This window comes from Pelodiscus sinensis, chromosome 1 (assembly GCF_049634645.1).
Source record: "Pelodiscus sinensis isolate JC-2024 chromosome 1, ASM4963464v1, whole genome shotgun sequence".
In the NCBI taxonomy this organism is placed as follows: Eukaryota; Metazoa; Chordata; order Testudines; family Trionychidae; genus Pelodiscus; species Pelodiscus sinensis.
In genome coordinates, this window is record NC_134711.1 from 128,774,955 (window position 1) to 128,846,847 (window position 71,893).

The 71,893-nt window shown below is 44.9% G+C and overlaps 1 protein-coding gene and 2 long non-coding RNA genes across 3 annotated transcripts; 1 reads left to right on the forward strand and 2 right to left on the reverse strand.

Annotated features, from left to right (window-relative positions):
* Nucleotides 1–28,507: 28,507 nt before the first annotated feature.
* On the reverse strand, nt 28,508–31,346 carry LOC142818853 (uncharacterized). Its single transcript, XR_012896527.1, has 2 exons — nt 29,405–31,346; nt 28,508–28,841 (listed from the first exon to the last, which is right to left on the reverse strand). It is a non-coding gene; the product is annotated as an uncharacterized LOC142818853 (long non-coding RNA).
* Nucleotides 31,347–35,572, forward strand: CDKN1B (cyclin dependent kinase inhibitor 1B). Its single transcript, XM_006115491.4, has 3 exons — nt 31,347–32,369; nt 32,941–33,071; nt 34,383–35,572. The coding sequence occupies exons 1-2, from the start codon at nt 31,895–31,897 to the stop codon at nt 33,060–33,062; spliced, it is 597 nt and encodes a 198-aa protein (XP_006115553.1). The 5' UTR covers nt 31,347–31,894; the 3' UTR covers nt 33,063–33,071; nt 34,383–35,572.
* LOC112544542 (uncharacterized) lies at nt 35,515–38,660 on the reverse strand. Its single transcript, XR_012896533.1, has 2 exons — nt 36,875–38,660; nt 35,515–35,672 (listed from the first exon to the last, which is right to left on the reverse strand). It is a non-coding gene; the product is annotated as an uncharacterized LOC112544542 (long non-coding RNA).
* Nucleotides 38,661–71,893: the final 33,233 nt, after the last annotated feature.

Here is a 71,893-nt window from a genome sequence, read left to right on the forward strand (position 1 = left end):
AGATAGTGGCACAGGTGCTAGAATTTAGGGTGTGAGGGGTGCTGCAGCAACCTGGCCTTAAGTGGTTCCCATTGGCTGTGTCTAGACTGGCCAGTTTTTCCGGAAAATCAGCCGCTTTTCCGGAAAAGCTTGCCAGCTGTCTACACTGGCTGCTTGAATTTCCGCAAAAGCACCGACTTCCTACTGTAAGAAATCAGTGCTTTTTGCGGAAATAGTATGCTGCTCCCGTTCAGGCAAAAGTCCATTTTGCGCAAAACTTTTGCGCAAAAGGGCCAGTGTAGACAGCTCAGATTTGTTTTCTGCAAAAAAGCCCCGATCGCGAAAATGGCGATCGGGGCTTTTTTGCAGAAAAGCGTGTCTAGATTGGCACGGACACTTTTCCGCAAAAAGTGCTTTTGCGGAAAAGCATCCGTGCCAATCTAGACGCTCTGTTCCGAAAATGCTTTTAACGGAAAACTTTTCCATTAAAAGCATTTCTGGAAAATCATGCCAATCTAGACGCAGCCATTATGTATAGGATTTACAGTTTGGTTCAATGGAACTAAGCACCCCCACTAAAGCAATTGTTCCAGCATCCCTGAGTGCAGCTCAAAATAACAATAAAGCCATGATAGCCCAGGCCACAAATTATACAAACCTGACGGCCCCTGGTACATTCTTGAATTACTAGTGCTGGGGTCCGTGCTGCCACAGTGTCGCTGCTATTTTTACCCATTAGCCAGAGTAAAGCTAACATGGGCAAGCTTACGCTGTACTACTAGTTATTCAGCTGGAAAGCACAGTAATTGCCTGGCTTTGTAATGACCCACCTGACCTTCAGGTCTCCTGTTTGCTTCTTAAATCCCCTTTAGTTTCAGCTCAGGATTCTAAGCAGAATTCTAAAACTAGGGATGGGAAGGGCCTGCTATGTCACTCAATCCATTTGAAGGTGGTATTGTTCTTTACCATGTATTTTCTATGGCCAAAAATTTTCAAAACAGGGTGCCTTACTGGGTGCTGAGAACACTGGAAAAATCAGAGAGTGCTCAGCCATGTATTTAGGAGCCTAACCTGAGAGGAGCATTTTTGAAGATCTTGAGTAAATGGTTTTTCCAGTTTGGTTTTAAATGACTTCACATGATGGCACTTTTATTACTTCCCTTCGGAAGTTCATTTAAGCTTCTCATTGACTTAAAGGATTTTGGCTCAGGCCTTCAGTGATCACGACTATGAATTCTCACGAAAAGTCCTCATGAAATCCATGCCTTTCGCACTGGCGGGTGTGCTGTTTTGTCATTCCAAGATCTAGCTGTTACCAGCTTCCCATCAGCACATGTTAGTGTGAACACATTTCCCTATGCTAAACATGCTAATCAGAACTATCCGTACAATCATTCAAATTCATGTCCAGTTGGCTGAGCCACTACTGCAAAGGAATACTGTATAGCTGGAGTCTTGTTAGTTACCTTATCTTTAAGGTGTGCACGGGGAAAGATGACACATGCACACACACTCCCGTACACCTCTCATACAGGGACGGAGGGGATGGACCCACCTGACTCATCTCTCCCTGCCCAGTGCTCTCCACCCTCTGTGCTTGGCTGGGCCCCGGGATGGACCTGCCTCTCCTGGTACTTGGCACTGAGTCTTCCGAAGGGATCACACAGGGTCACAGGCCACTCTCCCCAGATTCCTGCCAGGGCTCACACCAGAACATGGCACCCTGCAGCCTTTCAGCACTGTGCAGGAGGGAAGGGATGGGAGCTGCTTCCAGCCAAACAGGGTGGGGGTGGGGTAAGGATGACCTGGCACCTGTTTTTCCCAGGGGTCATCTTTTCCCCCTGCCTGCGTCCCCCCACGTCTCTGTGGCTAGAAGCAGCTTGTCTCTTCCTGCCCGCACAGTGTAGAAAGGCAGCGAACATCTCCAAGTTGCTGCTGGCCAACATAATCACAAAACCCAGCCTCCTCCTGTGCCCTGGCCCCAGCACTGGCAGGAAGGGGTTAAGCCCTGAGGAGATGGCTGGGATGATTTAGTTGGGGTTGGTCCTGCTTTTACCAGCGGTTGGACTCAATGACCTCCTGAGGGCTCTTCCAAGCCTATGATACTATGGTTCTATGGCGTGTTGTGCCCCAGGGCCCCTCACTGCGGGGGCTTCAGTGAACCTGGCCAGTGCTAAAGAGGTGGCTCAGAAGAGGGCGGTGTCTAGAGGACAGAGCAGCCCTGCACTCCCAGGGAGCAGGACCCTGGGCGGGGGCAGTGTGTGAGGAGAGCCCTGCCTGGGGACCTGCAGAGTCGTTGGTGCAAACAGGCTGGAAATGGCTTCTTCTATGTCACCCCAGGTGTTTTCTGAGGGATGGAGAGCCTTCCCCATGCCTGCACTGTGTGGGGCTTTGGCCCATGCAGGGCGTGGCTCCTTCAGAGTCTTGAGCTTTCCCTGGCTGCCAGCTCAGCCAGAGGCAGTGGGGGAGCAAAGGAGTCGGCCAGCCAGGCTGTTGGTGAGTTGAATGAGCTCTCTGTACAGCACCAGAAGTAGGATACACCAGGAGCGGGATACACCCAGGCCCGTGGTGGCTGTCAGCCCTGCTGACTGTACTTCAGAGGAAGAGCAGCAGGGCTGGGGGTGGTGTGACCAGGCACAACAGGGCGAGAGGAAGCATGTAAAGGGCCAATGGGTGGGCAGCAGAGGTGACACATAACTGGCCACGGCCTGCCCACACTGACCAGCCACCCCAGCAAGCAGCCAGTGCTAGATGGAAAAGAGCAGGGGAGAACCTGCTGGCAAAGAGCTGGCACGCAGCAGGGACTGCATTGACCACCCAGCAGAGGGAGAGGCTGGCCCCGCACACTGTAGTTTTGCCTGACCACCAGCCTTGCACACACACTCCCATTGTCAGCCACTGACCCCTCCCCACTCACTGCTGGTGGGTGAACAGCTGATGAACAGGGATCCAGCCAGCAGCAAGACCCACCAGGGCTGATGGGAGCAGAAAGATCCAAAAAAAAAAAAAAAGAAGAAAAAAAGGACAATTTGTCCATTTTTTTAAAAGTAGGGACATCTGCAGGAGGGCTTAAATTCTGCCCTCTCCCTTTAAAAATGGGGCATCTGGTCACCCTAGCAAATCTCAAAATGTGCTTTACAAAGATGGTTGGAATCATTATCCCTAGTTTACTGACTGAGAAACTGAGGCACGGTGAGGGGAAGTGACTTGCCCGAGGACACCTAGCAGGCCAGTGGCAGAGCAAGGAATAGCAACCATGTCTCCTGAGGCTCTATCCACTCGGACATCCTGGCAAAGAAAATTAACTCAGAGGAACCTTGCTTGCTGATCCAGCCATTTCAGTCAGGTGGGTACTGACACAAAATGGCTGCATTTGTGCAGTCTGGATGCAGTAGTGGGTCCAGTGCATTACCCTTCCTTTCTCCACGCCATCGTGTCTTCTTGCCAGTTTGCTCAGTGGCCAGGGCGCTTGATCCAACAGCATCGCACTTTTATAAAGGTCGTGTGGCGGGCTGCGCTTGTGGTGGAACAGATGTCCCGTTTTATTGGCAGCCTGTGGCAATTGCTGTTACCACAAACACGGGTGGCTGAGAAATGCATGGAAATCAGGTTTTATTAGTCTCCGTTTTCACCTGGCCTAATCTGCATATGAGATGTTCCAGGAAACGTGCGCCTCAGCTCAGTAGAACCTCTGGTAACGATGGCGATAACAACGCAAATTGCCTCCAGCAGATGGGGCAATTTCATCTCTGGCACAATAAAAGGATTTGGAGGGGAATAAACAAGTCCTGTTATTTCCACATTGGGAGGTGAACTCTGGAGCAAGTGGCTATGTATGGAGTTGTCCCCTTGGCACTGCTGTGACCTCTCCCCAGCCTCCCCCCCCCCGAAGAACCGCTGACCAGCCAGTTATGTAGCATGAATTTGCTTGGGCCACAAGGACTAATATCACGGCTCTTCAGAAACAGTATGCAAAGGGCCAGAATATTTTTAGGGCCCAATATTGCAGGATGCTGCTCGCGTACTGCAAGATACTTGGAGCTCTTCTCTTCCATTGACATTTAAGGGCCTGAATCTCAGAGGGGCTGAGCCTCCACAAGTCATCAGTAAATCAGAGCACCTGTTCAAGTTCAGGCCCAAGTTCACAGAAGTTTAAGTCAGTAGGAATTGAGGGGCACAGAATTGAGCCCTCAATAGCTACAGGTCACCTCTCAGCTAAAAGAACGCATCTCCAATGGCAGAGTGCCTACTGAGGTCAGGGGCATTTCTAAGGGGGCACAGGCCATGGGACAACCCCCTTCCGGCCCTGCCCCTGCCTCACCTCTTCTTACATCTGTTCCATTCCTGTCCCACCCCCACTCCTCCCCTTCCCAAAGCTCCGACCCCTCCTCTCCCAAACAATGCTGGGAGCCGGTCAAGGCAGGATGGAGTGAGTGGGTGGGGCTGCCGCCAGCCCCCACACCACTAAGGCCCCACATCCCCCCAAAGCGTGGAGCCCCACAAAGCATGGGGCCTGAGGTAACCTCCCGGGGGCACGACTTCAATACAGAGAGAGGAACGTCCCTAGGTGAAGCAGACCCCAACATCACACTACCTGCAACACTGTTTTTACCTTTAAAATCTCCCAAACAAGGCTCCAATTCAAAAAAGCACTTCAATCCATTCCTGTTCCAGACAGCACTTACACAGATACTTTGGACTCAAATGCATGTTTCAAGTCATTGGCTTCAGTAGGAGGCTGAGCAAGAGTGTATGGACAATCCAAAACAGGAACATGTTCCCTAATCAGGGCCCAGATACCGACCAGGTTCCAAACTGGGTGTGCTACAATTTTCATTCAAATCACTGGGGGACATTTACTTACATTTCCTGTCTGTCTGAATGGAGAAACTAAACTGCAGTTCTTTAAAGTGATCAACTATATGTAAACAGATAAACCTCTGAGCTCATTCCAACCCACTATTCCCTGGCGATCCATCACTTTGCAATGCGCCACCCCAATGGGATTCCAGGCTGAGACTTATGGAGCAGGAGGTAAGAAGATAAATTAAAATCTAGGGTCAGGTTCAGAATAGGTGTGACTCCTTCAAAGTCAATAAAGCTGTGCCTGATTATGTCAGATCTGAATTTGTCTGCTCCCCCCCCCCCCAAGTTCACAGAACAACAGGTGCCCTAGTCAGCCTAAGGCTGAGCACATGGGTGTGGTGTTCTGACCTGTCATTCTTCCCCTTACCACTTCATTTTATCCAAACAAAAACAAGCCTTGAGGAATTTAAACCTGCTGTTTTCAGTCGGTTCATAAATACAAACTGCAGGCTTGTTTTTCTTGATCCCTCTTCGAGGAGGGGAAGAAAATATCAGGAGTGCGAAGGAAGGCAAGTCGTCTGAGTAGCTAACATTGGTGAAGCTGGGGGGTGGGGGCAGGATCTGGAGTTGACACCAAGAGTTAAGCTGACCTCTTTTGCAAAGCTCCTAAATCCACGGAGAAAGGGAACGTGACAATGAGAGAACATGATCGGTTTTTTTTTTAAAGCTCCAAAGAAAGCTTTGTGCAAGAGCAGTGAAGAAATATGCACACATGTGGACTAAATTACCAAGAATGGGCACTGAAGCAAAACTTGTAAATATGTTTAAAAGCTAGGGAATAAAAAAGGAAAAAGAGAGCGGTGGCTAAAGAAAAAAGGTTGAGAGACAAAAGAGGGCACACACAGGAAACAGTCACAATGTGAATGAAGTGGGAGGGTGGAATGGCATTGGCAGCTTTCTCCTGTTCCTCCCTCTTGTTTAGCAAACACCTTGGCTACGTCTACACTGGCACCTTTTTCCAGAAATGCTTAAAACGGAACAGTTTTCCGTTATAAGTATTTCCGGGAAAAGAGCGTCTACATTGGCAGGATGCTTTTCCGGAAAAGCGTCAGTGGCCAATGTAGATGCGCTTTTCCGGAAAAAAGCCCTGATTGTCATTTTCGTGATCGGGGCTTTTTTGCGGAAAAGACTACTGTGCTGTCTACACTGGCCCTTTTCTGGAACAGTTTTCCGGAGAAAGGACTTTTGCCCGAGCAGGAGAAGCATAGTTTTTCCGGAAAAGCAGCTGATTTCTTACAGTAAATCGTCACTGCTTTTTTGGAAATTCAAGGGGCCAGTGTAGACAGCTCGCAGCTTATTCCGGAAAAGCGGCTGAGGTTACGGTGCGGGGGATGGGGACTCCAGGCTGGGGATGCAGGTGTGGCAGGACCAAGCACAGAGCAACCTCTAATAACAACCTCGTACTCTTAGCAGCAGTTCTCCAAGCACTTTACTACAAAGAAGGTTGGTATCATTGTCCCCATTTTACAGATGAGGACACAGAGGGGAAGTAACTTGCTCAGCATCACCTACCAGGCCTGAACACTATCCATTAAACCACATTGCCTCCCATAAAAATAGAAACAGGGAGGCAAATGTTGCCTCTAAATGGCCAGATTTTTAAAGGGAGTACTTGGGTGTGAACCAAGGACCACTTAAGCTGCAGTCAAACAGTCTACCATACATTGGTGTAAAATGGTGGGGTCAGGGATGAGAGGTTTCGGGTGCAGAATGGGGCTCCAGGCTGGGTTTGAGGGGTTAGGAGTGTGGGAAGGGACTCAGTGCTGGGTCAGGAGTTGGGGTGTGGGATCTATGTGATGCTGACCTCAGGTGGCCCATGGGAAGTGGCCAACATATCCCACTAGCTCCTAGGCGGAGGGACAGCAGGAGGGCTCTATGCATTGTCTCTGCCACACTGAGTGCCAGTTCTGCAGCTCCCACTGCCTGGGAACCAGAGCCCCCTCTCTGGCCTGCAGAGGGGTTAGCACTTATTTAACACTTAACTCCCAGCGATTAGGGCCTGAGGCACTTTTGAAAATGTTACCCAAGGCCAACGACTTAGACTTGGAGAAACTGTTTAGTTTTGCTCCTTCCCATGATCCCACAATGAAAGGCTCATCTTTTTGTTCTGTGGTTGTACAGTGCTCAGCCCAAGGAGATCCTGGTGTGACTAGGGTGCCTAAGTGCCATAATACAAATAATATTACTGGCACTTGAGAGGAAGACAGGTCAGGAAACATTTTACACCAATGTATGGTAGACTGTTTGACTGCAGCTTAAGTGGTCCTTGGTTCACACCCAAGTACTCCCTTTAAAAATCTGGCCATTTAGAGGCAACATTTGCCTCCCAGTTTCTATTTTTATGGGAGGCAATGTGGTTTAATGGATAGTGTTCAGGCCTGGTAGGTGATGCTGAGCAAGTTACTTCCCCTCTGTGTCCTCATCTGTAAAATGGGGACAATGATACCAACCTTCTTTGTAGTAAAGTGCTTGGAGAACTGCTGCTAAGAGTACGAGGTTGTTATTAGAGGTTGCTCTGTGCTTGGTCCTGCCATGAGTTCAGGGGACTGGACTTGATGGCCTCTGAGTTCTATGTTGGCTATATTTTAACAAGGCTCCAAGCCAAGTTTGTTCTGGGGGCTGTAAATTAGCCAACCCCACTGCAAATAATTAACATGACAAGGGCTGGATAATGAATGTGAGGTGAGAGAGAAGCGAATATACATAAGCAAAGCAGCCAACTGTACCCACAGTAAGCACATTCAGTGCATCAGCCTTAGCCACAGCCGTCCCACCTCTGCCCTACTTGCAACAGAGCCTATCAATTTAAAAAAAAAATCCTTTGCAGCCAGGAACTGACTCACAAGCTATAAACTCCACTTTCTTTGGTTATAAAACAACAATTTTCATATAACCATCAAATTTTAATGAGTCCATCCACACCAATATACTTATTCTTAACATAACAGACATAAAATCAACTTATATCATAGTTATTAAAGTAAAGAGCACCTTCAGCAGCTGTTTTGATTATTCAACAGTTTTCGATGCAAAGTGCTTGGAGCAACTGCACTGGCAGACACAATGTTCATTAGGTATTGTGCTCTGTTTGAAAATTATATTAAAATACGTAGAACAGTTCAAGGTGCAATCCAGACCAGTGAAGGACTGTTTTCACCTGCCTGCAGCTGGGGTGCCTGACTATGCTTTGTTGCTGTTGTTCCCAGTCTGGGCTGCTCACAGCCTATCGGCATGCAGGTTACACCCAGGGTGTCTGTGAATAAGCACAGCCCTGATCCAACTTGGACCCCACAGCCTGTCAGCAAACACCAGCCACATGCTGGCTTCCAGCAGCCCTGGTTACCATAGGAAGGATGTCCCCAACATGCTCCCAGGCCTGGACTTCCCCCCCAAACATGTGCCTTCTGCAGTATCCAGCCCTCTCCTGGACAGTCCATACATATGAGGTCCAATTAATGTGCAGCAGTTTGCCAGCTTAACTGGAGTTCATTACACTGGATTCGTTTTGATTAAAGAATAAAACACGTATATTTTAAAGAAACAGGTTGTAAGAGAATTAGAAAAAGGCAGTTGAGTCAGAAACAATTGTAAGAGACATAAAAATATAACACTTTATAGTATTAGACTTAACAAATTAGACTTGGTTCAAAGTGAAATTCCTTATCACGTGTTTCCAGTACCACAGCTGACCTAACTCTTAGGCCAGGATCTGCTCCCAAAGCCCAATAGCTATTTCTTTTTGGCTTAGGTGAAAAAGAGGGAGATGTACAGGGAAAAGCAATTGTGGTGTTTTGCCCCTCGCTTTTGTAGTTGTTACTCTTTGAAATGTATTTTCCTGACAGGGTAACTAACGTTCATTCAAACAGTAAAGAAGGCACCATGGTGCCTCTGGATAAAAGAGGATGCTCGCTATTTCTTCTCACCTCTGTTTGCAGAATTGCAGATTCTCTTTATCTCCCCTCTTCCTCCTCTTGCTAGCTGAGGATCCTGTTTGACAGACATGGAAGCTGAGGTAGACACACATCCTTTGTTTAGGACTCACTTGACCTACTTTAAGGGTCGCCTAATGGCCTATGTTTCACCAATATCACTCGGGGGAATTCTTAGCATTATATATAATGTTGCTACATGTTTCATCATAATATTATCAACCAGCAAGTTATTAGTTTTCAAATGATACCTCACAAGGCATATTTTGTACAAAGATTATTAAAATGGTATATGTGATAGAAATGTAGGGGTGCATTCAGCCACAATATGATTTGCATATGGTACTGGTTTTTAACATGGTGGGCTGGCCAGTTGGAAAAGACCCTTAGACGTCTAGGCAGTGGTTCTACTTCAGGATACTTCTGGTATCCCAAAATAACTATTCCGCGCCTTTTGAACAAGCACATTATTTCAAAATATCTTTCAAAATAATGGGTGCGCTTTTCTGACGTCCCTGTAAACCTTGTTCCAAAAGGATTAGTGGATGTTTTGGAATAGCAGTTTATTTTGAAATGTGGCACTGTGTAGACAGCACCAAATTTTGAAATACTCGAAATCAGCTACACAATTTGCGTAGCTTGTTTTGAGATAAGGGTGCAGTGTAGATGCACCCTTAGCATGTTCCATGCTCCATTCAAGGACTGAGTAGTCTTGAGCATGGATCCAAAAGTGATTCAGTACCATCCACAGCAGCTGACCGAACAGGCTCAAAATCAGATTATTATTATTAGCTCAGGATTCCACTGTGCCAGGCATGAGCCAAACAGAGCCTAAGGGAGCCCTGCTCGTCAGAGTTTACACTCTGAATAGACAAGACTTCCCCGCAAAGCAGCTGTTTCCAAGGGCACAGTCAGTGGAAACATATTTGATTGGGAGCTCAGCACAGGATTGGGTGCTGAAGCACTTGTTCACCCAAAACGTTTTTCAGGCATAGCAATGAAGGTTGTATTTACATTACAGACCTCTGCTGCCATGACTATGTCAATAATGGTGCGAAGAAGTGTGATCCCAGAGCATGAACTGTGCCAGTGAAGCCCCTAGCGTAGCTTCAGTTATATCAGCAAACTTGTCCTCTAATAGCTTGTTTCACTTTGGGATGGTGGACTAAGCTCTACCATAAAAGCACAGCTTGGCCAGTGTAAACTGCAGTCATGCTAGGAGCATGGGGCACGAATGCTTCTGGATTCATTGCCAACTTCTCTTAGGTTCCCAGTTAGGTGCCAACTAGCCAAGGTCTTTATTTCAGTCACCCCCTTCAGGCAGGGCACCCCCCACAGCGGTCTGACTTAGCAGCAGCAAGCAAGGCCTTGGAAGCAAATCACAACAGTAGTGCCACATCCTCCCTACATTCCCCCAGGGAGGCTGTGGCCTGCAGCAGCCTCTCAACAGTTCCTGGCTCCAAGCAAACCTCTCCTACCCAAGCCAAGCGAAAGTCTATTCTACCTCCCAGCCAGACTCCAAGTGAGTGAGTTGGGCTTGCTCCTTTTGATCCCTCCCTCCAAGGCTGACCCCGATGGCAGATGAAGGGAGGAGTGGGGGCAAAAGAACCCCACAGTGGCTCATTAACTGTTTCCTGGCCAGCGTGGGGTTTATTTCAACACAGAGTGTTTTGTCGGTGTAGGAATTCCCGTGTGGACAAGTCCTACGCCCTTTTCTCTCCCTGTGCCATATTGGCAGTTGCAATCAGTGAAGGTGCTAGAGTGGCAACTTCACTGTTACAAGAGAGAGGGGATCCCTCCCCTCTGGAACTCACTGCTCCCATTGCTCCAAAAAAAGCCCAAGTTTACTGACCTTTGGAAGAGCACTTTGCCAGGTCTGTCTCTTCTGCCTGGCTTTTAGGCTATGTCTAGACTGCAGGCTTCTTTCGAAAGAGCCTCTTTCGAAAGATCGCGTCTAGACTGCAGGCGGATCTTTCGAAAGAGAAATCCGCTTTTTCGAAAGAGAGCACCCAGCGAGTCTGGATGCTCTCTTTCGAAGACGGCCTCTTTACATTGAAGAACGCCTTCTTTCGAAAGAGGAACTTTCGAAAGAAGGCGTTCTTCCTCGTAAATTGAGGTTTACCGCCATCGAAAGAAAAGCCGCGTTCTTTCGAAATAATTTCGAAAGAACGCGGCTTGAGTCTGGATGCAGGGGAAGTTTTTTCGGGAAAAGGCTACTTTTCCCGAAAAAAACCCTGAGTCTGGACACGGCCTTAGGGAGCAGGGAAAGATTTATCAGACTGGATAGCTTCTGTGAGCACTGGCTTATGGAAGTTAAGCTAGGGCTGTAATGGGTTAACTGGTTACTGGTTACCCACTAAGCATGCCCCTTACCAGCATGCTTACTGGGTTAGCTAGTTAACCAGTGAGGGGCTGCTCTGGCTGGGCCTGCCCTGGCCAGAGAAGCCCCTGCCTGTGGTGTGGGACGGCAGGCATGGCCTGGCCTAGCCTGGTCTGAGAAGCGCATGATGCAGTGGCTCCAGCCCAGCCACTAGGATCATGGTTAACCAGTTAACTTTTTAACCAGGATTTTACTTTGTTCATATATTTGCTGCTACTTGTTTCTTGTGATTAGCTGGGAACAGTTAAGTCTGCTGATGTAATTGAATTGTTGTGTAACCCTGCTGCCGGATAACGCCGGCAGCAGCCAGGACTGGGTTCAATATCTAGGGGTTCCTCTCCATCCATCCAACACAGAACTGGCTCAAGACCCCACCCGGTAACCTGGGAAATTCACACACACCCCTGGGTGCCTCTGGGATTCAATGCTTCCCCGTTTGCAAGCTCAGCGTCTGAGCATAGAAAAGAAACTTTTAATGAAAGACGGAGAGAAGTCACATGGTATTCATTTGGGAGAACACCACAAACAGGAGTTCATAACCAACCCACGAGGAAACATCCCAGCTCCAGTAGGTTGGGCAATGTCCTTTGCCTCTCAGGATCAAATGTCCAGCAATGTAAGTGCCCCATTCACATGCCCAACCCTTCTCTTCACCCCACTCTCAGTTGCTGCCCTTGATCAGGACAGACCCAGAGCTCAGAGGTGAATCTGCAGAGTTCATCTCCCACCCTGAGTGTGTAGGGGGTAAGAGGTGTCTTACCCACTCTGCTGGTCACTCGCCATCCACCTGCTCGCTGCTCTCTGGCGCCGCCCTGCTGGCTGCCTGTTCCTGCTGGCTGGCACTTGTGATGGATTTGGCTTTAGGCCAAACCTAGCGATTTCAGCTCTTTGTGCTGTCAGCGTCTCAGTGATTTCAGCTCTTGGCCCACAGCACAAGCGAGCCAAAAGATTCCCGCACCCACTGGAATAACATTTTAAAATAATAAAGAGACACCTTATGGAGCTTGTTTTAGTTCTGTCGTTAGAATGAGAGGGGAGTGGGGGAAGAAACAAGTTGAACCGGTCTTACAGCTCGCACCTGGAGAGCATGTAGCCTGCTGGTTCAGAGCTGTGCCCGTCCCCCAATTGACTTCACAGAGTTTGGAAGAGAAAGCCTTGTCCATCCCAGATTCTTTACAATGACACTGTCTCTCCTTTGAACTGAATTAAACACAGTCTGCTTTTTCTGCATCCCCAATAACTGCAAGCATTGGTGGTCATATCTTACAATTCCTGAATTTAGGGTTAACCTGGTTTGTGACCCCACAACAGTCAAATTGGTTACAACAGGCAAAATACCATTCTAACAACTGAATATCTATCAGGCCTAATCAACTAAATGAACTGTATTTGCATAACCACACGCAGGATTTCTTTTCCATTCAAGCATGAATAGTATTTACATAACAACAGTTGAATACCTTGCAGGGCTAAGAAACTGAGGCTATGTCTACACTGCGCTCTTTTGCACAAGAAATATGCAACTGAAGTGAAGCATGGAATATCACCATGCCTCATTTGCATAATTAATGAGGCTCCGTTTTTGCATAAGAGGCTTTTGCGCAAGAGCCATTCTTCCTGAAAAAAAGCAGAAGAACGGCTCCTGAGCAAGAGGGGGGTTTTGTGCAAAAACGGAGCCTCATTAAGTATGCAAATGAGGCGCAGCAATATCCCACACTTTGCCTCATTTGCATATTTTTTTGTGCAAGAGAGGGCAGTGTAGACGTAGCCTGAGTGAACGCCCAGGCTTCCTTTCTCATTCCAGCTGGCTGCAATGCAAGCATTGATTCAGACTCTGCATACAATTGTGTATTTTCAAAAGATTGTTAAGGGCACCCCAGGCCAATAGTTTCAAAAGCGACTACTGATTGGTGTGCCTCAGTCCTGGGGTGCCCTACTTTCAATGGCATTGATTTTGTGAGGTGATATTTAAAATCATTTGTCACTTTTATTTTTAAATGTAGCACCAGAGCTTTGGGACATGAGTTCTTTCTTAGCAGCTTGATATAAAGGTATGAATATAATGCAGAGGTTATGGCATATGACATGCCCACAAAAATTGTCAACACAAACTTTGTGAGTGAGTGTGTAAGGGAGTGGGTGGGCGTGACAAAGAATGCATAAGTGAGAGGATGTATGTGTTTTTGGGGATAGAGGAAGGGAAAGATTTTATTTCAAGTGAGAGTTTTGTTGTTGTTTTAAAAATAAGGTACAAAATGTTACTGCTGGAACAGTGTTGCTCTGTGCTCTGGCCCCTTTCCAAGCCAAGATTTAAGAACTTACTGAGGAAAAGAAAACCATTGTCTCTGACTTGCTACGATACATGCTGTGTCATTTGTTCTAAACTACACAGGAAAAGAATCCAATGATTTAACAATGAAATACCAGCTCTGTAAAACTGTGCAGAAACAATTAGGCTCTGAGGCCTAAGCTATAGCTCTCCATTATAAAATTACAGGTAGAAAAGAAATACGGTTTATTTAAAATATTTTCAAGTTCTGCTAGTGATTAAATTTAGTCTTCACATCATCCCTTTCACACAAACAGAGAGAAGAAAGCTGTTAAAGATTTCTTTCTATCTTCACTGAGGGAAAAATATACACGGAGGCTGTGTCTACACTGCACCCCTTTTCCGGAAAAGGGATGCAGATTAGACACTTCGGAATTGCAAATCCGCGGGGGATTTAAATATCCCCCACGGCATTTGCATTTACATGGCTGCCACTTTTTTCCGGCTTGGGGATAAGCCGGAGAAAAGCGCCAGTCTAGATGCGATTCTCAAGCCCTTATTCAAGTAGAAATAAGAAATCCTCCGGAAAAGGGCTTATTTTCCGGAGAATCGCGTCTAGACTGGCGCTTTTCTCCGGCTTATCCCCAAGCCGGAAAAAAGCGGCAGCCATGTAAATGCAAATGCCGCGGGGGATATTTAAATCCCCCGCGGATTTGCAATTCCGAAGTGTCTAATCTGCATCCCTTTTCCGGAAAAGGGGTGCAGTGTAGACACAGCCATAGTGTTGTGGTTAAAAATAAATAAATAAATAACCCCATCAAAACCCCAAAACAAATTGGTGTAAACTAAATTGATATAAGGCACTTTAAAGTCTATTTAGGTATGAACACAAACAAGTTAAATCAATACAACTTTCCCACATGGAAACAAGAGATAAAAATGTGGAGCACCTAAAACTTCACAAGTATCTAGATGCCTAATTATCACTGAAATCCTCTTGAGAGTTACATGGCAATAACTTTGCAGATTCAGGCTGAAGTGATTTAGGAACCTATCTTAAAGCCATTACTGTGGCATCTTATGGTGCGCCTACACAGCAATGCTATTTCAGAATAATGGCCATTAGTTTGAAATAACAATGTGAGTGTCTACACAGCAATTTGAATTTATGTCAAAATAACAGATGGCTTATTCTGACTTCTGTGAACCTCATTCCACAAGGAATAACACGTATTCCCAAATAGCTATTTCGGAATAGCAGTAGTGTGGACATTCCACTGCTGTTATTTCAAAATAGCTTCTCCCCAGGGCCATTCAAAGTGATTACTCCCCTGTGCCTCCTGGGGCTCTAAATCGAGGTAGCGCATCCACATTAGGGAAGTCTGCCTTGGACTAATTTTGAGGCTTCCCTGTAGTGTAGCTGTACTATTTCAAAATAATCTATTTTGGAATATTTCTTCTGGAATAGCTTATTCTGAAATAAGTGTGCAGTGTAGATGTACCCTTAGAGTCTAAATCCCATTGACTTCTACTGATTTTAATTGAATTTTGCAAGTAGGATTTAGGCTCAAAAGTCAGTTAGGTTCTTTTGAAAATTTTATCCACGACTTTGTACATAGCACCTATTCAACTGATCATGTTATGACCCAGTTCTTCAAACACCAATGTAGCATTTACTATGATCTACTCCAGTGGTCCCCAACACAGTGCCCGCAGGTGCCATGGCGCCCACGGGGGCATTTGTGTGCACCCGCCAAGTGCTCAGGGCTGACCCCGCCCCGGGTGCGTGGCATAGGCATGGTGCGGGCCCCAGGCGCACTGCGCATACGCGCCACCAGCCCTAGGCGCATGGCACATGGGGAGCGCCGGCCCCGGGCACGTGGCAAATTGGCTGCCCTGCCCCCAGGAGCATGGCTATGGGAGGCGTCGGCCTCGGGCATGCGGCTATGGGGGGGGCGCATTCCCGGGAATGCGATGAATTGGCCTCCTCGCCCCCGGGTGCACAGCCATGGGGGGTGCCGGCTCTGGGTGCGCGGCTATGGTGGGGTGCTGGCCCTGGGCGCGCAGCTCTGGAGGGCGCCAGCTCTAGGCTTGCGGTGAATGGGCAGCCCCACCCATGGCCACGCGGTGCATGGAGTTGCTAGCCCCAGGCACGTGGCTCATGGAGGTGTGGCGTATGCACGGCCCCGCCTCCGGGCGCGCAAGTGTCCCCGCCCTCTGGCGCCCGGCAGCTCCAAATGGTTGGGGACCACTGATCTACTCACTATATTAAGCACCATGTTCAGAGTAAATATCAGCAAGTTTGAGCTTTACTAGTTCTTTCTTAACAAAAGATGCTCTAGCTTCCAAGGTTCCTCTGATTTTAAACTCTATTGACATATCTCAGACTTTAATGGATCTGTTTCACAGTAGTAACTACATCCAGAAGTCACTGTTTGCAGGATTAAGCCTTTAATACCACTGGTAAATCTATCACCACGATTTTTTCCCTATAGAAAACGCTGGAATAATTAATTTGAAGAAAATGTGCTGGAAATGCTGCTTTATAAAGAACAAATATAATTCAGACTGCCTGTTAAACAAATGTCATGGATGATTGTATACAGCCCCCTCCTCTTCTCCCAAAGAGAAGGTCCTAGCAAAGTTGGAATCCAAATATGTTCACACATGAAGAATTATTAATAGCCTTCATCTACCTTGTCTCTCTACTATCCTGGGACCAACAAAGCTACAACAACACTGCAAGCATAGCTAATGTCATTTGGAAAAGTGGTGTAGCTATGACAACAAAAACTCCAGTTGGAATACACTGTCTAAAGCTAACCTGGCAAATCACTAGTGTAGGCAAGGCCTCAGTAAAACTCAAGTCATCTGTCTCTCTGCTGTGTTTTTACAGCAGCATAGGTAATAATCCTTGGTGTGATTTTTCAAATTAAATGTTTTTCGCCAAAATATGCATGTTAAGGTCAACTGAAGTATTTTGTAAATCCATAACCAATTCGCCAAATTGCTTCGGGCATGAAAAAAAGTTCTAAAAAAACAGAAATGTCTAATTTTTGACATTTTTAAAATGAAACACTTTGATTTTTGCTATTCAAAATGACTTTTTGTTTAGAAATGTACTTCCATTTTATTTCCCAAAAGGCTAAAAAGAACCCCACAAACAAAAATAAATGTTTCATTTTGGGCTGAACAAAAAGTCATATATAACAAAACAAATGTTTTGCCTTTTTTTTTTTTCGTTTGCTGAAAAATTAAAAAAAAACACCCAATATTTTTGAGCAATCCCAAGTAACTAAAACAATTTTTTTTTTGCTTGGCCACTGAACCAAATAAATTATTTGAACAGCTATAATAGCTAACATCCATTAGTTATCCCTCAGTGAAATATGCCTTTCAATGAAGACATGAACTTTCGCTCATTCCCTACCCCTATGCTGGCTTTTAAGAACACATTTTCAAAGCACCTAACTTTGGATGGGAATTTAAATACCTCTTTATGTCTACACTACAAAGTTAATTCGAACTAACAGACGTTAGTTTGAATTAACTTTGATAGGCGCTACACTAGCGCTCCGCTAGTTCGAACTGAATTCGAACTAGCGGAGCGCTTAGTTCGAACTAGGTAAACCTCATTTTACGAGGACTAAGCCTAGTTCGAACTTACTAGTTCGAATTAAGGGGTGTGTAGCCCCTTAATTCGAACTAGTGGGAGGCTAGCCCTCCCCAGCTTTCCCTGGTGGCCACTCTGGACACCACCAGGGAAACTCGTATGCCCCCCTCCCGGCCCCGGAGCCCTTAAAGGGGCACGGGCTGGCTACGGTGCCCGTGCCAGGTGCAAGCCTGCCAGCACCCAGCCAGCAGACCCTGCACCTGGCACGCCATGAGCCAGCCACCCCATGTCCCCCAGCCCTCCACCTCTTCCCGGGACCAGGCTGGCGGCTCTCGGGAGCCTGGCCAGGACCGCAAGAGGCGGGCACCCGCCTGGTCTAGTGCAGACATCGTGGACCTCGTCCACGAACTCCGCACTAGGCACAGGAAAGTGGCCGTCTAGGGCAGGAGAGCTGCCAGCCTGGCCACCCAGGTTGGCATGAAAATCAAGGTGGTCCACTGAGACCCCCGACCCTGAGCCCTGAGCTTAGAATGACCATACTGGGTGAGACCAAAGGTCCATCTAGTCCAGTATCCTGTCTGCCGACAGCAGCCAACCCTAGGTACCCTGGAGGGGATGGACCAAAGACAGTGACCAAGCCATTTGTCTCGTGCCATCCATCTCCAGCCTTCCACAAACTTTGGGCAGGGACACCATTTCTACCCCCTGGCTAATACCACTCCATAGACCCAACCTCCATGACTTGATCTAATTTCTCTTTAAACTCTGTTCTAGTTGTAGCCTTCACAGCCTCCTGCAGCAAGGAGTTCCACAGGTTGACTCTTTGCTTTGTGAAGAAGAACTTTCTGTTACTAGTTTGAAGCCTGCTACCCATTCCTTTCCTTTGGTATCCTCTAGTCCTTCTATTATGGGAACTAATGGAGAACTTTTCTTTATGCACCCTCTCCACACCACTCTTGCCTTTATAGACCTCTATCATATCCCCCCTCTGTCTCCTCTTCTCTAAGCTGAGAAGTCCCAGTCTCTTTAGCCTCTCTTCATATGGGACCTGTTCCAAATCCCTGATCATTTTAGTTGCCCTCCCCTCTCCCAGCCTCTCTCTTCCCCTCTCCCACCTCTTTTTCCCAGTCTCCCCCAGTTTTGTTCAATAAAGAGAGATTCTATTTTTGAACACATGTTTTCTTTATTTTGTACATCAGGAAGGGGGGCAAGGGAAGGGTAAGTGGAAGGAGGTGAGGGAGGAAAGGGGTACGCGCCCCCGATGGGGAGGACTGGGCTGGCTCTGCGGGCTTCTCGGGGTACAAGTTCTCCTGCAGCCCCCTGATTGCCCTCTCCCCCTGGATGGCAGCCTGTGGCAAGTGCAGCCGGGCTGATGGCCGAGTGCTGTGATGTTCCGTGTGTGGGCACTCAGGGCACTCCAAGCCAGGACTGCTTTGCAAGCGGGGAACCCCTGAGAACTGTCTGTCCGGGGTGGAGGTTGGGTCCCTTTAAGCACAGCCCTCGGCTAGCCTGAGACAGCAGCTCCATGCTCTAAGTCCTACTCTGATGCCCTGCTGGCACTGCTTCCGGCCATCCTTAACCCCGGTTCAGGGTCCACTTAATGTGGACATGCTAGTTCGAATTAGCAAAACGCTAATTCGAACTACTTTTTTAGTCTGGATGCGTTAGTTCGAATTAGCGCTGTAGTGTAGACATACCCTTTGAGACTATGGATCTCAGGGTATATCCACACTTAAATGCTACAAAGTGGTAGCTGCAGTGCTGTATTTGCATCAATGTAGCACTTCACTGAAGGCCAGGGTGAGCAATAAGCATCCTGTGAGCTAGACTTGGTTCACCAGGGTTAGCCCCTGGCAAGCCGCTGTGCACTTCATTTACCTGTGTGTCTGCAGGTATGGCTGCTAGCAAGTCCCTTTGGCTGCAGTTCACTGTTCTTGGTCACTGGGAGCTGCGGGACGCAGTGCAGACTGGTACACGGCTTCCTGCAGGTCCAATTGGCCAGCATCAATATGACAACAAATTCTTTTAAATTAGGTTTTCAGGGAAACAGTTTGGATGGAAGCTGCTGTATACATAGATTAAACTAGGGCAGAGGAAGTAATAACACTAAAAAACCGTCGCAAAGCAGAACAGACCAGCTATCTGTTTCAACAAATATGTAATTTTGGGTTGTAAAAAAGCAGAAAAAAAAATCTTTTCAGGGTTTTTATAAAGAGAACACAACTCCAGTTCATTTTCCTTTGCAGATCTCCTTTAATAGAGACACCTTCTTATTAGAAACAAGTGAACAAAAAGTCACTTTTCTGTCCAGTCCTGAACTCCTGGAGGCATTATACTTGATTCCAATGGAAAATGGTTGATTATGAAGAAACTTTCTTCCCTTCTTTTAAAAAAACTTTGCATATGGGTCATGGGGAGGTGTTTCTTTATAGATTTCCTCTAGCTTCTCAGAAACATGCAGTGACATAGGAAAATTTACCATGAGCGGTTTAGTGTTCCCTATGACCTGTGTGCTTGTGCGGGCACACAAGAGAAATCCTGGAATGAGATTTAATAGCTAATTCAATTTAGGGCTTTAATTCAGAATCCCGGTTCACTGCCGCGTGTAGACGTGGGCAGTTACTTTGGGCTAGTCAATTTCTAAAATGACGACCGGCTGGGAACATGCTAAAGATATTTAAATCCCGCGCTTCATTTGCAATTTCGGTTGCCCTCATTAGCCTCCCTAGATCGAACTAGGGGGCTAGTGTAGACATCCCTTAGGGGTTTTTTTCCTATTGGTGGGCACTTTGCACATGCCTTGGTGCACATAAAAATGTATTCTGCACATGAACAGAAAAAATCCATACATGAATGGAAAAGATTAGAGGGAACATTGGTGAGGATATTGTGTTATTATATGTTAGTGCACTAATAATGTATCATGAAACTGAATTTTGTAACATGGTTTAGTATTATTAACGCGAGCAAGATAGAATAAGTTTGAGGCACTACTCTACAATAATTATTAATGATTATCATTATTACACTAGAGAATGTGGTCCCATTGTGCTAGGTAATGCACAAATACAGTTCCTCAAACTGCTAAATAGTTAAAGCTCTGCAAATCTGCGTATATCCATTTTATACCCACGGGTATCTGCATCCGTGGGTATGCATGTGGATACCCACAGCTTATTTTTACAGATATGATACGGATGGAGGATACAAATTTTGTCTCTAGAAACCGGTAAATTTATGAACCACTTTAAATGCATGGGTATCTGTGGCTGTGGCTATCCGTGGATCATTTTTGCAGATGTGGATGCCAATTTTGTATGCATGCAGGGCTCTGAAAATAATCAAGTCAAAATATGAGAGGAGAATCAGACAATGAGATTTGAAAGTACCTGACCACGGTAGATATACAGGTAGTCCCCGACTTACGTCGGATCCGCACTTACGAACGGGGCTTTCTCGCCCCGGAGGTCGAGGTGGCGGATTGCTACCTGCGAGCTCCGGGGCGAGAAAGCCCCGTTCCTAAGCTGCTCTGGTGCCCCTGGTCTGCTGGAGACCGTCTCCAGCAGACCAGGGGCACCGGGCAGGTTCCCGCGCTTCTGAGGCTTTGCCAGAGAAAAGCCTCAGAAGCGTGGGAACCCGCCGCGGCTGCCGCTTCAGTCCGGTGCCTGTGGTCTGCTGGGGACCGTCCCCAGCAGACCACAGGCACCGGGATTGAAGCTGCAGCCACGGCGGGGTCCCGCGCCTCTGAGACTTTGCCAGAGCAAAGCCTCAGAGGCGCGGCACCCCGCTTTCGCTGCGGCTCTGCTCCCCGTGTCCCTGGTCTGCTGGGGGGGGGGCGCAGCTAGTGTGCCCCCCCCCCAGCAGACCAGGCTTTTGTTTTGGACCCTGGGGCAGAGCAGCTGAGACGCTGCCGATTGGTCCTGCAGCGCCGCTCTGGGCACTACTGGACCAACCCGGCAGCACCCCAGCTACTCTGCCCCAGGTCCTGATTCAGCCGCTGCTGGTCAGTTTCAGCAGCGGCTGAATCAGGACGCCTGGGGCAGAGCAGATGGGGTGCTGCTGGGTTGGTCCAGTAGCACCGAGGAGCGGCGCTACTGGAGCAACCCAGCAGCACCCCAGCTGCTCTGCCCCAGGCGTCCCCAAGTCAGCTTCTGCTGAAACTGACCAGCGCTGACTACAGGAAGCCCGAGGCAGAGTTGCTCTGTCCCGGGCTTCCTGGAATCAGCTGCTGATCAGTTTCAGCAGCAGCTGACTTGGGGACGCCTGGGGTTCTTAAGTTGATTCTGTATGTAAGTCAGAACTGGCGGTCAGTTTCAGCAGCGGCTGAATCTGGACGCCAGTTCCGACTTACATACAGATTCAACTTAAGAACAAACCTACAGTCCCTATCTTGTACGTAACCCGGGGACTGCCTGTAATGCAGTCCAATGTCCTATCCATTGCATTTAGTACAGAGACATGACAGAGCAATTTTTTATGTCTGAGATGGGCTGTAATTTTAAATCAACGTTCTTTAAAAAGTAAAATAATTTCCTAAAAAGAATTTAGGAAGCAACCAAACCAGTTCACCAATTTAGAGAAAGAAAATGTTGATCCTCAAACAATTATTACAACTAAAAAAGAAATTTTGGGGCAAGACCTCAATGAGTATAAATTGCCATAGCTATAAGAACTATGGCAATTTACACCCACTGAACAGCTGTGTCTTTTGGGGCTGGGCAATAATTTGTGCACCTTCTGGGTAGATTCAGTAATAACTATCACATATATAGTGTTGCTTTTATGAAAAAGCCCCATACATAAAGAGATAGTTTTTACTGAAAGGAAACAAAACACAAAACGGACGTAAAAAACTCCCCACCAAACCCTTCCAGCAATGTCCAGTTACTGATTTAGAGGTTTGCGCTATACTCTGGAAAACATCCAGGCACCATATGATTTCATGCATGAAAACCTTTAAACATTTCAGAGAAACATAACATATGACATAGGATATTTTTATTTAATGAATGGCTTAAAAAATGGAGCCAGTGTCCCTTTCACAGATGTGCATCTTGGGCCAGAAGCATTGCTTTAGAATGTGTCATCACTTGAGAACCTAAAGAATTGTGCTTGAAAAAACATTGCAAGAAAATATCAACCCCTTCCCAGAAAGGTTCACTTCAGGCTTTGTAGAAAAACCAAACAACTCATTTCCACTGAATATAATTTATCTATTGAGAAACTTACTTAAAGGTACAAGGTTGCTGGGCATGCAGTTAGAAAACTGTTGACTCTCAGTAATAATAATGATTAATCATTATTATTAGCACTTAGCTCTTGTATAGCACTTTAAATCCTCAAACCATTTTCCAAACATGAAGTAGTCCTCACAGAACCCCTGTAAGGTAGTAAAATATTATTAGCCCCTGAAGGGATGTGTATGGAGGTACACTGTCCAAGCTGGAATTTCTGGAAGCACATTGCACTTAGAATCATAGAATAATAGGACTGGAAGGGACCTCAAGAGGTCATCGAGTCCAGCCCCCCGCCCTCAGGGCAGGACCAAGCTCCTTCTACACCATCCCTGACAGATGTCTATCCAACCTGTTCTTAAATATCTCCAGAGAGGGAGATTCCACCACCTCCCTTGGCAATTTATTCCAATATTTGACCACCCTGACAGTTAGGAATTTTTTCCTAATGTCAAATCTAAACCTCCCCTGCTGCACTTTAAGCCCATTACTCCTTGTCCTGTCCTCAGAAACCAAGAGGAACAAATTTTCTCCTTCCTCCTTGTGACACCCTTTTAGATATTTGAAAACCGCTATCATGTCCCCCCTTAATCTTCTTTTTTCCAAACTAAACAAGCCCAGTTCATGAAGCCTGGCTTCATAGGTCATGTTCTCTAGACCTTTAATCATTCTTGTCGCTCTTCTCTGTACCCTTTCCAATTTCTCCACATCTTTCTTGAAATGTGGCGCCCAGAACTGGACACAGTACTCCAGCTGAGGCCTAACTAGTGCAGAGTAGAGCGGCAGAATAACTTCACGAGTTTTGCTTACAACACACCTGTTGATACAACCTAGAATCATATTTGCTTTTTTTGCAACAGCATCACAGGCTGTGTCCAGACTCCATGCCTCCGTCGACGGAGGCATGTAGATTAGCCAGATCGGAAGAGGGAAATGAAGCCGCGATTAAAATAATCGCGGCTTCATTTAAATTTAAATGGCTGCCCCGATCTGCCGATCAGCTGTTTGTCGGCAGATCGGGAGAGTCTGGACGCGATGCCCCGACAAAGAAGCCTTTCTTCATCGACACAGGTAAGCCTCGTGAAACCAGGTTTACCTGTGTCGATGAAGAAAGGCTTCTTTGTCGGGGCATCGCGTCCAGACTCTCCCGATCTGCCGACAAACAGCTGATCGGCAGATCGGGGCAGCCATTTAAATTTAAATGAAGCCGCGATTATTTTAATCGCGGCTTCATTTCCCTCTTCCGATCTGGCTAATCTACATGCCTCCGTCGACGGAGGCATGGAGTCTGGACACAGCCACACTGTTGACTCATATTCAACTTGTGGTCCACTATGACCCCTAGATTCCTTTCCACCATGCTCCTTCCTAGACAGTCGCTTCCCATCTTGTATGTATGGAACTGATTGTTCCTTCCTAAGTGGAGCACTTTGCATTTCTCTTTATTAAACCTCATCCTGTTTACCTCTGACCATTTCTCTAACTTGCTAAGGTCATTTTGAATTATGTCCCTATCCTCCAAAGAAGTTGCAACCCCACCCAGTTTGGTATCATCTGCAAACTTAATAAGCGTACTCTCTATCCCAATATCTACATCATTGATGAAGATATTGAACAGTACGGGTCCCAAAACAGACCCTTGAGGAACTCCACTTGTTATCCCTTTCCAGCAGGATTTAGAACCGTTAACAACAACTCTCTGACTGCGATTATCCAGCCAATTATGCACCCACCTTATCGTGGCCCTATCTAAGTTATATTTGCCTAGTTTATCAATAAGAATATCATGCGAGACCATATCAAATGCCTTACTAAAGTCTAGGTATATGACATCCACCGCTTCTCCCTTATCCACAAGGCTCGTTATCTTATCAAAGAAAGCTATCAGATTAGTTTGGCATGACTTGTTCTTCACAAACCCATGCTGGCTATTCCCTATCACTTTATTACCTTCCAAGTGTTTGCATATGATTTCCTTAATTACCTGCTCCATTATCTTCCCTGGGACAGACGTTAAACTGACCGGTCTGTAGTTTCCTGGGTTGTTCTTATTCCCCTTTTTATAGATGGGCACAATATTTGCCCTTTTCCAGTCTTCTGGAATCTCCCCTGTCTGCCATGATTTTTCAAAGATCATAGCTAAAGGCTCAGATACCTCCTCTGTCAGCTCCTTGAGTATCCTGGGATGCATTTCATCAGGACCTGGTAACTTGCTGACATCTAACTTGACTTAGTACTTGTCTTTACTGCTCAAAACCCCTGTGTTTTTTACCTCAGAGTCACTAATGTGCATGAACTCTTCTGAGGCACAAACACAGTGAAGAGTAGGCTCTTTAGTTTTATTGAGAGGTACATTCACAGAGGTAAACTTCTTATACCCCTGGCTGGGACTGATTTTGGTGAGTTGACTTCACAGTATAATGAAAGTGTCTGGTCTTCACTGAGTTTTTATTACAGGATAGTTCATGCACATTAGTTTTTTCAGAGAAAACTGTCTGTCCACCAAACCTGAAACTTTTCAGGGGAGAAGTTTGGTTTTGACAAATTTCTAGACTAAAACAAAAATTTGGGGGGGGGGGGGACAAGTTTTGAAATAGTTGAGACATGCCATTTTGACGTTTTTTTAAATGAAAATTTTCAGAATTCTGGTTGAAAACAATTTTTTGTATAAAAAATTAAGCTAATTATAGCACAAAATCTTTCAAAATGAAATGTGTCAACTGACTTGAACCAAAAACTTTTGGTTCAGGACGGTTTTAAAAATGTAAACTTTTCATCCCAACTGTGGAATGAGAAAAACATTTCCTATCCAGCTCTAACCAGGACTTTAACATGTTAGTGGTAGTATTCAAAATACTCCATTTTAGTGAAAATATGAGTCGCCCCTTTCCCCCTGAGATTAGTCAAAATGAAAGAGAAAGTTTTTTGCATCCTCTAGCTTCCCTTATGCACCTGACCCATACAAAGCTAGACACACTCACTAGCCCTAATGGGCATATCCAAGGGCTTCTTTAAAATAAACCTAGCTATGGCACACCAATTCAACCCACCATTTAGCATATATGTACTCTCTGTATGGCCCTAATCCTGTAAACAATTAAGTATGTGAGTAGCTTTATTCATGTGTATAGTCCCATTTAATGCAAGGGCACTACTCAGGTGCAGTATTTGGGCCTGTGTCTGGAATTATATTTACCCCTAACCACAAATTCCTTCAGGAAGGTAGCATTTGCATGCAAATGAGTTTTTAATGGGGTTTGAATTATACAGAGCTCTCACAGCCTTGGACAGGTCAAAAACAAGCTTCCTGAAACAACTGAAATATATCACCTCCGCTTCCCATTTCCTTGACTGCAACAGGGTCTGGTAGAGTGAGTGGCTGTTTGATTATGCCTGCCTGACCCACACTTCCTAAATTAATTGAAACACCTCCTTCTCCCAAGACTGTAAATGGCTGGCTTAAACATGCTTTGCCGTTTTTGCGAGTGCCGTCTTAAAAGCGAGGGGGATGGGGCAAAAATGAAGATGGAAAGATTGCATAACCAGCTCCCAAAGTCAGACAACAATTCAGGGGCTCGGCTAATCCTGCAGTCCAAGTAAGAGCTGAGAAGCAAAATACGGCATGGACTGGGGGGAAGGGGGGGGGGAAACGGGGGAATACAGAGTGTGTTAAAGTAGGACAGAAAAGCACAGACCTCTACATAAACTGTTCTCATTCCTTTCTATTTCTCTGAGTTTTTCTTCCTTTAATCATATGCCTTCCACCAGCCTTTGACTCATTTCTTCTACAACTGAAACAGAGAGAGAGAGAGAGTTATTTCAGGAGAAGTACCGGAAAATAATGGCTCAAGAGCTCAGTCATTTCCAGCATGGTGCATAACTGGACGTCAAACGGGATTAAAAAGTACATCGTGTCTCCTTGGAACTATTTATCTGAAAACCTGGCTGTATTTTGCCTGCCGTGCCCTCTTTCTGCGGGAGGATGGCGCTCTGATATTTGAAGATCTGTACTGCAAAGCCTCTATAGTAGTTTTTCACGCTTTGCTGCTACTACTACAGCAGACGCCTGCCTCTCTCACTATTTGCTGCGGCGATCAGGGGGTGCCTGACTGTAAACAAAACACTTTAGATCATAGCAAGGTCGCTGCAGACACAGCCTTTCAGCTTACAGCCTAAACTGTTTTAAGGTGGAATGGTTGCGTTTTATTTCTTCTAAAGGGGAAAAATAAGGGGGGGAGGGGGACATTCTCTGGTGTCAATTAGCAAATTAGCCTGACTCCGGCAGCAAACACTGATCATAAAATGTTAATCAGGATAATGCTTAATCCCTTTCAGTGAGCAGAGAATTGAGTTACGTCTTGCCAAAATACAATGATAACTACAAGTCATTAGCAGATTTTCTCCAGAGAACTGCTGAATGCACCAAATCATGTTTATCCCATACTTCTTGAAATGTCCTATCATGTGAAACCGAGTGTAAAATACTTCTTGTCTTTTCTAGTATAGACAAGGACATAGATAGGACGCTGATTGAATGCTGAATTCCTAGTTGACCATACAACTGATAATCATCCATGTATAATGTATCCAGGCAAGCTCCAGGAGTCATGAGAATGCCAGCTTTAATTTTATTTTTAAAACTAAGTTTTTAGAATTGTGGTAGCAGAAAAAGCAGGAAAATACAAAATAAAAACTAAAACCAAAACCAGAACATAAGGCAAATAAAACGATCCAGTTTTATTAGTTCACATAAATCTCGTGTTTTTAAAGATAACTTCATGGTGAAAATTTTTCTTTTTGTTTTATTATCTTTTGGATTTGTTTGTTTTTTTACTGATTTTTTATTTGATGCATGATTGGGGCTGGCAATATTAAGACCCATCATCAGGCATAATGGTCCATGCAAAGGATAGAAAACTAAGGCTATGTCTACACTACAATATTATGTTCACTTAACTAACATCAGCATAGTGCTATCACAGTTATTAAATGAGTGTGTGTGTGTGTGTGTGTGCGTGTGCGTGTGCAAACACTTGACTCCCTGTGTTGCTGGTGTGTGTCCTCACCAGGAGTACTTGTATCAATTGTATTGTCAGTGTTGGGCACTGTGGGACAACTCCTGAAAGCCAGTAAATGTCCATGTGAATGCTGTGTTGGCCTAAATACGTCAAGGCTACATCTACACTACATGCTTCTTGCGCAAGAAGCCTTTTGTGCAAGAGTTTTTGTGCAAAAACTTCTAGTGCAAGAGCACGTCCACACCTCAAAGCACATCACAAAAGTGATGTGCTTTTGCACAAGAGAGCATCCACGCTGCATGGACACTCTCGTGCAAGAAAGCTCTGGTGGCCATTCACAGAACCCATAGAGGTTTATTGCACAAGAAACCCCTGCGGAGCATCCATGCTTGCCTTTTTGTGCAAGAACTCTTGCGCAAAAGGGAGTTTATGCCTCATAAAAGGAGGTTTACCTACAGTGGAAAAAGCCTTCGGTTCTGCCATTTTACTTTTGATTTCCTTGCGCAAAAGTGCATTTGAGGTGTGGACTCTCCACGGGTTTTTGTGCAAGAAGCCTTGCAGTGTAGCTGTAGCCCAATTGTAACTCTACTCCACAGAGAGAAGTAGTTTTATATAGGCCATGTCTACACTAGCACTTCTGTTAGCAAATCTTTTCTCACTCAGGATGATTAAAAATAACCGCACTCCCTGGGGAAATAAGTTTTGCCTGAATAAACACTTGTGTGTACAGCACTATGTCAGTAGGAGATGCTCTCTCAGGCTACGTTTAGAGAGCGTGACTATTTTGGGATACTGGAAGTATCCCGAAATAGCAATTCCGCATCTTTAAACGTGCCCGTTATTTTGAAATAAATAACGGACACACTATTCCGGCATCCCTGTAGCCCTCATTTCAAGAGGATTAAGGGATTTGTCAAAATAGGGCTTTATTTTGAAATAACCTCAAAATAAGCATAGCACAAACTGTGTAATTTATTTTGAGTTAAGGGTGCTGTGTACATGTACCCCAAATGCCATAAGCTATGTTTGTTGAGCTGGTTTTATTAAGTCAATGAGAGATTTTTCTCCCATTGGCATAACATGGCTACATGAGCAAGCTTACATTGATTGGCACAGTTTTATCTGTACAGCTTTGCTGCTGTAATCTTCTAAATGTAATCATGCTCTAAGGCCATGTCTTCATTACAGGCTGGATTGACAGATAGTGATCAATCCAGTGGGGGTCGATTTACTGTGTCTAGTATAGATTCGATAAATCAACTGCCAAACGCTCTCTTATGGACTGGGTACTCCACCAAAACAAGAGTAAGTGAAGTTGGCAGGAAAGTGTCAGCTGTTGACTTACTGCGGTGAAGATACTGCGGTAAGCAGACCTAATTGTGTTGACTTCACCTACTTTATTTACATAATCGAAGGTGCGTAACTTAGGTCGACGGCCTGTGGTAATGAAGACAAGGGCTATGTCAACACAGAGAGGCTTTTATGTTGGCAGGAGCTAAATTTAAGTGAAGTCACTTTCACAGGAAAGTCAATGCAAGACAGCTTACATTGACCTAACTCAGGGGTGTCCAAACTTTTTTCAAAGAGGGCCAGATTTGATGAAGTGAACATGCGTGAGGGCTGACCATTTTGCCTGACATTCTTTGAACCAGTAAAATTAAATGCAAATTAACTATTTTATGCAAAGTTTATTGCAAACGGCATACTTTTCATTTCGTCACATGGATGACAAATCTAAACAGGTGTTAAATCACTCTGCCTTTCATATCTGAAGGCCAGATGAAAAAAAAAAAAAATCCAGGAAGCTGAAATATATGTCAGGAACATTGTAAAGTACATTACATATTATTGGTAATAAAGGTTGTCTGTCAACTTTTAAGTTCAAAAAATATGAACAGGAACATAACACCAAGTATACATGTTGTGTCCAAATATATATTTATAACTGATTTAGACCAACTGACATTAACTGAGATTTTACAATGTATTCATCTCAATACATATGGATTTGTTGGGGGCCATAAAAGATAGATATTGCCAAATTACCTTTGGGGCCGTATTAAACCGGAACACGGGCCGCAATTGGCCCGCGGGCCGGACTTTGGACATGCCTGACCTAACTGTATAGTGTAGCGCAAGCCTAAGATTAAGAACTCTGTACTCTGAAATGAATTTGTTCTCAGGCTTTGGGTAAGTCACATGAGCCTCTGCTAGCCCTGAGATATGGCAATGATCATTGTGATTGAATGGGGCAAAGGGGGAAAACAGAGTTTTCCAGATTTATTTTTCCTCCTCTTTCCCCCAGCCTTCCTTGTGGTGTGAAGTGGCTTAGTATTGTTTGTATTACATCAGGCATGTCCAAAGTCCGGCCCGTGGGCCAATTGCGGCCCGTGTTCCAGTTTAATACGGCCCCCCAGGTAATTTGGCAATATCTATCTTTTATGGCCCCCAACGAATCCATATGTATTGAGATGAATACATTGTAAAATCTCAGTTAATGTCAGTTGGTCTAAATCAGTTATAAATATATTTGGACACAATGTGTATACTTGGTGTTATGTTCCTGTTCATATTTTTTGAACTTAAAAGTTGACAGACAACCTTTATTACCAATAATATGTAATGTACTTTACAATGTTCCTGACATATATTTCAGCTTCCTGGATTTTTTTTTTCATCTGGCCTTCAGATATGAAAGGCAGAGTGATTTAACACCTGTTTAGGTTTGTCATCCATGTGATGAAATGAAAAGTATGCCGTTTGCAATAAACTTTGCATAAAATAGTTAATTTGCATTTAATTTTAATGGTTCAAAGAATGTCAGGCAAAATGGTCGGCCCTTACGCATGTTCACTTCATCAAATCTGGCCCTCGTTGAAAAAAGTTTGGACACCCCTGTATTACATCATTGCCTTAAGGAGTGTTCATAGTGAAAGCTTGAGCAGCCCATTAAAAAGTTTGGGCCCAGACAGCCATGTGTGAACAAACCCAGATTCTTCAAGGACAGTTGACTCCTCTCCATCCAGTCTGCTTTACAGGCTAGCTGCTTAAATCAGTTTGTCCAAAACAGCAAGAGTGGTGGTGCACAGGCACATAAAAGTAAAATTATATGGAGTTGTGCAGGACAGGGGAGAACACAGTGAGAGGGATGGGTGCAAAGCGCTGTCAGCTCCCAAAACTGACAACTTTCTGCTCCCATTACAAAAGTAAAGGAGCAAATCCTTGTTCCTTCAGCAAAGGGCTAGTGATAGCTGGAGGGTATGTTCTTGCAGGTCAGATGTGGACGTGGTCTAGACCCCTAGCAGAACGCCCTACCCTGCCAACGGCACCTCCCCTTCTCATGAAGGAGCTGGCCAGGGCTGTGAGGGGACCAGAAAGCGTTCAAGACTCACAGTGGCACTCGAACCTGCAGTAGCAGGTGTGATCCCTGGAGCACCTAACCCTGGTGGCCAAAGACACGCTAGGAACTAGGCTAACTTACGGCGACCCTCCCATTCACGGCGGACGTGGGAGCCCTTGTTTCACCTCATTCTTTCTCTCGTGGTAGGAGGAGGTCCGCGCTGGCTACCTCCTGACGCATCCCCCCCGCGCTCCTCCTCGGGCTGGCGAGGGATGCTGTGGTCTGGAGGCGCCCGGCTCCCCGCCGGAGTTTGAATGTAAGATCCCCTTCCCGCCCCCGCGCCTCGCCGTGAACTCCTGACCTTCCCGTCTCCGGGGCGAGGGCTGGGCGCGGGTGCCAGCGGGTCTGGATGCGAAGCGCTTGTTGCGAGACGGAAAGAAATCAAAATGTCACAACTGAGCCTTCCCCCCTTTCCTCTCCTCCCCCCCGCCCCGGCCCATGGCTCGGGCCAGGCCCCGCTGCAGAGCCGCTCCGCGCTGAGCTGCCGGGGAGATGGGAACTTGGCAGGGCCAGGGAGCGCGCCCGCTTCCAGCAACAGCCCGCGACAGGAAAGTGGGAAAACGGTTTTCCCTCCCTCTCCTCCCCCACCCCCTTTTTAGATGAAGACGATGAAAGCCGAGCGCTGGCAAAGGAGGCCGGGCCACCTTTAGAGCTGGCTGTTTGGAAGAGGTGAGGCGCAGAGATGGGGCGGCGCCCGGCGCATTAACCAATGGATCGCCTCCGCTGTTTAAATAGACTTGTAATGTCAATCATTTTCTTCTTCGTCAGCCTCCCTTCAATCGCCATATTGGGCAACTGAGAAAAGGGCTCGTCTTTTCTTGTTTTTGCCGTCGTCTTCTCCGTGTTCGCCCGCTTCTCCCCTCCCTCCCCCAACGACGCGGCAGCTCTGACATCGGCGAGGTTTGCTGGCGCAGCTTGGATCGGGGGATCCGCAGGCTTCGCATCAGCCTGGAAGTGGGCTCGCATAGGGGCTTGGCTTGCCCCATCCTTCGCTCTCCCCAGCGTACACTTGATCTGCCCGAGACTTTCTGGTGACTATCGGGGTTCTCTTCCCCCCTCCCCTCTCCCCGGCCTGCGTCTTATGCAATTGTTTGGTGTTGTCTCTTCTCGTGGAGCCGAGCTCGAGTGTAAAAAACAAAGGCACGGAAGGAAGGATTTCAACTTAGCGACAGCCAGCCACCGCCAGAAGAAAGAGGGTGGGGGGAGATGTCAAACGTACGTATTTCTAATGGGAGCCCGACCCTGGAGCGGATGGAAGCCCGGCAGTCGGAGTATCCAAAGCCTTCCGCTTGTAGGAACCTCTTTGGGCCGGTGCATCGTGAAGAGTTAAGCAGAGACTTAATGAAACATCGCCAGGACATGGAAGAGGCATGTCAAAGGAAATGGAATTTTGATTTCACGAATCACATGCCCCTGGCTGGCAGGTTCGAGTGGCAAGCGGTGGAGAAAGGGAGCTCGCCGGAGTTCTACTTCAGGCCCCCCCGACCCCCCAAAGTCGCTTGCAGATCTGCCCCTCACGAGAGTTTGGATGTAAATGGAAACTGCCCAACGGTGATTGTAGTTGGTTTTCAGGGGAACTCAGAGGACGCTCACTTTGTAGATCAAAAAACTGATGTATCTGAAAATCACACGGACTTAGCAGAGCAGTGCACTGGGCAAAGAAAACGACCAGCGACGGATGGTAAAGTACTCGTAGAAAACAAAAGCCTTTTTTTTTTCTACTGTCTGTACTGTATCCTTGTAAGCATTAACGCTGTATACCTCTTTCGCATGTACATCACACTCTTGTCCTGCCTACGGTAAACTGTTCTGCTGGTGACACTTTTAAGATTTATTGTTTCTCTTAGATCAAAAATCCAGCACTGCCTATATTCTCGGGAATCTTAAATTAAATTGACTTCTGGAGCCCATGGCCCATCTGCAACCAACCTTACACCTTCCTCTCCCCCCTTCTTCCCCTCCGTAGTAATCGTGGGAAGTCTATATCCTTCTAACGTGAGGAAATAGTACAAGTTTCATAGAAAATATGAAACAAAGTGTAGAAGTAGATTTTCGACAAAAAAGCCTTGTTTTTATTTAATCAGAGAACCAGTTCTCCCCATCTCTTTCATGCAATCGATAGTTAACACATTGAGGGTCATAAATATTCAGGGTCTTCACCCACCCCCATGCAGAGAAAACATCTGGCAGCAAATGTATTGAATATTAAGTTTTCACTTTTATTTTTGTTTCTTCCCATTTTCCCTTCCTAGATTCCTCTCCTCAGCCTAAAAGAGCCAACACAACAGAAGAAGAGGTTTCAGAAGAACCCCCCAGTGCCAGTTCAGTGGAGCAAACCCCCAAGAAATCCAGCCCAAGAAGACGTCAAACGTAAACTGTTTAGGTGAGTACCCATCCAGTGGTGTTTTTTTAAAGCAGCGTAACTAAGCAAAGAGTTAAAGGAATATGGAGAAACTTTGTAGACTAGTATTTTTAATACACCGAAATGTTCAAAAGGGCTTTAAAATAGAAGGCTACAGATTAAATACATTTTTGTTAATATACTTTAGAAAGACTATGCTAAACTTTGGGGAGGGGGAGAGATGGGGAGTAAATGTGTGAATTTTTACTATGTGTCATTAATAAACAATCCCTTTCCACTGGTTTAAGATTTTGGTCACTTCAATAAAGAGAATCCTCTTACCAATTATATCTGTACTAGGCTGGTAGAACTAGTGAGTGATAAGTATTGATGGCTTTTCCCATTGTCTTTTCATATACTCATTGTGAGACATACAAATAAATAAGGGCAATAAATCACAAAGCTGAACATTTTCTTTATATCAAAACTGTTCTTTTTGTTATTTTTTGTAGACTCATACAAATTGTTGTTTACAGTCAGTATACTGGCTTAATGAGAGGTGGTTTTTGGGGGATTTTTTTGTTTTTGTTTTTTTTTAATGCAAGGAAGGGCTGTTGATTGGTACATTTACCAATGGTTTCAAAGTAGTGGGGGTTAAAGGAAAAGGTTTCCAAACATGATTTGCCATTGTGCAGAGCAGATTAAGCTATAAAAGCAGAAGTTAAAACAAATTAGCCCTGCTGGGGTAAACAATCCATGAACACGTCAGCATGCATGTGTATGCAAATTGTACTACTACTGTCTGTTTATTTGGGTATTTGAAGAGGAAACTGATGGTGTCTGCAGACAAATAGATGGAGTAGAAGAGATTTGTTTATTTTGACTATTGCAACCCAAAATACGTTACAGTTCAGAAAGTAGAAGATATGTTGCAAAAGAATCTTGTATTGATCTTAAATATGCCATCTGGGTCAGCTATCAGACTTGTTGCAAAACAGCTTAATAACACAGCATTTATGCTATCTTTAAAAAGTGAAATGTGGGAAACTCTGGAAACATGTTCACTTGGTCTCAGCTCACCTGCTGGATTTAAAAAAAACCCTCTGTGTGTGGCGCATCAGCCCTCTTTAAGGATGGGGTAGGGTGAGTTTCCTTTGTTTTTTTTAAAGGAATATGTCCCTCTTTTACCCCACACCCCATTTAAAATTGCGCCATCCCCAACAATTAGGGAAAAGGATGCAGTGATCGATTTAGTTTTTAAATAGTGACATGTATGTTATGATGTCCTCTAGAGCAAAGCTATCACATTTCTTTTGGCACTTCTAATACCTTCCCTTCTTGTTTTCATTACAGAATTAAGAATATACATTTCCTTGTTCATCGGATGCCTCAGTGGTTGATGAAGGGAGGAAGATGTAAAGTTATATATATATAAATATATATAAAATTAAAATACATATCGTTGATTCTCCATGGGATGGAGATCCTGTACAAGCACTGAAAAAAACAAAAAAACAAAAAAACAATAACACTAAAATTTTAGGCACTCTTAAAAGACCTGCCTCTAAAAGCATTGGATGTAGCATTGTGCAATTAGGTTTTTCCTTATTTGCTTTATTGTACTACCTGTGTATATAGTTTTTACTTTATGTAGCACATAAACATTTGTAGGGATGGGGGGAGGGGATGGAAAAGGGTGACCAATTGAAACTTGCTTTTACAATCTAGCAAGCAGGGAAATTTATGAAGAGAAGCAGTGTAGAGGTTCTTTAAAAAAAATTTAAAGATGTATTGTCCCTGTAAGTGGGATCTATGATATCTTTTTAAAAAATACACCATAATGCTAGCACTGGCTACAGGAGACTGTTACCCTCTGTGAATTTCTACTTACTGTGTTAAGCTTAAGAGGTGGGAACTCTGATTCCGTTATGTAGCAGGAAAAGGATTTTTATGTCCTGCAACTCCCGAAATCTCTTAGGATAAACTAAAGAATTTTAGAGTAGTTCCACTGACTATAACTATTACCCATAACATCTGGATATTTTCAAATGCATCTGGGGAGTTCATATTCCAAAATAAAATATTGTTGATTTCTGATCTCTTTTCCCTGATGTTCATGAGTGAATGAAAAGGGACACTACATCTTTAAAAAGTATTTCTACATTGCCTGTGTATCTGTATGTAAAAATAAAAACATAAGTTTGAAGTGTACCTGTGTACATAACTTTGTAAAGACACTGAGAAATTATACTAACTTATTTATGTTAAAAGATTTTTTTAATCTAGAAGAAGATATTTTTCCCCATAAAGCCAAAGTGGCATGTTTTGTGCATTTGTAAATGCTCTATTTGGTAGACTTTTAGGGTTTTTTTTGTTTGTTTCTGGTTTTTTTTTCTTTTTCTGTTAATTAATATGGCTGTGCTGAAAGGATTGCAGACTGAGCCAAGTTTAATATTTTTTTGTAATGCGTGAGAAAAAATTGCCAATTGATATTGTTTCACATCAAGCAATCAATAAAGAAAACTGCCATATATATGAAATGAGTTCTCTTCTTGTGTGTTTCAATTTCATTCTTTACCTGGCCCAAGGGGAAGTAGATTACTTCAAGTAGTACAGCAGGTTTCCCTCTGTGTGTCTAAAGAACTGAGGAAAGTAAGGAATAAAGATACATTATAAATATATACATTCCTCGGGCCATGTGTCATAACTTACTGTTACTTCTACCAGTAATAGGCATTATCTCAGATTAACTGGGAGCAAATGCTCTTATCCTCTCGATTGGGAGGCGGGGTGGTGTTAACTTCTTGTAACACACCATTTTGTTTAAAAGGCATACTATTGAAAAATTAATTGAAATAACAATGGTCACAACACACTAAAATACTGGGTCATACTTGTCATCAGATGGCATAAGATTTGGCCAACTGTATGTCAAACATAAACTGTTGTTAAGGCCTGGATCCTTACAGATTTAGGCTTCTAACTTCCATTGAAATCAATAGAGGTTACCAGCCTAAATACCTTTGAGGAGCTGGGCCTTAAATCCCTCACCAATCTATGCCTGGAATTTGTCAGCTCTACTTCCCTCCCCCTATTTAAAAAAAAATTCTAGTTTTGATATGACTGTCTCTAAGAACATATTTTTATATTAACAGCATCTTACCAAATGTCAGTGTCATTGGTTCCCCTCTACTCTCCCCCCCCAGCTCAACTAAATCACAGCATTCTGCACATATAAAAAACCCCTAGTAATTACATTGATTGTAGTAAGTACACAATTGGGTTTGCTTTTAGTATGTTGGTGCTTCTAAATTATCTCCTGTTTATGTTTTTTGTTCCATAGAGAGAGTTAACCAGTAGGCAATATTTCAGGATCTATGGCTTTGGACCTGATCTTGTACACACTTATACATTACCAACCTGAGTAGTCCCATTGAAACCACAGGGCCTGCTTTCCTGTATAAAGTTAAGCATATGCATAATGGTGGGGGTCATTCATGGCATCAGGGTTTCTAGTAATAGTAAGTCACTTTTATTCAAAGGCCCCTCACTATGTCATTGTACTAAGGCTATTCTCTCTCTTCTAATATAGAATGATGTGCAATGTAGGGTGAATTAGGACTAACAGAAGTGGTGTCAGATCAGGATAATGTTTTCCATCTGATTTTAAGATGCTACATTACAAACTGCAAAGAGAGCCAGTTTCCTGTGGAAAGGAGCACAAACCTGCATCAAACAGGCAAAATGCAGGTAAGGTGGTGCTATCTCCTATTAACCTTTTTTCACACAAAACAGAAGAGGTTGCAACACTACTGGAAAAGAGCATTAAACACAGGGCAACTTACATGTAAATAATGCATTGTAAATAGAAATGCAAAATGAGGTTTTATGAGCCAGATCTAAGACCATTTAAAAATAAAGGTAATTAGACATAATTCAGAAGTTGTTCTTTCACATTCACCCTTTCAAATTTCTCTTCACCAGTCACAGAACCAGCACTGGTTAGCAAAACCTCCTATCTCGTCAGGGGGCTGGTTTTTTTTCCTGTCTTTCCTAGAAATCTTGAGCAAGTTTGTGCCTCAGTTTCTCCTTACTTTCCTCAGCGTTGGCGGGAGGGGACTCTAAACAGAGCCATCTCCTTTAGCTGGAACGCCCCATTGCACTGTTAAGTTGTATTGTTCACACTATATTTGCCACAGCGTGGGTCTGTTGGAGTTGATCAGCGCTTGCTGGTGTTCTCACAGCTGTTTTTCGGACAGCTAGCAGACATCCAGGCCCCTTGAAAATCGCGTCTGTGCTACAGAACAAGCCCTAAACCTCAGCAAGGAAAATCCATGTCTAGCCGGCAGAAATACTTCGAGTCTTATCCACTTGCTGAAATACCCCGGTAAGCGAGGTCCTGTTGTTTATTTCACCGCGCCTGGGTTTTCCCTCCCTCGCCGCGTTAGCTTCGCTGCAAACACACTCTGGCGCGCAGCGTGTGCTCACTGCCCCTGCACTTAAAAGCGGGACGGGAAAATCGAACCGTTCCTCCCTCAGGAGCTGGCCGCCTGAAACCCAGACGTGTGAATCACCGACGCGCGCGCCGCCTCTGTGCTGGAGGCGAGGCAGATGCCACCCGGGGACTCCGACTGTCCCAGGTCTGGCGCAAGGGAGTGGCCAGTGTTGGGGTTTCCACTGCGCTTTTCCTCCTCTGCCGGCCCAGGGATCGCTCCCCCTCCCCTCCGGGGGGATACTGGTGGCATCCAGCCCCCTGGCCTGTCCGCCTCTCGCTTCCACAATGCGAGGTCTCTGCGCGCCGAAGGGCCAAGAAAAGCCCCAAGGTGAAGCAGAGACACAGGGCGCTCGCCCTGCACAAAAGTGATCATGGATGGGAAATAAACAGACAGCGGCTCCTCCCTGCCTCAGCCTAGCCCCGGGCCAGCGCGAGCGAAGCCTCGGCCCGCCTGAGAGGCATACAACCGGGGGGGGGGGGGGGGGAGAGGAAGCGAGGGCAGAGGCGCACGGGGTGGGGATTGTTTGGGGGTGCCCAGGGTAGGATCGGGAGCACGGCTACACCCCGGGAGATGGAGCAGTTGCGCGGCTCTGAGCGCGGCAACGGGCGAGGGTGGCCGGGATGAAGGGTTACGCGAGTGCAGGGGGTTACGATCGCCATCCCAAAAGGCAGGCGATGTTTAGAGCCGGGCATTGCAGGAGGGGTCCTCTCCCAGGACGCCTCATCTGGCGACCGTTTCCACCTGATACCCGTCACCGCCCCCCTCGCTTCAAAAGTCAACTCAAAATACCCCTCCCCCTCCAGCTTGGAGCAGAGATAAGTCTCCTATATGCCCCGCTACAAAGAAACCCTCCTCCCCACAACACCTCAGCACCGAGCAGCAGTGCGTCGGCCCGTCCCTGGGTGAGCGGCACCCTCCCTCCTGCCTTAGGGTGTGTGGCTAAGGGGAACGAAAACAGCAGGCAAAACACGCTCCCAAGTGATTCACAATTCATCTTCCCCGCTCAGCAAGCTTCCTCCCTTTGGGAAAAAACAAAGCCAGACCAAACCAGCCCCCCCTCCCGCCTTGCAGGGACATGCAAATCAAAAGCACCGAGAAAGAGACGAAGGCAGGATTGCATCATTGCAATACGTCCCCCCCCCCCCACTCCCACTCCGGCCCCCCAGCTGGTAAAGTGTTGCAACAATCATGGCGTTGAGGTGGGAGCCGCGGCGTGTTCACGTTACCCCCTCGCGCCTCCCCCTCCCCCCAAAATCATCGGTTGGCTCTGGGGAGGCGGCTCAAGGCGGGCACCTTTGGAAAGTGGTGTGTTTTCGTTTTAAAATCCAGCTCGCGCTGCAGTTGCGCTAGGAGGGAAGGTGGGGGAGGGAGAGGTTATTCTCTCTCTCTCTCTCTCTCTCTCTCTTTCCCCCTGCTGGTCGTGCTTGTTGTTGTAAACTGGATTGGCGTCGGCTGAGCCCAATGAGCCCGGGCTAGGGGAAAACAGCCCATCGCTCAAGCGGCCATTGGGGAGATTTAAGGTGGACCCGTGGGATCCGCCGGGCTGCAGCCGCGAGCGGCGCCCAGCCCGCCCGGCAGACAGGCCTTTGCAGCAGCCCGGGGAGCGGGGCTCATTTACATACACTCCCTCATTGGCCAGCCGGGGCAGTTCGAATTCTTCTACGGCTGCTGCTGCTGCTGCTGCTGCTTCGGCGGCGCTTTCCCCTGGCGCTGGCTGGAGGCGACCTGGCCTCGCCGCCTTTCCCCGGATGCCATGCTGCCCAGCAGCTCTCTGCTGTACCCGTGCTGGGGCAGTGGGAGGGAGCAGCCATGCTGTGACACTGCGTGTGCAGAGCCTGTGGCTGGGTTTGAATCTCAAGCTCCCGCAATCACTCCCCATTCAGCCTGATGCAATAGCACGGCCCCCCCTTCCCCCACTCCCGTTTCCACTGCTGCAGCAGCGTAAGGGGGAGGGGAAGGAGGAGGGGGCGGGCGGGCTAAACAAACAGCCAAGAATTCGGCGAATGCGGTGTTGCACAATGTGTCAGGGAAGCAGTTTAGCAATCTCCGGCAAAATCAATATTCATAGGAGCGGGGGGAATCTATGGTGATAACGTTTCACTAGCAGGGTCCTTCTGAGTATGGGTGAGAGCCCCTTTCCCCTTCTGGGGTCCTAGTTGCAGGTGTGTGGGGGGTGTGTTTGGAGGGGAGGGGGATTCCTACACTGATCAATTACATAAAGGGATCGTTTAAAAAAAAGATGAACGAATGAGACTTTACACTTTTACAGTGTCACAGTGTCATGTTGGAAGGAAAGGCAAAATCCGTCACCAAGGAAAAGATTTGCCTCCCTCTGTTTCTGTGCGTTAAAATGAATCTAGAGAAGGGAGTCTCCGGAGGAGGGAGACGGGGTGGCGGGAAGAAGCAGTCTAGCAGTTTTCTCTGTAGCAAGTTTCTTTGTGTGTATACTTTTCTGCCACCAGGATTTCTTTTTTAATCTGGATAAAATCTGTTTTAGAGAAAAGAAAGCATATTCTAGTAGTTTAAGCACAGGACTAGAAACCAAGTGTCCTGAATTCTTCAATTTCACATTTACTGTTTAACCTTGGACAAGTCACTTCAATACTCTGTGCCTCAGTGTCTGGAAAATGGCTAAAATACCCTGTCTCACAAATGCTCTGTGGAGTTTACATTGTTTGTAAAATGCTTCAGATCCTTGAATAGAAATCACAAAGTCTTGTATACTGAATGTAATGTTTTAACTCTGCTCAATCACTTGCAGCAGAGTTTTGCCATATTCTGCTATATAAAAATATTGTCTTATCCTTCAGTTTGGGTGAAAGTTATGCAGTGAGTAGGAAGATTTTCTTATCTAGTTTCCTCATTCTAGTCACAAAAGTAGGCATATTACATGGTGAGTTCCTTAACCAAAACTGACATGTATGTCCGTTCGATAACTTCACTAGATCACATTTGCACATATTTGACTGGGAGAAAATACTAATGCCCGCTTAAAAGTGAATGTTTTCAGCACACACACTGGCAGCCATTTAATCATGGACTTATTCATCACATTTCTCCTATTGCCAAATCTGCCTCGTCGGTTTTCTTACCACTGACCAACTTGCATCCTGCCCCCCCTTCATTCTTTTAAAAACTTTCCTTATTTTTTGCCTAATTTACTCAAGTCTCCTCACACAACCCCAAATTATTTTGAAATGTAAAACAAAAATAAATGTGAAAATATGTTGATAGTTTATTCTACTCTGGTGGGTGGGTGGGAACATACCCTCTACTAAAATAATGTATATGAATACCTCTTAATAAATAAATACACACCTGCAGATTACTGTTCTGGTATCATTTCCTAGGCCTGTATCTGGAAAAAAAATTGCGTTACCCCTATAAAAGATACTAAAGGGAACACTTAAAGTTACACAAAAATAAATTGCAGATGAAAGATACATCTGTTCATATACTATGACATGCTATCCCAAATCTTCCTCATTATCTTCTAACTATTGCTTGGCTACAGATGCACATAAGTAAAGAGATGAGGAGAAAGCCCTATCTACTCAGCAGTCTCCTTTAAAATTCCGCCCTCCTAGGGAGACAAAAGGAAGAGGGAAAATTAATTGTCCAGTAAAGATGACAGAGGCATTACAAAGACTGGAAGCAAGTGAAAAGTAAGCTGATGAGAACTAGCAAGAGATTTCTGAAGTCACATTGGTCCAGATCTGACATTTAGGCGCTAACTCCCATTGATTTCAGTTTGAGAATCAGGTGCTTAATGCCTTTGAAGAACTAAACCATAAAGTCTTCCAGGGTAGATAAGAAGCTTACCATTTATTGCAGTAGTGCCTAAGGCTCCAAACAATGACCATGTACATATAAAAAGATGGTTCCTGCCTTAAAGAGTGTACAGTCTAAATGTATGAAGAGAGGCAACCTGTGGATACAGGAGACTGTGGGGAGTGTAAGGTAACAAAAAGACAAAAGACCTGGATAAAATAACTGTCAGGCTTTTCTTCACCATACACCATGAAGAAGAAGAAAAGGCCACAAAACCAGCCTCTTGGGCCCAGATCCTCAATTGTATTCACATAGCTAATTCATATTTAAAATCAGTGGGAGTTAGGTACCTAAATACCTTTAAAGATTTGGGCCTTTTCTCCTTTAACTCTTTTAGTCCTGGTCTATACACAAAGGTATCACTAATATAATTTCCTTTTGGTGGGAATAAATGTCCGCACACATCAGTTTCCATTCGATACACCCTTAAGTTAATACAGCAGTAACCATCTTTTTAGGGGTGCAGCTGTTGACAGGTGAGTTAAGTTACTACTACATCAATGTGGATCACTGCACAAGGATATAAATATGCTGATGCAGGAAGTCTTCTTACTGTTATCTCAAGCTGCACAACACCATGAAGAACTGACCTGTCTGGTATAACCTTGCTGAACTCTACTGTCCAGGGCTCAGGCTGATCAGACATTCCCCTGGGCTTTAAAAGGTCTTGCTAATCACTCAGATTACATAAGCAAACTACAAGTGCCTTTTGCTTCTTACCAAACAGGACATACTGCCTTTCACATCTGCTTGGACCCAGAAAGGAAGTTACAGATTCTACTGGATTGTGGGATAAGGCAACTCCTGCTGGAATATGAAAGTCTACAGCACGTTTCAGAGCAGATGGTCTTGGGTCTGATCCAATCCTCATTCAAGTCAATGGGAAAATGCCTATTGGATTGAGCATTGCCTATTGATATTAGATCAGGTTCAGTGACCAGCTTCAGTCTAGAGCGGGGTTCCATGGTGAGTGTGTCCTCACCTGGACATGAGTTGCAGATCTATAGTGGTTGTGAAATGTCAGATGTGGAGATTACAAGCTATACTTTACACTGATAATGTGCTAAAAGCCCCTCTTCTCTCCCACCAGTTATCTGAGGCATTTAGCACCTAACTGTTGGGTTTTTTTTTTAAAACATATTTACTGCTCACCTTTAATGTACATTTAATGTTGATGGAAAATGCTGATTGATTCTCCTTTCTAGTTGAAGCCCTCTGTCCACAGGCTAGATACAGCAAGGGCAGAACCAGCACAGGCTTCCACATGCTGCCCTACCAATATGCTGGCAGTAGTAGACTAGAGACTAGTAGATGAGGAGTGTTACCCTTCTGACCTTGGCCTCTCTTCCAAGACTGCCAATGAGGACTCCTGCTGCTTTGATTTTTCATTTTTGTGTGTGATGTAGACCCCATTAAGAGATGGCTCAAGACCAATGGTTCCTTTCACATAGGCCAACAGACTAGTCATTAAGTTATAAAGGCTTTCAGGCACTGCTGATTATTCAGATTGGAACCAGTGACTTATACAGGAAAGGTTCCATATCACATTACCAATCCCCTGAACTACATGCATGGACTAAACAGCTCTTCAAGCAAATGGACCACATCCCTGCTGGGAGCAGTTTCAACAATACCCGGTATTCTCCTTTTTCACTGGGTTGGCCTTTCCTAATGAAAAGCTGGATGAAAAGCCTGGGGTTAGTGTTGTAACATTTTTATCTAGTAAAGTGCTGAACAGTTCCCAGCATAGCCAATAGGCTCATTCACTTTTCAAAAGGGAAAGCTTTTTTTATTATTATTTTTCATTAGGGATTAGTAGAAGAGAGACCTCTACTGGCTAAACTAGTGGAGTTGCTATAATCTTATCCTGCACAAATTCTGCCTGGTGGCTTTGGCTTTGGACATGGGCTTTCTTTCCATTCTGCTACTTTCTGAATTTGCAGTTGGTCTACACAAGTGTCCTGAGGAAATGTAAGAAGCTACATCTGACATTTTGTTTGATGGTTAAGGGACTATGTAGACCTATGGCATCTGCTTGCTACTGAATTGGTGACAATGCCTAGTGGAGTGGGAAAAAAATAGTTTTTTAAAACTTTTCAGGAGACGAATTGAGGGGGACTTGAGCTCTGAAGCATGGGAGAGAATTAGAGGTTTATCACTAATGGGAAGTTAAGGCAGCAATGTGTTTTCATCTACTGCATTGTTTTCAGCTGCCTTTTTATTCTCCGATTCTTTTTCCCATTGTCCAGCTCTGTTACCCACTATCATTCTACACCTAAGAATATTTAATGAGCTAACCTTCTTGTTTTTGTGAGGCTTATTTCCCTCTCTCTGCTATTAGACAAGAATTGCATGGCAGACAGTTTCAAACTCTCTCAGGGTGCATCTACACAACACCCTAAACTCAAAATAAGATACACAATTTGCACTACACAAATTAGGTATCTTATTTCAAAACTATTTCAAAATAACTCACTATTTCAAGCCACCCTTATCCCTCATGCAGTGAGATTTACCGGGATGGCAAAATTGCAAGCCTGTTATTTAGAAAAGTATTTTGAAATATTGTGTAACTTGTGTAGTTGCAGGGTAGCAATTTCGGGATACCTCCAGTATCCTGAAATAGCCGTGCAGTGTAGAGGGACCCATAGAAATCAGCATGGTAGGTGACCAACTGTTGTTTATCTTTTTATGTTTGAAAAATGCAAAATATAAAGTGTGCTAGTAAAAACTCCCCTATTTGCACATATCTAGAGGAAAATGATAGAAGGGTGGAATTGGATGACTCACAAGATTGTTACTAGTGTGTGGTGCCTTTAATCCCTAGGTTGCCTGTCCAGGTTGAAAGCTCTTGCCATCTGTGTTGTTCTTTGCACTAAAGCAAATAGAGCTTGTGTTTAGCAATTTATTTTTATTCCAACATTACGTAACACAGCAATCAAACCCTGCTGTAAGCTGCAGCTTGCAGGTCACTCTCTGACCCTGCAGTCCACCTTCCAATATTCAGTGTGGCTCCTTTGACCTCTGCAGCGTCATCCCATGTCCTTGCACAACAGCTGCACTTACACCATCCGACAGCTGTTTAATGGGCCTGTGAGAAAAGAGTTGGTGGCCTTTGTCAGCTCTGAAGACATGAACTGACCAGAATCAGATGATCCTGCTGCTACTTGGAATCTGAAATCTATGAATATAACTTTTAGAAATAGTTTGGCCAAACCAGACATGAAACAGGCATCTCCTGATTGAAATTGCTTTTACTTCCTATTTTGAAAGACTACCCTGGTATGAGTCTAAGTAGATGGAAAAACTCTAGATTTTGACTTCTCCATTACTGCACGTAGTGCACAACAGACTGGTGCAAAAGTGTCTTTGATTAGCATTCTTGATCCTTTCCCTCCCAGTTGCTGGAACACCCCTATATAATGATGGTGTTTGAGGGGGGTGGGATGTGTTTTCTGCCCACAACTTTTTTTCCTTAGTCATTATTCAAGGTAGAGCTTCATTAGCTTTGCAATCATTAACTGCAGAAGAGGGGCAGACAATTCCTAGATCTTAGGGCTGCCTATAGAATGACTGGGCATACAGGCCTACTTTACAAACTGTCATTGGTCCTATCATGATGGATTATCGTAGCTATGGTGCTGTTGCTAGTTTCTCTTGGATAAAAACCCAGCTCCTGGAACTCCCAAAGCAATGGTCTCAACCCTAGAGCTCATTCAAAGATTCTTCAGAATTGATCTTTCCCGCACTAATGCCAGGTGTTTTATCTATGCAGATGGCATCTGTCTGGTGGTGCAGGACCTAGGAGGAGTTTTTAGGAGGATATCAGTCACCTTGGGGTCATCATCTATGAAAATATGAGAGAGGTGACCCACGGTGTAAAAGATGTGAATTTTAACAAAGTACAACAGTTTCCAGGTATTTCCATCTAACTCACACAAAGGCCGACAGATGGCTCTACATCTTCTTAAATGGCCACAGGCTGGACCATAACCTCTGTATTCAGGTGCGACACTTTACCAAGACCTTAATGACAGTAAAGACTAGAAACCAGCTGATTGGCAGATGAACTGGTTCAAACTGGGGACCAAGTGCTTAATTTGTGCCAGAGCTTTCTGGGCTTGAGTTCTGGGGCCTTTAGGCTTGGCAGTTCATAGTCCTGGCACCTCTGGGCTTGATGCATGAGTTATGAATGTAAAACAATTGATTGACCCAGCACCTCTTTCCTTACAAATTAAGCACTGTGAAGAGCCTACATGCAAACACTCACAAGCTCTGGCTTAGCTTTTTGCTATTCCAAAGGACTGCTCTTTGATGTGGCTCAGTTTCTCTCTAATAGGACTTAATGAAATTTTGCGCAGAGCAACAACTGGTAGTATGAGACCAACTAGCTAGGCCCAGGTGCTGTTCATATCCAGTACTGCCCCTTCTGACATCAGGTGACAAGTTGCCTTGCAGAAATTGTTCCTAAAGATGCAAGACATGTCATACGTACCCCTGTTTAAAGATCTGAAGAAGTGGGCTGTGTCCACGAAAGCTCATGATACCATCTATATGTTTTGTTAGTCTTTTAAATGCTACCAGACCATTTGTTGTTTTTTAAGTTGATCTAGTACTGTAACTCAAGGACTCTGTTTGGCTAGCTCCCTTAAAGAACCTTGGTGTTACCTGCAGATGGTGTATGCAGGGGTGGCCCGAGGTGGGCTGCGTCAGTTGGTGCCCCAGGTGGAATGTACAATCGGCGCCCCCGCCTGCACGGCCCTCAATGGAGTGACATCATCATTGGGTGCCCCAGGCGCCCCATTGAAGGCGGTGCTTTAGGCGACAGCTGAGTTGGCCTATACTCACGGGTCACCCCTGGGTGCATGAGGTGAACGAGCTTCACACATAGCCAATGCCTACCTTGTGGCAGACTTAACAATCCAGCCCCCTACTTTTACCTTTCATGGCATTTGTGGGTAAAGCTCAGTAGCTTCAGATTTAGAATGATCAAATATGCTGCAAAAGTGGGGCCTTTGTGACTCACCCCTTCATCATGATGGCAAAGGAAGGGGGCATAAATCAAATACTTGCAGACTGGTTCCCTCATGGACTTGCCTTTCCCTTAGCGATTGAATAGGTTAAGACCTTTAGATTAACTCTCTTGACTGGAATGTCTATGTAAATGCAACCACAATAACAAAACCTGGCTAAAATGTATTTTAGCCAATGCTAAACAAAGGGTCACTCTTAACAGACTGATTGGAGCCAGGACCAACTGTGGAATGGATGACACTGATAGGAAAGCTCGGGTTAGTACTTTACATCATGCTATGGTTTAGATTTATAAAACAGGTATTGCAAAGGGGTGACTGGATGTTCACATTTCAACATTGCCCTGTGCTGCCTGATTTCTTCTTGCACCTTTTCAGAGCTTATTAGCTGTGCTGTCTTCCCAACCAGGAGCACTACTTACTGGTCAGCTGAGAGCAGAGAACAAAGACAAGAGCATCTCATGCATGCAGTGGCAGCTGCTATAGGCTTCTGTAGGAGAAAGTACTTCAAAGCCCTGGCAAGGTGTGGATTCTCCAGCTTCTCGGGGCCCAGGCTCTGTTGGGAGGAAGTTCTTTGGTTCTCTCATTATCTAGGTGGTGTCAGGAACAAAATCTTTGGTGAAGCTGTAGTACGGGGAGGGACAAGATATAGAATTTTACATTCTTATTACTTTCACATGGTGCAGGCCCTAGCAGGAGTAGAATATTCAGGCTTTCCTGGCTCTACTAGGACAGAGAACTTGAAAGGCCTGTTCTGTTCAGGTCACAAAAAGAGGAGGAAATTAGGCCCAGTTAGAGTCAAGGCAGCAAAGAGAAATGCCTCCATCAGCTGTCACATTAATTCTAACTTCAATTTAAAATTGTTCTCCTAGGGTATGTCAAAGAAGCGGGTATTTAAATAATCCCTGCTTCATTAAAATAAACTTGGCCGCCTCGCTGTGCCAATGATCAGCTGATCCGGCACAGCGCGGCCGTCTAGACACGGATCTGTTAGCTGGGGAAGCCTTTGCCGACCAATCCTGTAAACCTCGTTTCATGAAGCATAAGGAATCGGTCGGCAAAGGCTTCCCCAGCCGACAGATTCGTGTCTAGACTGCCGCGCTGTGCCGGATCAGCTAATCGTCGGCACAGCGCGGCGGCCATGTTTATTTTAATGAAGCGGGGATTATTTAAATCCCCACTTCTTTGATTATGCTGGGTAAACTAGTTTACATGGCTCCGTCGACGGAGCCATGTAGTCTAGACATACCCCTAGTTTGCACATCTCCCCATGCCCTGTATTCTACCCTTCTGCCATCATTTCCTGCCCTGTCTGATCACTCCGCTACACTTCATTACTGCAGCTCTGTCCCATGAGGGCAGCTTTTTCACAGATACAGCCCCATTTAAGTCTGCTATTTGAGCTGGGGCTGTGATTTCTTACCTCAAGGGGACATAATAGTGCTAGTTCTAATTGAACTGGTGTGCTCAAAATAGCATGGCCATGGTGGTGCAAGAAGTGAGCAGGGCCTAGCTGGCCTAAAGTATGTACCTCAGGAGGGATGAGCAATTATCCCAGGGTTGTTTGCCAGGGTTAGCCCTGGCAGTCTGCTGGTGCTTTATTTACTGCCTGTACAGGGGTTTTGCCACTTGCAGCTCCTATTGACCATGGATCACCGTTCCTGGCCCATGGGTGCTGTGTGAAGTGGTGCAAACTGGGAAGCATAAACATATCCATAGAAACTGCCCTCCCTTTATGCCACTGCTTCCCTTTTTTTATTTAGCTGACACCTTAAAATGTGTCTCCTCTCTAAAAAATGACTGGACAATGACATAGTACTTAACTGATCCACTCACTGATCCAGTTTTTGAGTTCTAGCTGTTGATTTCAGTGATTAAAATAAGTTTCCCTGAAAGTTCTGAGGAATCAACTCAGCCAAGAGAGAGCAGAGCGGGCTGTGTGAGGGGGTCATTCCTTTTTGGGTATCATCAGCAGAGCTGTTTACTAAACCTCAAGCAGTTACACCTGTGCAAACCCACTGACTGAGTTTACACAGCTGTCACCAAGGACATAATGGAGAGACAAAAGGTTGCACAGTTGTCAGTGGAGGTATAATTTGACCTGTGAAATCTATTACTGGTGGGCTACGTCTAGACTGGCATGATTTTCCGGAAATGCTTTTAACGGAAAAGTTTTCTGTTAAAAGCATTTTCGGAAAAGAGTGTCTAGATTGGCACGGACGATTTTCCGCAAAAGCACTTTTTGCGGAAAAGCGTCTGTGGCAAATCTAGACGCGCTTTTCCGCAAAAAAGCCCCAATCGCCTTTTTTGTGATCGGGGCTTTTTTGCGCAAAACAAATTTCAGCTGTTTACACTGTCCGTTTTGCGCAAAAGTTTTGCACAAAAGGGACTTTTGCCTGAATGGGAGCAACATAGTATTTCCGCAAAAAGTACTGATTTCTTACAGTAGAAAGTCAGTGCTTTTGCGGAAATTCAAACGGCCAGTGTAGCCAGCTGGCAAGTTTTTCCAGAGAAGCGGCTGATTTTCCAGAAAAACTGGCCAGTCTAGACACAGCCGTGATGAGTAGGCAAGAGCCCTGCTTGTGTTTCAGACCTCAGTGTGTGTTTGCTGGTCTGGAATTATGAACATTGAGTCAAATAAGTTCAAGGTCTTGGCTCTTATCTTCATGGTACTCAGTGGCTTGGGCCCAGCATATCTAAAAGATTGCCTAAAGTGTGGTGAAGGCTGTAGTCAACAGCTCTGCTCTTAAGGCCCAGTGGAATGTTCTACAATAAGGCTAAAGCTCCGCTCCATGTGGTAAACAGCGCCTTCTGAGGGCTGGTTAGAGAATGTGGAATGAATTCTCAGAGGTGTTTTCACAGACCTCAACACCTGCTCCTAAAGATCTACACCTTCAGCCTTGCTTTCTCTACTATAAACACATGGGCTGTGTCTACACTGCACCCCTTTTCCGGAAAAGGGGTGCAGATGAGACAAGTCGGAATTAAAAGAAAGCCTTTTCCGAAAGATCCCTTATTCCTGATTTTAAGAGGAATAAGGGATCTTTCGGAAAAGGCTTTATTTTCCGAAAGATCCCATCTAGACTGGCGCTTTTCTCTGGCAAAGCCCCGAGCCGGAAAAAAGCGACAGCCATGTTTATACAAATGAAGCGGGGGATATTTAAATCCCCTGCTTCATTTGCAATTCCGACTTGTCTAATTTGCATCCCTTTTTCGGAAAAGGGGTGCAGTGTAGACGCAGCCATGCAGTGTGTACCTTTAAAGGTAAAATTAAAAAAAACTCCAACCACCACCCAAAACAAAACTCTACCAAAACAAGAACACTCAACTGTGCACAGAGTTCTCCCCCGGGGAGAGAAGGGAGAGAGAACAAACCACATGTAGCAGATATTAGTCACATCTCTTAATGCAAGACTGGAAGACACTCAGATGCTACAGTGATACAGGCAGTATAAGAACCTTTATAGAATAAAAATGTACATATTTTTTCCAGTGAGTGATGCACATTTGATGTGGAAGTCATTGAGAGGCAATAGACATGAAGCACAAAATTTTCTCTTTATAGAGTCACTTTCCAGAGTATAAACATTTTCCCAGTAGCTTATGATTCAGGTGACCCTATCTTCAAAATGGAAATCAGGATACATCTAAGATTATTTTGGGCCATAAAACAGGCAGACAAAAGTACTTTTTAAAAGTGCACGTCTGTGTCTTTATGGTTAGCTTCTGACTCAACAGGCACTTGTATATTTTTCAAATCAGAGGATTTTTTTTTTTGCAATCACTTAGGGTCTTGAATGTGTGTAGCATGAAGCACTGAGCAAGTGTCATTAATAGACTCAGGAGTAAAAGAACACTCTACACTCATTTTATGTTTCTATTTCATCGTCATTCTTCATTCTTTACCCCTTTGTAACACAGAGAAAATTGTATTTAGTATAACAATACACCTTAAACAAGCCCATTGTTTTATTTGATTAAATGGAAAATTGGGATACTTCAGATATCTCAAAAGAAATCCCTAGCACACTGGCTGGGTCTGCCTAAACTCAACAGAGATATACACTCTTTTTGCTTATGATTGATTCTTGGAAGATTTTTGTGATGTTATCCAGGAAGACACTAAATAAAATATAAACCTCATTCCCCCCCCCCCCCCCTGCTTTTTGCTTATGATTGATTCTTGGAAGATTTTTGTGATGTTATCCAGGAAGACACTAAATAAAATATAAACCTCATTTCCCCTCCCCCCCCCCCCCCCCCAGTAAGGCCTTGACGCAATTCACAATTAAGTTTATGGTAGCTGAGCCAGTCTACGTGCGGCATGTTTACACTATGCACAAGATCAACACTACCACGGTCAATTTCCTGCTAAATCAAACTCAGAAGGGCACCCCCATTGGTGCTGGTACTCCGAATCTTCTCAAGGAGTAAGAGAAACTGATGGGAGCATTTGCTCTCGTTGGCCTCCGGCTGGGTGGATGGTGCGAAAATGTGATTTAAGATATGTCGACTCCAGCTACAGCATTAATGTAACTGTAGTTGCCTATTTTATTTCGACCTTCACTCATTGTAGCTCAGGCCTATGTGGCTGTGTCTAGACTGGCCAGTTTTTCCGGAAAATCAGCCGCTTTTCCGGAAAAATTTGCCAGCTGTCTACACTGGCTGCTTGAATTTCTGCAAAAGCACTGACGATCTCATGTAAGATTGTCAGTATTTTTGCTGCTCCCGTTCGGGCAAAAGTCTTTTTCCGAAAAACTTTTGCGCAAAAGGGCCAGTGTAGACAGCAGAGATTTGTTTTCCGCAAAAAAGCCCCAATCGCGAAAATGGCAATTGGGGCTTTTTTGTGGAAAAGCGCATCTAGATTGGCCATGGACGCTTTTCCGCAAAAAGTGCTTTTGCGGAAAAGCGTCCTGCCAATCTAGATGTGCTTTTCCGAAAATGCTTTTAACGGAAAACTTTTCCGTTAAAAGTATTTCTGGAAAATCATGCCAATCTAGATGTAGCCTGTGGGTTTAGAGATCTGTATTAGCAAGTTTATTTGCAGGATTGTGCCCCATGTCAGAGTGATGAGAAAAATTCAGCCTTTTTAGTTCGCTGCATGGCAAGGTAGGAGGGTACATAGGAGAGGATGGAGCCACGTGGGTTTAAAGCACTTGTTTAAATGTAAATATTTTTGACAGTGAATCAAGGTAACCAAAGAAGTTATGAAAACCACATGAAATGTAAATAGATGTTTGTTTGTTTTTTTTAAAAAGTCTGATAAATGTAAAATTTTGTGAATTGTGACAAACTTTCTTTGGCCATGAAAAGAACACACGGGATGTTCCCCATCCCCGAAATTTTCAGAAAGTCTCACCGTCAAGAATTCTGGCTGAAGATAAATAATGTTTTATTGTTGCATATGACCTTTAAGCAATAGATTTATGGTAAGCCAGGGTGGCAACCTTAAAAGACCAGAAGAAATTAAGGACACCTGGATTACATCTGAAAGTCTGAATATAATTTTCCGCTTATTTAGGCCAGTCACAAACAATTACAAGATTTCTTGGGCCAGACTCTAGGCAAAGAAGGTGATTTTCACTTTTTAACTTGCAATGTCCAGAGGTTTAGGTTTGTCCATAATTCTTATTCAGCATGAAGGATGCTCTCTACTGACAGGTAACTACCAGTTTTCTGGAACAGAGCAGAGAGGTAGGCTATACTCCAATTTTAATACATATTTACATGACTAAGAAAATTTATACAGACTTTTTTTTGTTTAAAAAAAAGCGGGGGACATGCCTGCTTCTTTGAAAAGGCCTAAAAAGCTAGAAACCCACATTTCAAACCCCTGGGAATGGAGCCTAGCTCCTTCCAAAGTCAACAAGTCTGTCTGGAAGACAGGGGCTTCTACAGATGTCAACAGGTGCATGGTATAGGCATGGCTTGCCATAGCCACTGATTCACCACAATTTGTAGCCAAAGTAGCTGTCTCATTTGAATGGAACTTGCCTTTGTAAATCAACATTGAGTAGAGCAGGATTTTGTCTGCAAATGGGCATCAGAGAATTCTGGCAGAGGGGAGCTTTCTGTTGACATGAAGCTGGCAGATGCTGCACCTGTGTCTCCTCAGCAAACAATGGGGGCAAATGGGGTGGGGAAGAGGAACAGCTGAACTAAACTAAAGTGATTCCCTGTTGGTGTTGGGTCTTTTTGGAATCACAGGCCTGTTCACGGCTGCTTTAACTTACACAATGTCAGGACTGGGGAGATATCTGACTAACTCTCTGTGGTACTCCCTTGTGAGTGCAGTTCAGATGCAGAAGAGAATCTAACCCATAATGCCCATCTGCATTGAGTGGGATTGTGGGTTATAAGGGTTATTGATAGAGATTTAGAATGGGCATATTAGCTAGGAGTAAGTTCTCCCAGAGAACTGGTGGTTCTGACTCCGAAAATACACAGATGTGTTTGCGTGTAACTTCACTTGTGTGAAGTAGGTCCAGCACCACAAAGGAAACCTAGGTATTGTGCTATTGTGTCTTTCAGTGCTTACTATTTGGAGGGTATGTCTAGACTACATGCCTCAATCACCAAAGGCATGTAAATTAGACTACCTGACATAGTCAATGAGACCAAGATTTAAATATCCCCAGCTTCATTAAAATAAAAATGGCCACCGCACTGTGCCGGCTCAGCTGATCGTCGGCACAGCGCACGAATCAAGACGTGGATCGGTTGACAAGGGAAGCTTTTGTCGACAGCTCACTTATACCTCGTGAAACGCGGTGGCCATTTTTATTTTAATGAAGCCGGGTATATTTAAATCCTGGCTTCATTGACTATGTCAGGTAGTCTAATTTACATGCCTCTGGCGACAGAGGCATGTAGTCTAGACATATCCTAAGTGCCTAGAAAAATCACAGAATAATACTGGGATCTACATCCCCTGAATTAGATGCCTGGTCTTCCTATTATATTAGCAGGGGGGGATACAGGCTTAAGAGTATGATTCACAAAGCCACCATGCTGGTCAGCGAGCTGCCTAAGCTACCTCATGGAACAGAAAGACAGGAGAGGAGTCTGGCCTAAACCCCACCCCTCTCACAGAGTGGCATTTAAGTTCAAGCTTATCTCTACTTACAATCCACAAACCAGAGGGAAGACAGGTACTGTTTACATGCGGGGCTTAGTCTGAAAGGCCTGCCTGGCAGCTGCCTAGGACTACACAAAAGAGCTAGGGGCAGACCTCTCTCAGAACTTTTATCCTGATGGTTCTCAAACTTTTTGTACGAGCGACTCCTTTCAGGCAGGCAGCCTCTGAGTGTGGCCCCCCTCCCCTTAAATTCACAACACATTTTAATATTTAACACAATTTTAAGTGCTAAATTTATCACCCTATTGTCTAAAATGAATTTACTTTTTCACTTTTAAAGTCAGATTAAAACACTTTTATAGAATTCTGGTTACAAACAGACGCGTTATTTTTTTAAATGTTTACTATTTAATGCTGTGGGGGTGAATTTTGGGCAATATCATTTTTCACAGCAGACGTAGTGCCCTATTGCCACTCTTACTTCTCCGCTGCTGCTGACAGCCAGGCTGCCTTCAGAGCCGAGCAGTGGAGAGTAGTGGCTGTTGATCAGGTGCCCACTTCTGAAGGCAATGCTGCCACCACCATCAACAACCTTGAACTGTGGAAGTAACGATGGCAATGCCACACCATGCCACCCTTCTGTACTAGGTCTGCCCTTTGTGCTAGAAGAGGTGGTTGCAGGGTCCAAAAGCAAATTTTGAGGTGGCTATATCCCCAGCAGGCAACCCCACAGTGCCACCCCTACCTGTCTGTTTGAACCTACCCCCCAGTTTGAACCCCCATGCTTTAGCCCAAAGGTAACAGTGCTCGCCTATGATGTAGCAGAGACATTTTGTTCAAATTGTCTCTCTGCTTGATGAAGGATTTAAACAGAAGCTTGCCACGTCTCTGTTGCATGCTCTAACCATTAGGCTATGAGATACTCCCTCAGTCTGGCCTGAGAATCATCCTAGCCAGGGCTTTGTCAAGCCAGGACTTAAAAATCTCTAGGGATGGAGAATCCACCACCTCCGTAGGAAACCCATTCCAGTGCTTCACCACCCTCCTGGTGAAATAGTTTTTCCTAATATCCAACCTAGACCTTTCCCACTGCAACCTTGGACCATTGCTCCTTATTCTGACATCTGACACCTCTGAGAACAGCCTTTCTCCTTCCCCTTTGGAGCGCCCCTTCATGTAGTTGGAAGCTGCTATCAAATCCCCCCTCACTCTTCTCTTCTGTAGACTAAATAAGCCCAAATCCCTCAGCCTCTCCTTGTAGGTCATGTGCTCCAGCCCCCTAATCATTTTGGTTGCCCTCCGCTGGACTTTTTCCAATGCGTCTACATCCTTTCTGTAATGGACGGAGGGGCCCAAAATTGGACACAATTCTCCAGATGTGACCTTACTAGTATCAAATAAAGGGGAATAATCACTACTCTAGAGCTGCTGCAATGCTCCTCCTAATGCACCCCAATATGCCATTAGTCTTTTTGGTTACAAGGGCACACTGTTGACTCATATCCAGCTTCTCATCCATTGTAATCCCCAGATCCTTTTCTGCTGAACAGCAACTTACCCAGTCGGTCCCCAGCCTGTAACAATGCTTAGGATTTTTCCATCCCAAGTGCAGGACTCTGCACTTATCCTTGTTGAGCCTCATCAGATTTTTTTTGGCTCAAACCTTCAATTTGTCTCAGTCAGCGGTTCCCAACTGCTGGTCCATGGGCTGATGCCAGTCCACGGACCTTTGGCTGCTGGACTGCAGCAGCTGTCGGAGTTCAAGCTGGCTGTTTGCAGCAGCTCAGCTCCAGCAGCTGTGGTGGCTGAGGTGGCCGCAGAAGGAGGTGTGGCAGGAGACCCCTCCCCCATTCCTTTCCCCTCTGTGCTTGGGGAGGGAGGGAGCGCAAAGGAGAAGGGAGCGCATGTACTGCTAAAGGTTGCTCCCCTGCCCGTGCACCACTTTTGCCAATGGCTGCGCTGGGGCTGAGGCAATGGGAGGAGAAGGGGGAGCAGGAGGCGCTTCCCCAGGACTCTGTGGGCCCCTCTTTTGCCGGCAGTGGCTCTGGGGCTGAGGTGGTGGAGCAGGAGATGCTTCCCTCCCTCCTCCCCCCTTGGTAATGGCAGCCAGTTGGGGCTCCACACTCCCCCCTTTTACCCATGAGGGTGCAAGAGAGAGGGGGGAGAGGGGGCACAAAGGAGGAGGGCTGCTTCCCCTGCCTGTGTGGCAGTAATGGCCATGCTCCCTAGAGGGGGAAGCCTCACTCTGGGGAGTGTGGGGATTGGGCAAAGGGGTGTTGGATGAGGGCATAGTGGGTCATGGGGCAAGGGAGTGTTGGCATAGGTTGTAGGGGTGGGGGGGGTCAAAGGGTGTTAGGCACTGGGGAGCAAGGGGCTGGGTTGGGGCTAGGCAGATGGTGGCATTTTATTTGCATATTCATTATTTGCACAATGGATATGCAAATACAATTTTAACGGTCAGGCAAAAATGTTTATGAATGGATTTGCCTGTCTGCAGCATAAAAAAGATTGAGAACCACCAGTGTAGGTCACTCTGGAACCTATCCCTATCTTGCAGTGTAACTACCACTCCCCTTAGCTTTGTGTCATCTGTGAACTTGCTCAGGATGTAATCCATCCCCTCAACCAGCACATTAATAAAGATGTAACAAAACTGGCCCTAGTACCAACCCTAAGGGCATTCCACTTGATACCAACCACCAACCGGACACTGAGCTTTTGATCACTACCCATAGATTCCTGACAAAGTAGCCAGCTTTCCATCCACCTGACAGTCCATTTTTCCAATCCGTGCTTCCTTAACTTGCTGGCACGAATACTGTGGGAGACTGTATCAAAAGCCTTTCTAAAAGCAAGATATATCACGTCCACCACCTTCCCCACGTTCACAGAGCCAGTTACCTCATCATAGAAGGCAATCAGTCAGTTTGGTCAGGCATGACTTGCCCTTGGTGAATCCATGTTGACTATTCCTGATAATTTTCCTCTCCTCCAAATGCTTCAAAATGGATTCCCTCAGGATCCCCTCTATGATTTTTCCAGGGACTGAGGTAAAGCTGAGGAGGTTGTTAAACTTCAGTTAAATAAGTGAATAACTAAATATTAATTAGGCCAGAAAAAAAAGTAAGAGTGACTCTGTAGCCCAGGGTTTAGAGCACTCACCTGAGACACAGCAGCTCCCTATTAATCTCTACTGCTTATCAAGCAGAAGAGGAACTTGAACCAGTGGCGTCCCACATCTTGAGAGTGTACCCTAAGCCCCAGGCTCACAGTCACCTCCCTGCTTTTTGTGTAGATTTCAGCAGCCTCTGAGCATGCTTACTAGCTCAAGCCCTGCACATTACGTAGGCAGCCGAATGCCTAGCTTCCCCCTTTGTGAATCACCCTGGGGCTTAGGTGGGAGATGAGTGTTCGGGTGCCTAGATGGAGACTGAAGTACACTTGATCAGAGGTTGAAACTTAGGTGCTTAAGGAGTTTTGCATCAAAGGCTTAGGCGCCAATGGAGTTTAGGCACTTACAGGGTATGGTGGAAGTTTTATGTGGTGGGTCACAGTTGTGCCAAAAATGGGATGTGTAGGCACTTAAAGCTAGGAGTTAGGCATGTAAGTACTTTGTGGTTCTGGCCTAAGAGTTTGGGGCTTGTACCTTTATATCATGCTATACTACCATGATGTCAGGCTACACCGCTCTGTGTGTGTGTGTGTATTCTGTGTTTCACACATTTTACAGGAAAATTATTTTTGAAATAATTTTAAAATTCTGAGAGTTTAAAAATCATTGGCACCATTTTTTGCATTTGGTTGTCTGAGCAACTTCTATTTGGCCTCCTTCACCATATGGTTATGATTTGGTTTTGAATTATATGATTACATACTATTTTTTCCAGAGGATCATTTCACAGAGGCTGGAGGCTAGCCTCTCTCCATCAGTCCTTCAGCGCTGAGTACGCAGCCCTGGGCTCTGGTGGTGATTTAAAGGACCAAGGGCTTTTGGCCACTGCTGCTTCCAGAGTAGCAGAGGCGGCGGCTGGGAGCTCTAGACCCTTTTGAATCGCTGGGCCCGGGCCCCTTCGATAACTGTTGGCGGGCCTGGGTGCAGGGCAGCTAGACTTGGAGAATAATTAGAATCTATTTTATATAGGCAAGCAGCCCACTCTGGTTGAGATTTGCATAGATTCTCCAGGTGAGAAAGTGTATAAAAAACGTAGTCAGAACCAGAATCAGGCATGAGGGACTCTCATTCGTTAACTACCATTGGTCACCTGGAGCAGTCACAGCGTAGGTACATTCTAAACTGGAGTGACTTGAGAAGAACAGGCAAAAGTTGTCTCTTTAAGGGTACGTCTAGACCTACTTTCACTTTCGAAAAAAGATATGCACATTTGGCAGTAATTTGTATATCTTCTTCCAATCGCTTTTTCAGAAGATTTTTTTTTTGAAAAAGCAAGCAGTTTAGACACAGTTCTTTCGGAAAAAAAACCCTTTTTTTGAAAGAAACTTCTTCCTCAAAAATTGAGGTTTACAGGTTTTATTTTTTCGAAAGAACCGCATCTAAACTGCTTGCTTTTTTGAAAAAAACTCTTTTGAAAAAGTGATCGGAGGAAGATATGCAAATTACTGCCGAATTTGCATATCTTCTTTCGAAAGTGAATGTAAGTCTAGACATACCCTAAAAGGGACAGCTTGGAAGTTTACACAAGGGTCTCACCTGCGTGGTCAAAAGTTTTCCATTTCCAATTGTTTTTGACAGAAAATTGAGTTGTTGACCAAATCAAATTATTTGAAAACGTGACCGCTGTTGGTAGAAAATGTCAATATTTTCATTGAAAAACAAAATGCCTGAGATTCCCCATTACCACAGTGACAGGGGAGAAGTGGGGCCTGTGGGAAATGTACTCTGGCCACAGAGTCTGGATCACATATAAAAACAGGAGCGAAATATTTTGGTTTATAATATTTCACCAAGAAAAATCTACATTTTCTGTAGAAACATTGGACAAATATGAAATTGTCCACAGGTCTCCCAACCCACATTGGACATTGTCTTGAAATTGTCCACGGGTCTCCCAACTCCATTTTCCAACAAGCATTTCTAGGCATGAAATGAGCTGCTTGCAACTCTACTCATCTCCGATTAGAACCCGAGACCCCAGCATGCAATTCTACATCTTAAGACAAGCAGCAAGATAACACTGGCTAATGGCATTTTTGTTTTCCAGAAGCAGTAACTTTGTACCAAAGATGAGGGTGCACTAGGCCATGTGACCAGTGAAGCCTCACTGTGGCTGAATTATTTCTACTAGCATTGTCTCCACACAATGTTAATTCTTTGATGAGAGCTCCAAGGGATAATTTCCAAGTGAAGGCCAGAACTTTAACAGGGTTCCAAAAAGAGCTAGATAGATTAATGGAGGTTAGGTCCATCAATGCCTGTTAGCCAGGATCAGTAAAAATGGTATCCCTAGCCTTTGTTTCTCTGGAGGTAGGTGACAGGGGAGGGATCATGGGATGATTACCTGTTGTGATCCCTCCCTTGGGCATCTGGTATTGGCCACGGTTGGCAGACAGGATACTGGGCTAGATGGACCTTTGGTCTGATCCAGTATGGCCGTTCTCATGTCAAGTGATCTGTACTTCCATCTTTCCTCTTCTCTATCATTTTTTGCAGGTCATCTCCCTGGAGAAATTGGGGCACATTTTTTTATCTATAATTTTTGTAAGTGATTTTTTTTAAAAAAAGCATCTTTGCATGGGGAGATAGCAACCTTTGCCTTAAATCTTATCAGGTGCAGTGTAATTCTGTTTTTAAAAACCAAGACAATGTCAAGGCCTAACCTCGGGAGCCACAACTGCTTGTAGCCTCAAATGAAATGTATGTTCTCATCTCATTGAGCAGAGGTAGAAAGGTGTAGGTATGTGACCCAGATGCAAATAGCTATAGCTTGGTAATCAGTCTCTGATGCAGGCTATGACTTGTCTCCTTATATTTACTAATCTGATACCAGTCTGCTTCAGGTGTTGCTAATGAAACAATTTATTTCAGGTGGCTCTGAGGTTTGAAATGAATATTTTTAACAGGTTTTTATGGCTGCAACCTTTTCCTGAGTTTTATTACTTTGCCTTCCACAAAAGGTCCCTAATTTCTCCACAGGACCTGTCTTTTGTGAGGAGAAGACAATGTTGTGAATTTCATTATTTGGCACTATTACACGTGATTTTTGCCCTCCAAAGGGGTGATGTGTTTAAAAAATAATTCTATGTCTATTTTACGTATGTCTATGGCCCACATTACTGCAATACAGTAATGTCACACTGTGGGTTGGGGCCCCAAAAATGGGTCGCAATCCCATTTTAATGGGAACCCAAAGGCTGACTTAGACCTTCTGGGGCCAAAGCTGAATCTTGAACCGCATCACCTGGGGCCAAAGCCCAAACCCAAGGGCTTCAGTGTTGCGTGGTAGGAATCAGGTTTCAGGCACCCATTGAATGTCTTCTTGCTTATGACGGGAGAGAGTAAATAGGTGCACTTAACTAATCTGTATTTTGTATAAATTCTGCTGTTGTGCTTCCTTTTCCCCCTTTCACTTTCTTAATTAACTATTGTGTTTTATTCTCTTTGTACGGAAACTGTTCTCTGCTTCCATTGCATCTCAGAATTTTCTTTGTCCTCTCCAGACCTTTTATATTTCAGCTAAGTCTCATTTATGATAAGATGATCCAGATGGAATGTCGTATTTGAGAGGAGATATTGTGCTATCCTTTTATGAATGATATACTTTCATTTTTCCCCCATGTAGTTATCTCTCCCCCCTCTCAGCACAGTTTAACATCCCCACACTGATTTAATTACTTTTTTAAAGCCCTACATTAAACCAATTTGCAAATTCAAGCACTCCAAAGTTAGAAAATGCCAGAATTATAGTTGTCTGTGTAACCTTCATTTGGCACCCTTGTGTGTATGCTTATGGCACAGTCCTTAATTACACAATTACAAATCCCCCCAGGATGTACCTATTTTTTCCCCTCAGGATCACCGTCTTATTTAGCACACAGAATGCTGGTGCTTGCTTAATGAGTAACTATTCAATATTTTGTTTTCTCCTCATTGTTCATTGCGTGGGCTCAGGCCTTATTTACTATGCACTATTCAAAACCCACTCTAAGGAGAGAATTATTAATTTTCTCATGGGCATTTCTATAGTGCTCCTGACTGTATTATCTGAGTGCTTCACAAACATTGATCCATTTGTCTTCACAACACCTGTGAGAGGAGGAGGTGGTATTATCCCTATTTTATAGATGGGCAACTGAAACACAGAGAGATGAAGGTCAAATGTGTTCTCTAATTTTGGGTGTCCAGTTTGACGTGCCTAGGTTGCAAAGATGCCTCCACCCCCAACCCACATTCCTCACCCCTCCAATGCTTCCTCCTCCTCTTCCTCCATATGCACTAGTCCCAGTAAGAGAAGCACTGAGAGCAAAGAAGAGGCAAGTCTTTCTGCTCACAGTTCCTGTGCTTGGCGTTACAGTAGTGCATATCTCCCAGAAGCAGGCCCAGCCTTAGGGCTAAGCGGTTTCCTTGGGCCCTGCGTCTTCAGGGCCCTGTGCTGTGCAGCGCCTGCTCGCTCGCTGCCCTGGCTGGGAGCTGCCCAGCCATGCACTGCTGCCAACCACAACACGCCATCTTGTGTCCCGCAAACTCTTTGGCTGGGCCTGCCCAGAAGGAGCAGTTGCTAGGAAATTCCTACTCGGGCTTTGCTACCCTGGGATGAAGCATACTCAATTGCTTTGTCGGGATGGCACATATATTGTTGAATTGTCTCATGGAAGCTGTGTGGCGATATAGCATGCTCAGCATACCTGGAATCTTCAGAGTTTAGCTCCCAAATTCTACAACTTCCTACTGAGCATGTGCAAACTGAGTATTTTCAGGAGCCTATAATTTGGTAAGATTTGGGCTGGTTTTTATGAGGACGACAAAGAGACCTCATCCTGATAACTGGATGACAGCCCTGCCAAATTTCAAATCTTTGCTCTATCCCTCCCTATCACCCCCACTCACTGTCCCATTCTGAGAGAGGCAATCTGAAAATGGGAAATCAGCTGTCTCCTCAGTCTGGGCTTTTTGAGCTGCGCTGAACAGTGATTAGTCTCCAGGGCTCAAGCCCTCAGGCAGGGTGGAGTCACAGACAGTCTAGAGTTCTGGCTCTTAATAGGACAGAGCAGTAAACAGACTCAGAGCTGAGGCCCTCAGACTGGGTGGGGCAACAAATGATCAAGCATCTTGGCTCTGACAGCTGACAAACACAAACCTCTTGGCCTATATCATGAAGGCTGCCACTTCAGGGGTGGGATTGGCAGTAAAAAGTATGGGGAACCCAGTCCCACCCTACTTCATCAGGTCCCAGCCCAGGTACCTAACATGGAGCCCTCTGGGTCAGCAGGGAATCCAGTGGTAATATGCTAACCCTAGATTCAGGCAGCCATGCAGCCAGTCTATAACCAGCTGTTCCTGGGCTACTTCCTCCTCCCCAGGATGTACCTGGGTCATCCTCCATTTCCCCAGGGAACACCACCAGGGGCAGTTCCAGCAGCTCCTCACTACTTAAGTGTTGGGCAGGTCTGGTGAGTTCTCAGCATAACAAAGATTCTCTTTGGGTTCCTAACACAACTGCGCTGCAGGGCCTGCCTTTTGTACTTCTTCTCCAGCTGCTCTGCTTCTGGGTTGGGCATGAGCTTCCTGGCTCCACCCAGCAGGCTAAAGGAGGTAGTGCTCCTTCCTCCCTGTCAATCTCAGAGGGAAGCCACTTTAACTCGCTCCACTCCAACACACAAGGTTGCCAGAGCATTACAATGACACAACTCTAAAAAAATTCCGACATGGGGGAAAATGCTTTTTTTTTGGGGAAATGGAAAAACCATTTTTGTTGAAATTAAAAAAAAAAAGTTAAATTCATCCAGAGGCAGACCATTGGCCTAGAAAAATTCAGCCGAAATGATCTAAGTTTGGCAAAGTCATGAGCAATTGAAACCAGGATCTTATAATGGGACTTATCAGACAACTTTAACTGCAGATGTCACTATCTGTGTTGCTTGTAATAACCTTTTGGAAAGTGGAAACTGAACTATAATCAGGGACACTAACAGGATCACTGGGCCCCTGAGTAATGTAGTGGGGGCTGGCTCTGTGCTCCTGGAAGGACAGGGCCTCCGGCAGAAGGGGCAGGGCTGGGACAGCCAGCCCTTGCACACCCGCTCCTGCTGGCCCTCAAAGCTGGCCAGGGTGCGTGATGCAGGGGCTTGGAATGTGCCACTTGGCACATCCCACCGCGATTCTAAAAGGCATTGCTGGTGCTACTGCTGCTGTGGTGGCTAGGAGCCCTGGGTCCTTTAGAATCATTGGGTCCTGTGGCAATAGCTGTCTCCCCACCCCCAATTGGCAGGCTTGGTCCAAATTGGTAGTTTTCTATGTAGAGGTTTGTTAAGTGGACAAACTGGAGAAATTCCAGAGAACAGCAACACAAATGATTAACATTCTAGAGAACATGACAAATGAGGAAAGACTGAAAGAACTGAGTTAGTTTAGCCTGGAGAGGAGAAGACTGAGAAGGGATATAACAGTTTTAAAGTGCATAAAAGTTTGTTACAAAAAGGGGTGAGAAAAAATATTCTTAACATTTGAGAATAATGTTAAGAATATTTTCTCTCACTCCTTTTTGTAACAAACAAGAAGCAAAGGAGAAACAAAGGATTTAAATTGCAGCAAGGGTGGTTGAGGGTGCACATTAAGAACAATTTCTTGTCAGGTTTTTTAAGCACAGGAATAAATTGCCAAGGGAAGTTGTGGAATGTTGGTCATTGGAGCTTTTTAGGAGCAGGTAAAAAAAACACCTGTCAGGGATGGTCTAGATAACTTAGTTTGGTCTTATGTGCAGGGTACTGGATTAGAAGACTTCTGCAGGTCCCTTCCTATCCTACAAGTTTATGATTATATGACTGTGCAACTCTTTTTATTTATAGGAGAATAAAAGACCCATTTAATTTGAAAACAGATTAGCACGTTTTCCTGCTTTCACAAGTCTGACCAGGTACCAAGGGAAATAAATTAATGTCATTCTGGGTGGCAAAATGCTGGAATAAATTGCCTAGGAAGGTTGTGGAATCTCCATCACTGGAGTTATTTAAGAGCAGGTTATTTAGACATCTATCAGGGATGGTTTAGGCAGTACTGCATCTTGCTGTGAGGGACTGGACTAGATGACCTCTTGAAGTCCCTTCCAGTTCTAGTGTTCTGTGATTAATATATGATGCTCTTTAGTGGGCTATTGGAAGTATTTTGTATCAATTCCCAGTGTATAGCTATTGCAAAACCCACCACTACACCCATCTTAACAATCTCTTAGCGGAAAGAATGTGTGATCCTAAAAATGACCTATGTCAATTATGATGGCAAGATTTACAATGCAATACAAATTCTTTGTCTAAGCTAGGGATTTACAGTGGTGCAGTTACATGAATAGCTGGGTATTAATTGCTGAAATCTGGGCAAAGGCCCTCTAGAGACAAGACCTTACATGGTTTTCCTTTTAGCGTGTTAAGATTTTCTAATCATTGTCTCAAGGCAGATTTTTGAAGCCTGCTGTGAATAAGAATGATGTCTGAACCTATGTAGGTACTACAGGCTTAACCTGAGCTGGAACTTAATGTTACAACTGATACCCTTGAGAGTTCCCCTCCTCCCACCCAGTCGCTTCACTCTGGAACAGTCGGAAAGAACTGGAGAAGGGAAAGAAATGACAACTGAATCTTAAAGTAAACCATAGAATTTCATTGGATGGATTGGTAGAGCTAACAGGAAATTGTGGATTATTTGTTGAAAAGCCTTGCTAACTGTATTTGCTTCCAGTGATACAAGCGATTGGGTCAGTCATTAAAGAGTATGAATCATGCTCTTCCTGACTTGTGAACTTTGTGTTGTGCTCACTGTTGAGTCATGCTACATAGGGTTTATCAGCATTGGCTGTTACTTTGGAGAAGGTAGGATGACACAGAGCAGGAAGCAGGTTCCATTCTGTGGTGGCATTTTTTCCTCTGTGATTAAAAATTGTTTCTGAAGTGGAGTTTGCTCTTAAAGTGTCCATCCTCTATTCAACAGGCAAGTTCGGTTTGAATCCAGAGACTCCAACACACTAGAATTTGACAGTAGTATGGTAGAAAAATGGGCCTATATTTGTGACACTTGCTTACATATACGTATCTTACCTATGTTTACACTCTTGTAATAGAGGCATTTTTAGTATTTGAGGGTACGCCTACATTGCCGGGCAAAAGTTGAATTAAGTTACACAACTTGAGCTACGTTAATTGCGCAGCTTACGCTAAAATAGTGAAATGAGGGTTACCATGAGTCAGAGTAAGAAATCTTCCAGCTCACCATTATTTCAAAATAATGGCTTGTAGTGTAGACACTCTCTTTGTGATTTCAGAATAACTGACATTATTCCGAAGTGATGCTTCTGTGTAGATGTACCCTGAGAGATGTAGATGGCTGAAAAGCATTAAAATGTTTCATTTCATCTTTACATTATCAGTTCAAATCTGATCTGGGCTGGTAGTGACTGAAGCTGAAGGAAAAATGAGTTTAAATGTGATTACATTAAAAGAGCATTAACATCTGTACTATGTATCATTTAACCTAATTTCTGCTATGGAGAAAGAATAATTGATTAAAATGAAAGTAATAAAATAAAGGGCTGTGATAGTGCAATTAAAAATGGAATGCTTCAGTGTTTTAAAATAATATGTAATTAACTAAATAGAAGGGACGGTTACTCACCTTGTGCAGTAACTGGAGTTCTTCGAGATGTGTCCTCACTTGGGTGCTTCAGCCCCGCTGTGCACATGGCCTAGAAATCTTCAGTAGCAGGCCCCTGGCCACTGGCGTGTGCTGCGCTATTGCTCAATCGTTTGGAATGACAATTAAGCATGCACTGGTGGCAGTTCCCTCCGTTCCTTTTCTACACCGGACTGTCATCAGCCCGGAACATAGGGGCGGAGGGTGGCTGTGGAGCACCCATGGGGACACATCTGGAAGTACTCCAGTTACTGCAGAAGGTGAGTAACCTTCCCTCTATTTAGTTAATATATTATTTTAAAACACTGAGGCTAGGTCTACACTACAAGGTTTTTGTGCAAAAACGGCTGGTTTTGCGCAAAAACCGGCGGAGCGTCCACACCTCAAGCATGTTTTTGCACAAGAAAATTGACAGAACAGAGGGCTTTTGCTGGTAGCGTTATTTCTCTTCTCACAAGGAATAACTCCTTTTTGCACTTCAGCTCTTGCGCAAAAAGGCAGGTGCGGATGATCCGGAAGGGTTTTTCCGCAAGAAACCTCTATGGGAGAAAGCACAGGTGCCATGAGAATGGACATCAGAGCTTTCTTGTGCAAGAGTGTCCATGCAGTGTGGATACTCTCTTGCACAAAAGCACATTGCTTTTGCAATGCTCTTTGAGGTCTGGATGCGCTTTTGAGCAAGAAGTTTTTGCGGAAGATCTCTTCTGCAAAAGGCTTCTTGCGCAAAAACCCTGCAGTGTAGAAAAAGCCTGAAGCATTCAATTTTTATTTATACAGTCTTTGCCCAGTCGATGCATTGTGATGGGTGTGACGTTGTGTACAATACACCATTACCATAGTCTCATTGCTTTCGCACACAGGCTGCGAGATCTTGCACCCCCTTGCCTGTTTATGTAATAAATTGTGGTGATGTTGTCAGACATTATCCTCATGGTTTTGTGTTGTATGTGGGGGAGTAGCCGTGAGCATGCCCTCCTTACAACTCTGAGCTCCAACACGTTTGATATGGAGGCGAGACTCTGTGCATGTCCGTTGACCCTGGGTACTATGGATTCCATATGGGCCTCCCATCCCATCAGGGATGTATCTATTGTGATGGTAACAGATGGCATTGATGCCTGGAACAGTAGTCCAATGCATACATTGCTTCTATCTGTCCACCAATTCATGGTGGCTTTGACTCGATCAGGGACACATAGTATCTTGTGGCATGGATTGTATGAATGTGGATGTTGCCATGTGCCCTACAATTCGCAGACACATACACATTGTAGTTTGTGGAGTACTTTGTACCGACGTAATCAGGTCATGTAGTCACAACCATCCGTGATAGGAAGGGAGACTATGTCCTGTGTACAGTCTAACTGTGCTCTTATTAATTCCAGTGTCTGGGTAGGGGTAAGGTTGCTCTTGTCCAGGTTCAGTAGGAGGCCAAGTGTATCAAATACCATTCTCGTCACCCCCAGTGAATGTTCTGCTCCGTTGTATGTGAATGCCATAATCAGGCAATCATCAAGACAGGGAATATGTTTATCTGATTTCTTTGCAGGTGTGCTTCCACCACGGAAATGACTTCTGTAAAAACCCTTGGTGCAGTGGACGGCCCGAATGGTAGCACCCTGCATTATTAGTGAGAGTCCTTGATGGTGAATCTGAGGAATCGTCTGTGTGTCAGGTGAATTGATATATGGAAATATGCATCCTTGAGGTTGAGGATCAATAGTCATGTGCCTTTCTCTAGAGTAGGTATGTTCTTTGCTAGTGTAACCGTCTTGAACCGCTGACACTTGACATACTAGTTGAGTCCCTGTAGTCTAAGATATGTCTCCACCCCCCCGATTTCTTGACAGTTAAAAAGTATCGGGAATACTATCCCTTCCCCCTGTATTGAGTGGGTACCTCCTCTATAACGCCTACCAGCAATAGACATTGTGCTTCCTCCTGGAGGACACTCTTGTGAGAGAGGTCCCTGAAGAGGGACGGGGAAGTGGGGTGGGATGGTGGAACTTTTGTGAATGGTATGCAGTATCCAGATCATATTATTTTTAGGATCTATTGGTCTGAAGTGATGGTTTCCCATGCAGGATTGAAGTCAGCGAGTCTGTTGCTGAAGATCTGTGCCTGCCCTAGAGAACCAGGGGCTGTTGTGCCCTCGATCAAGTCCTCAAATTTGCTGGCGTGATGTGGATGCTTGTGACGATGATGGGAGTCCGTTCACCTGCCTTCTACGAGTTTGTCTCATGCGTCTCCTGTTCTTGTAGGGTCTGTGTTGTTGTATGAATATTGGCACTCTGAACTGTTGATTATATTGCTTATATTGCTTTTTCTTGGTGCCAGGGAGCTGGATTCCCAGAGCGTGTAGAGTGGCTCTGGAGTCCTTGAGGGTGTGGAGAGATTAATTTGTTGCCTCCACAAAGAGTTTCTCTCCTTCGAATGGCAGATCTTCAATGCTCAATTAAATCTCTTTGGGGAATCCGGATAGTTGCAGCCACAACGCTTTTCGCATCACCACTGCGGAGGCCATGGACCTAGCAGCTGTATCCGCCACGTCCTGTGCTGCTTGAAGTGCTGTCTGGGCAGCCAGTGACCCTTCATTTATATTTGTTTCATAATGATTTTTATATCTTCCGGGATGTATTGAATAAAGGACTCCAAGGATTCAAAAGTCTGGTGTGAATACTTGGCTAGTAGAGCTACGTAATTGGCAATTCTGAGTTGAAGGGAGGCTGATGAAAATGTTTTCTTTTCCATAGTCTCAAGTCTCTTCACTTCTTTACCGTGACTCGGTATTCTGAGGTACTGGTATTGTTTCCCCTTCTGGTTGGCTGCATCGACTACAAGTGAATTCGGCTGGAGGTGGGAGAATAGAAATTCCACCCCTGCAGGTGCTACATAATACTTCTTATCCAGTTTCTTTGATGTTGCGGGCACCGATGCCGGGGTTTTCTATAGGGATTTCGCCAATTCTATCAATGCTTCATTCATTGACAGAGCCAATTTGTTATGTTGCAGTGAATGGAGAATACTCATGAATTTATGTTTGTTGTGGCTGGTGTTGGATAGCTGTATCTCCAATGTGTCTGCTACCCTCTGGAACAAGTCCTGAAATTTTCCCTTTAGCTGGTGACATGGGGAGACTCTGTTCATCTGTAGCTGGGCCAGATCCTTCCGGGGGGGATGAGCATCCCTTGTATTGTGTCCTCTACAGAAGAATCAGCGTCCCAGCTGTCTGGACTGTAGTCAGCCCTTCCGGGCATGTTGTTGCCAGCTGATGGCACCCTGGGCACCTGGGTTTGTGGAAGTTGCAGCTGCTGGTATCTGTAGGGTGCCCAGGGAGTGGTAGCAGTGGGGTAACCACTGCACCATCTGCCAGTTCTGGGACTGGAGTAACTGCATTGGCGCATATTGGGTCTTTGCACTGTGGCTCCTTCGCTCTTTGTCATTGTCATCTCTAAAGCATGGTGAGACTAGTGACGCCGGAGTATAGGAGAAGAGCGAGCCTCTTGACTTTGATGTGCCATCAGTACCAAACAGCAGGGAGCATGGCACTGAGGCTATTGCTAGGTCCCTCTCCATAGTATAGGAGAGTACCTGGAATGATGGAGCTCTCCCCCTCTGTCCCCAATAGCACCGTGTTTTTTTGGCCTGCGCCGGTACCGATGATACCAAGGGCTTTGCTGCGTGCGGCATTCTATTGCTGTGTGGCTTGGCGGGCTTCTGAAGTGCAGGCGATACCAGCTTTTCTCTCTGTACCACTGCTCTGCTGTGGGGGAACTTTGAAGCATGGCCAGTGGCTCTTTGCTTCATTTTGGGATCACTGCTTCTCTGTAAGCAGGATCCCTTGTCACTGTGTTCACCCCCATAGTTCTCCAGCTCCCTGCTGGAAGATATTTTACTGCCGGCCGTTGGAGCCTCTGTGGGAGATCTGATGCATTTTGCGCTCCTGTCCCGCTCCTGTTCTTTTGCACGTCCCTGCATGGGAGTGCTCTTCTTGGCCTCCACCCCTTTAGGAATGACCTTGGGGGGTGTGTGTTGTTGTTTGAGGCTGTTTTTCTGCCATGGTGTACCCATAAAGAGGCTGCGCCTCTGTAGTTCTCGTGCTCTTTTTGACCATGGGGCGAGCTGCTGACAATGCGGGCAGAGGCTGACCCAGGCTGACTGCTCGTGGCTGTCCACTGCCCCAATGAATGCTCCGCACCCTGTGCACCTTTTAAAGCTGGGAGATGCTGGCATGACAGGGCTGCTGGGGCTGTCGCAAGGGATGTGGACGCAGCTGTTCGTCCCGCTGAGTTGCTCTCTCTCTGACTTATTAATTAAAGTAGTAACGGACTGGTCAGGTAGGTTTACGAAACGATCTGAGGGGAGACACTCTAGTTGCGACTGATGCCGGCGATGGTTGAGAAGGAACTGAGGGAACTGCTGCCGGCGCGTGCTCAACTATCATCCCGAATGATTGCACAATAGTGCAGCACGTGCTGGTGGGCAGGGGACTGTTACTGAAGATTCCCAGGCTGTGTGTGCAGCAGGGCTGAAGCACCTAAGTGGAGCACTCACGGGAACCCCCGAAGAAGAATTAATACTTATATTTTAGAAATGACTAATGTCCTGTCATACCAGCATCTTCCTCGAAGCCAAGAACATTGATTACCTTCAGGAGGAAAATCCACATTATACATAAAGGTTTCCAGGGCATGAACAGGAAATGAGGTACTATAAAGCCCTTATTACCAATTGACACTAGTCATTTATCTCATACAAATAATCCCTGTAAACACAGTAATAACAAAATAAGAAATGATTAGAAGATACGGTGTTTTTAACAGACCAAGTAGAGCCTGTGAATAAAAACACATCATCCGTTTCATCAAGGTTGATCAGCTAATTTGTGCGAAGGGCAAAAATACTACTGAAAAAATTATAACGGAGGGACAAAATTAACCAAAGGGGAAGAAGTGCTAAACAGTGAAAAAAAGACTTGTTTACGTATCTATGCAGTGTGTTTTTAATGCACCGCAGCTTGCCTGACCTTGTGAGCAAATGGAAAGGATTCCCAAGTCACAGAAACTATCAGAAAGCAACATGGTTAAATTAAATAGTGACTTTAAAGGAAGAGTTGATGTTTTTCGGGGGAAGGGAGGGAAATTTTCTTTAAGAAATACAAACTGCACGGTCTTTAGATTCACTAGTTAAATGTACCCTTGGCTGGGCTCTAGCCATCTTTTTCCTTTTATATCAACAAATATATTAATCTTTTCCTCAAAAAGGAACTCAAATTACCATCTTCATTGGATCCAGCTGGAAACAAATGGCCAAATTCTCTGCTAATGGAACTTTGTTCTCTTCAGCATGGCTATGTCAGCAGAGGATTTGGCCTATTGTTCTAAATAAAAAATTCCAGACAGCCTCTCATTTGTTCACCTCTTCTATTAACCTGAAGCTATGCACTGTAACCATAAATTATAGTATGTTATCAGAATTATTTTCATTTACAAAATATTTAGCAACATGCAAGATGATATCAGTATGCTTAGTAATTCATCTGCTAATTGCAGATTTATGGTCAGTAATTCATCATTTCAAAGGCCTAGGGACAGCTCTCAGATGTGACAATCCTCAAGGACATTAGTGCATATAATTTACATAATCAGGATCACATGTTGGTCACCCACAAATGGAGATTTCTCTACCAATTAAAGGATGATTAAAGTAAGTAGCTTTAATCATATTGTTCTAATCATGACTACACGATGGACAGGAGAAACTCCTAGTAGTTGGATTAGGGAAAATAGATTTTGATATCATCAATAGAATGAGAATGTAACAGAATCTCAAATTCTTTTTTTCTCTTGCAAGTTTCTAACAATTACTTAAAAGTACTTGGACATATTTTTCATTTAACTTAATAAACCCAATAATTTTAATAATTTTTTAAAAGATGGGTCTATGTAGTTTCCTAGACTAGCGCTCCTATACCCTATATTGGTACAAACAATAATTAATAACAATAGGTTAGTCTTAATTTCGACTCAATTTGTAATAAATCACTTTAAATCCAGCACCCTTTTCTCTAATAACCATCTTCTCATAACCTCTGAATATAAACCTTTCAGCACCCACTCCCTCCAGTTTTGCTCTGTATTCGATGTCATTACAACATGCTTCAGGATTGAGGCCAGAGTGGTTATCTGTATGAAATAATATGTGAGGGACATTATGTATTGGTGGAGTAGCTTATTACCCGCTCATAACCTGAATGAGAGATTTCCTTCTTAAAGCAATGACTGTTTTTGGCTGTGAGGAAGACTCTTAGGTATGGTAAGGTTTTTTAACATCTATCTAAAATAATATTTACCATGGACCATATTGTGCACTTACTCACATGAATAGTCCCATTGACATTAATGGGAACACTTGTGCAAATGCAAACTCATCAACAGCGTAAGTGATGAGCACTCTATCCCTGGGGTTTTTAAAGCAGTATTTGAAGTACTCTGCTTGTACATGAATTCCTCTGCCTTCTCTGGCGATTTATGCTAAGCAGCCATTGGTTGTTGGGAGAGGGTTTTCACCCA

Excerpts from the sequence above, each read along its gene's own strand:
- CDKN1B (XM_006115491.4), top strand. The coding sequence starts at position 31,895 with ATGTCAAACGTACGTATTTCTAATGGGAGCCCGACCCTGGAGCGGATG. Across the intron at positions 32,370-32,940 it reads AAAACGACCAGCGACGGATG|ATTCCTCTCCTCAGCCTAAA; the intron begins GTAAAGTACTCG and ends TTCCCTTCCTAG.